Below are 72,089 nucleotides of genomic sequence, written 5' to 3'. Positions count from 1 at the left end.
GTAATTTTATGTTGATTCCATGATTGATATTCATATTTATTTTACTCGACCCATCAGTCAGTAACTTAAATTAATATTTTATTTGGTTCAACTACCAACAATTCATCAAAAGAACAATATTTGCTCGAACTAGCAATATTCGCTCGAACCGGCAATATTTATTCAATTAGCAATATTCCCTCAGACTAGCGATATTTTCTCAAATCAAAGAATATTGGTTCAACTACCCATATTCAACAATTTAGCAACACAGTTTTGCTCGTCTTAGGTTATAATGATACCTCGTCTCAGCAGACACATTAAATTCATGAGTTTAGAAACATTTGCTAATCATGTTCAACTCAGCAATACATGGACTCATTGTCCCATAAAGTCAGCAACTGACTCCACAATCACGAGATTTCAATCGTGTCACATGGGGGATACTAACTAGGGTTTTGGTCTGGTGGTCTATGGCACGTGTGTTCACCCACGATGAAAATGTGAGCAAGTCGTGCAATCAGTTGGAAGAGTCAGCAAAGTAGTGGGTGGAAAGTTAACCAAGTCTCCGCACGATGAGTAATTGGTTTTAACATGATTTCCCCATTTCCCATTCTATGATTCCAGCAACTGTCACACTTCATGGGATCATGGTATTTTCAAATCCGGCATTATAAAATGTCCCTGAATCCTAATTGATAAGACAGAGGTTTTTCGAACAATCGAACAACATTCGCCAAAACGAGCAATTTCTCATCAAAGTTCATACAGACAATCTTTCGTCTACACAAACTCACAGAAATTACTCTCAATTGAGCAAAAATCAATCATTCAGAGCATTTTCACGCTGAATTCACAACACACCTACAATCTCAGATCACCATTGATCTCACGCATTTATCAGCTTCCCTCCTACAGATCAACCCATCCTCTCTTGTGACCGAATTGACTCTGGAGCGGCCATTGTTCTTGGTTTAGGCCGGGGTCTTACAGATTGATCTCTCAAACTTAAAGCATTCCATTCTTGCAGTGCATCTGTGTGAGGTTCAACATTTCGCTCGGTTCAAGGAATCTCCACACGGTCGACTCTTCAATTTCGTAAAAACCAGTAAATCGTTTTTCCCCACTCACAATAGAGTTATCTTTATTTTGGTCTTATCGAGTGAAGCGGTTGTATTTGTACAACCGGTTTAGCAAAGGGATTAAGGCGCTTAGTTGATTTTTGGTTTGCTAAAACAAATTGGGAAAATTGCTTCGGACAATTGTTTCCTTGATAACATATCAAAACAAATTACTTTGTAGTTTCGGTTTTGATATTGGTTATCAAAAATGGTGTGTGGAACCCTCGTGCTTAACTCTATGGGTTTGCAAGTCTATTTTGAGATTTGTAAGATTCTTTTCGTGTTGTCCTTTATTTTTTCGCTTCTTTGACATTTTTTGACAAAAAGGGGGAGAAATATATGGAGTAAACAAGTGATACTGGTATTGATTTTATATTGATTGGTATCACTAAGGAAAAGAACAATTGTGCTTAAACGTTTATCTACCGAAAGAATGAAAGCATAGACTAAGGGAGAGTAGCATATCATATTAATTGGTATAACAAAGACGTGCGGATTGATGAAATCTACCTATCTCACCTTCAGGGGGAATATTAGCTTTGTTATTATAATGTCAACAGCGACATTTAAGGATTGAATAAATGCAGGTTATTGTGTTGTTGAATTCGGGAATCAAGCGTATGAGTAATGAATTCTTGTAATTTTTTTATCCATATGGTTGTAAGAGTTTTGTCACTAAAATTGACAAAGGGGGAGATTGTTAGATCATAGCTCGGTTCAACCCACCAAGCGTTTGTATGCCAAGTTTGGTTGTCATATTTTAGTGAATCAAAACTCATTTAAGAGTCACTTGATTATGTACTAGAGTCAACTTCGTATAGGTTAGCTTGAAAAATTTAGGATATGAGACATTACAAGTTTTGCGAAGACTTGAAGAAGTGAAGAAGTAAGAAGCTACAACGACAACATCATCCTTCCACTTGAGGTTAGTGATATTTGACTTGAATTGTTTTATTCCATAACGTATCTTTCAAGTCGTGCATATTGAAAACGAAACTGTGAAGCATGAACACTCTAGATAGACATAATATTAGGAATACAATATGAGGTTTATTGCTTAACCATTAAACTTTATAGATAAGACATCGACATAATCGTTTAAATGCTATTGTGATTATGTATGGGTATGAGGTGAGGATTTCATCCTAGGAAACAATGTTTTACATGTGTTTTAAGGAAGTAAGTTCATAAACTTGTTTATGAATCGAAAAGGAAATCGCCATGCGTTATTGGGATTGTTATTCATTGCATATCTTGTGAACATCCAATATGTGTGATTTAGTATAACCGCTCACGACTTGTTTGTGTTCTTGGTAAAACTATTCACAAAGGCCTGACTTATGTATTGGTATGACTTTTTTTAGTGAAACTGATCTTAAGTAATCACCTGAGATGATATGATCGAGTTTGTGATTTGTTTGACCGAATCTGGGTAAAGGGGAACTGATCCTATGAAGAGGTGCAACACATCACAAAGGGGAATCGATCCTTGTATGAGGTGCAGCAAGTTTGTAGCAGAAAGGGGAACCGATCCTATGGACATGTGCAACACGTTTTTAGGCAAAGGGGAACCGATCCTATGGACATTTTCAACACATATAAGTTAGAAACCATATATATGTGGGGAAACGATCGTAGTACCTAGTCAACCGAATTTTGGAAAGCTAGTGTGACTATGCACAATACTCACATGGAGGTAGAACCGAAACTTGTTTTGGTAGAACCGTTAAACCCATGATTTGTGATTGAGTGTTTCTTAATCAAGCGCATAGTTCTTGAAAGTCAGATGAACCAATTCTAAACTTGTTTGGAAGTATGGAAATTAGTTTCAAGGTTGTAAGTATGAAAGAGGACTTACAAAGTAAGGATGTCAACATACTTTGAACACGTATAATAATGTTTTTTTTTTTATTCTTCAAAGTTATTCCTTAATAGCTACAGGAAGAAAATCCTAGGATCGAAATTTAAATAAGTTAAGAATCTTTTATTTAAGGTTGTTAATTTTATTTTAGGAAAACGAGAATTAGTAATGTGTATTTACTAGTTGAGATTTTCCAAAGAGATTTTCGGTCATTATTTTGGACAGAGCATTTCCAGGAATTATGGAAACCGAATTTGGAATATATTGAATATCTTTGAGAATATTTTCGGTTTTGGAAATTCCTTGGTGTCCAAACTTCTTTGTCTATAAATACTTGAAGTTTGCATCTCTAGAAAACTAATCCTTCGTGATAACAAACTTCCTCGGTTGTGTTGTTACTGGTGTAGCCGCCAATTCGGAGAGGAGAGTAACCTAATTAGGCGAAATATCTTACGGACGCTCAGTTTAAAGTCTTCTTTGGTATTGAAAAGCTCTATGAGTACCGTTGGTGGGAAACTAGATAATTGCGGTTTATCTTGTGTTTTCGATTGATTTGATTGACTAACGGTGGTTGAAATTTGATTGCACCTAGTTTGTTTATGCTTGAGAATCTTCTCTTCTGATATAAGATTCACTCAAACTAGATCGAAGTTTCGACAAGGATCTTTAGACTGTTGTTAGTTCTAAAGACGATCTTGTGATAATCCATTGTTAATAGACTTCGTTCTGTGCGTGATTGATCACAAGAGATTCAAGTTGTTGTGTGCAGGTGTTTATTGAAGATCTAAGAAGGTTTGAAGACAAATAAGATATTGAAGATTTCTGATTTGGGGTTCATAATCTTTGGTGTGCACAATACTTGTTTCGGTATAGAGGATCCAACTATAATCGGTTTATCCTTGTGGTAGATTGGATTGATTAGTTGTGTAGATTGGCATCAATGCAATTCTTTGTGATTAAAAGTATTGATTGCAAAATCTTAACAATTACTTCGGTAGTTGAGAATAAGATAGATCTAAGAACCCGACGAAGGAGTTTATTGAGATAAACAGAAGAGCCTTTGTCGAACTCACATCACTTGGTTGAATAGAGTTGATACCAAACAGATTTGTTGTTCCTTTACCGTTAGGAATACAAACCAAAGGAATTGTTCCAAGTACGTGACTTATTCATAAGTTGGAGGCGTGGGAATACAGACGAAACTAGGTGAACTATAGGTTTAGTTGCTTGGTCTCAACTATACGAAGTTAGGTTTAATTTTGTGTAGCGGCTTAATCCTGAGAGTATTCAATTCTGGACAAGGTCCCGAGGTTTTTCTACATTTGCGGTTTCCTCGTTAATAAAATCTTGTTGTGTCATTTACTTTATATTTCCGCATTATAATTGTTTTATTATAATTAAAGTAAATTAAACAAACGTTAATTCTTATTTACTTGATAAGCAATCCTATTGTGTTTGGTTAAGTCCGAACCTTTTTATCAAGTAAACATACTTCGTTGTTGTATTGTCTCGATCTTGTATCCATAGACGATCACACGAAGTGTGAACCGATTAGTTGTATTGTCTCGACTCAGTCCATAGACAATCACTTTCGGAGAAAGGACTTATAGGTAGGAAAAGTTTTAGCTTGAGGTATATTTGGGTACCCTCGCCTTTTCATAGGTAGGCTAGGAGTGATATGTTTGGTGAGTTAATAGGTGGGTGGCCAGTCGTCATAACAACAACCTATTTACCAAGCTTGTATGAGTTTAGGTTATCTAATGGAGCCGACCAAGTCGTGTGTTCGTGATCAATTTGCGACTGACTTGGGCGGCCAAGATCTATTCTCTTAAGAAATTCAACGCGTCGGCCAACCTATTTATATCCTTAATTAAAAGCGGAGATTGTTGCTTTGAAGCAATGTGATTGGTCAATAGGGAAGAGTGGCCCATGGACGTCAATATGGAGCAAAGCCGGCCGGTTAAGGGAGGCGCAAGATAGGGCAAATCGACTGTCCAAGTGGCGCGGTCGTGCCCCTTTTGCTACTGCCCCGATTAGCCGCGATTTTCCTTTTTCCTTGTTTTCCAACTTTTGGCAGGATTTTACTCCTACTAGCTCTATTCCTAGCTTGCCTAGGTTTTAGTATTTATCAAATAGTAGAGGGCCCGTAGGTAGCTGTCATGGAGCTTTCTCGGTCATGTTAGGAGAGATACAAGCTAGTTAAATTGACCGGCCTAGTCGTCTGGTCGTGATCATTTTACGACTGACTTGGACAGCCTAGATTTAGTTCTTCATACAAAGAAACAACTCGACTAGCCTAATTTGGCCAACGATTCAGAGCGAAACAGGTAGACTAGGAGCGATATGATTGGTCGAGGTTATAGGTGGGTGGCCGGTCGTCATAACGACATCCCATTTACCAAGCTTGTATAAGTTTACGTTATCTAATGGAGCTGGCCAAGTCGTGTGGTCGTGATCAATTTGCGACTGACTTGGGCGGCCAAGATCTATTTTCTTAAGAAATTCAACGCGTCGACCAACCTATTTACATCTTTAATTAAAAGCGGAGCTTGTTGCTTTGAAGCAATGTGATTGGTTGATTGGGAAGAGGAACTCGCGGACGTCAATATGGAGCAAAGCCGGCCGGTTTTGGGAGGCGCAAGCTAGGGCAAATCGAACGGACAAGTGGAGCGGTGGTGCCCCTTTTGATACTGCCCTGATTAGCCGCGATTTTCCTTTTTTTCCATGTTTTCCAACTTTTGGTAGGATTTTACTCCTACTAGCTCTATTCCTAGCTTGCCTAGGTTTTAGTTTCGATCAATAAGGATCAAGATATCGTGCTTGCTCCATTTTTGGGGAAAAAAATTAATTTTTTATGAGTTGTCACAAAAATTATGTTAAATAGTGAATTTTGTGAATTGACACAAATTAATCAATTTTGGTGAATTTTGCACGTTGATGCAAAATTGCTAATTTTTATTCTTGAGAGCAGCGCATCTTTGGTCTCATTGGCATAGCTTGCGCCGTTTCTGATTAGGTACCTTCATGCACAACTTAATTCTGACACTTCGGGAAATTCATGTTGCTCAGCTAAGAGTGAACATTAATTTTCATATCATGTCAATATTAAGAGTTCGACAAAACATAGGATATATACTCAGCAGGCTCTGCATTAGTGAATAATGTGAGTAGGAGCTCAATAAAATTTACAGAATTCTTGGGATTTTTGCAACATGCACCAACATTATTCTGATTGAATTTCGTATATAAAGATATTGAGTTACTGTACATATGTAAGCAGAGAGGCGTAGGCGCTCATCAGCTTTAAATGGCTTTACTTCTTTACAGAACAAAAGCACATAAATATAAGGTTTTACGATTTTATCCCTCAACTAAAAACCACGATCAACATTAAGTCCCCTGCTTAGCACGTAACAATGATATTGTTGCGAGGTAAGCACTAGATGGTGACAGTCGAAAATAAAATTAATAAGACGAAGTGGATAGACAATACTAGGGAAACATCAGTTGACTTGAATTTGAAGCAGTGAGTCGAGCCACCAGTCATAGGAAACTAGCAATTATCCTTTTTCTGGTGTGCAGACGTTGACTGAACCATAAGAGGCAACAACGAGTATGGACGGCCAGGTTCTTGATCTAGGTTGGGTGTTTCCAAGCCCACTATGCGAGCACCGAAAGGAAGTGCTTCTTTGCTGCTGCCTAAGAACCATCTTTCGTTTGAACATCTAAATGATCTTATTTCAGCTTTGCCTAGGGTTTCAACCAGAAACACAATTCGGTCGACGTTGAATCCCTATTCATCGGATAAGTCTCATTGAGGTTGTTCAGCATTCACACCGCTTTCTCCTAGGGTTTCCGTGGCGCATATAAATGCAAATAAGGTTACATTGAATCATCATCCTTTCTTCTCAATTCAGTGTTCGTAGCAGAGACCCTTCTTCTAAATTGATATCCTTTAATCATGTCGGACAAGAGTGGATCATCTTCAAATCAGCCACACTCTTCAACCAAGCGCAGACGATTTGTACCTAGAGTAAGATTTAATCGTCTCCTGATTTGAAGTAATAATATTTTTTTTCCTTTTAACATTGTGAAAAAGCGGGGGTCTAACAACACCACCCAATATTTCGCTTAGCAATATGTATGGACGAACTCTGAAATACTTTGCTAGAGAATCAACTAGACAGTCAGACTCAATCTAGATAAAAGTATCTCAAGGAGTTAATATCTCTCTCTTGATTTGATCTTTACTCAAGCTAAAAACAATAGCAAGTCTTTATCAAATACAAGGAATACTTGGATGGTACCAAAGACCAATGTCCAAGGATCAATCAATATCAATCAACAACCAAAGGTTGGATTTCCAATTGATGATCACGAACACACAACCTGTATTATTTCAATTATATAAAATATAATACGGAAAAGAAATAACACAGACACCAGAAATTTTGTTAACGAGGAAACCGCAAATGCAGAAAAACCCCGGGACCTAGTCCAGATTGAATACACATTGTATTAAGCCGCTACAGACACTAGCCTACTACATACTAACTTCAGACTGGATTATAGTTGAACCCCAATCAGTATCCCACCGATCCAAGGTACAGTTGTACTCCTACGCCTATGATACCAGCAGGATACTACGCACTTGACTCCCTTAGCTGATCTCACCCACAACCAAGAGTTGCTGCAACCCAAAATCACAGACTTGACAATAAACAGATCTGTCTCACACAGAAAAGTCTATCAAAGGATAAATCTGTCTCCCACGGATAAACCCTAGGTTTTGTTCCATCTTTTGATATAAAATCAAGGTGAACAAGAACCAATTGATAATCTGGTCTTATATTCCCGAAGAACAGCCTATATTAATTAATCACCTCTCTACAATCCTTTCTGACTACACAAGCGAATTTTCGAGGAATCACAAACAATGACACGAAGATGTTTGTGACTTCTTTATCTTGCCTATCGGAGAACTCTCACGATCTCAAGCCAATCAAGCGATTGTACTCGTACGATAGAAGATGCAAGATCAGATCACACAAGTATGATAAAGTAGTACCGGTCTGGCTTCACAATCCCAATGAAGTGTTTAAGTCGTTAACCTGATTTTAGAGAAGAAAATCAAAGGTTAATGAAGATCGACTCTAGCAGGCGTACTAGTAGCACACAGACGTGTGGGGATTAGTTTTGCACAATGCTAGATGTCTCCTTTATATAGCCTTCAAATCAGGGTTCTGCCTTAGGTACAAAGCAATCCTTATTCACCGTTAGATGAAAATCTGATTTAGATTCAAGCTAACATTTCTCAACCGTTAGATCGAAAACTTAGCTTGTCACACACACTTGGGTAGACGTTTACTGGGTTCGTAAAAACCATGCCCAAACATGTACGTGTATGTTGGTTCAACATAGTAACCTAAAAGGTTAACCATATGAGCATTTCATATTAACCTTGTTCTTCTTCACCATAACTAGTTCAATTGACTCAAATGAACTAGTTAAAGATTTGTTCAATTGCTATGAGATCTTATGTAACTACACAAGACACAATTGAAACAAAGATGATTCGATTCGATTGAATCGGCTCATGAACATTATAGCCACGGTTTGCATAAAGCATTCCTAAGTAATTTAATGTTTCATGTTCAGGGCACATCTTTAGATCATAACCTCTTAAGTTCACAAACAAGTTCGCGGACTTAAGTTAATCGGTTGAGTTTTCCAAACTCAGCAGAAATTCTCGGAAAGAGAACTTCTGCCAGTTCACGGACTGGGTTTGCGGACTGAGTTCGCGGACTTAGCACACAAACTAGTTTTGGAAAATCCAGCATAAATTCTCGGTCGAGAACTTTCGACAGTTCGTGAACTGAGTCTGCGGATTGGGTTCGCGGACTTGGCAAGCCAATTCCACAATCCTCCCGATTTCTCTTGATCAATAAATTTCGAAAACTTCGGTTCAAGGAATACATGGTTATGTAATCTAAACTCTCATTTCAATCACTGATACATTCTCAGAGAGCGCTATGTAGCCGTTATTCACAGACCGATTCACGTCAGAGCATTTCTCAAAGTGATTGAAACTTTTCATGACTTTCGTCACTAGGTGAAGATAAACTTGATCAAAGCGAAACGCTTTACCAACACACGATTTCGAGATAAAAGATAAGCAATGAATGCTCAGCTCGAAATGTCAAATGTGTATGATCTAGTCTATATAGCATACGACTTTTGTCTCATAAGAAGTAGGAGATAGAAGAGATAGACTTTTGAGTGATAGATAAGTTCAAGTCTCCACATACCTTTTTGTTGATGAAGTTCCACGGTTCCTTGTATAGTTCTTCGTCGTTGTATGATGAATCGCCATGAAGTCCTTGAGCTCAACTACACTTTTCTATCCTATTCCGAGACTTATCTATGTAGGCTAGAAATCAAGACTTATAGTTTTGATCACTAACATTGACAAACATGCTTGAGATAGCAACGCATGCGAGGTTGACCGAGCTATGCTCTAACAATCTCCCCCTTTGTCAATTTTAGTGACAAAACTATTAATACATATGGAACACAAAAAAGATAAACTTTAGTGGCTCTTATTCCATAGTCTAATCTTCAACGTTCCTTGAAATCTTCGTCCTTCCAAGTACTCCAATTATCCCAAAGGTTGTAAGTTTAGCACCATCGTTGTTGAAGATCCGTAGCTATAACAATGAGATAAATCGAGATTCTCGATCATTATTATACAGTGTCATAGTATTATTATATAACATCAAAGTTCAATTGTATCAAGACTTTAACAATAATACTATGGTGATATGTATCACTCCCCTTTAGTCAATACTCCATCTCGATCATGGAAACCACTCCCCCTTACACAATGATGCGAAAACCATATGTATTTGTAGTGTGAACTACAATATTTCTCCCCCTTTTTGTCAATAAAATTGGCAAAGGTACAAGAATGGGATCATAATGAAATTTCCACAAGATACATTTCATGACAAAAAGAAAAATACATACCAACTTAATTTAGATGCAATCTAATAGCCGAATCTAACAACATTCATCAAGGAGTTTTAAGATACAAGATAACCCCTATAAAATTCCACAGCCGCACTCCCCGCAAGATATTACCATTAAGCACAAGTTCAAAAGAACTTTCCCCCATTTGATGTCATTCCCGAGAGAACAACAAGAGCGACCTTAATTTCGAAAGAAAAGAAGGATTTTTTATTGGACACCAAAAACCATAGGAATGATTTTCTATATCCAAAGCTCAACCAAATTAACCACAAGTAAACCCATGATTAGTTCAATTGGAATACGCAACTAATCAAACCACAAAAGTGATCAATTTAATTGAAAGTGCTCAACATAAGTAAACTCACGGAGCTATGACTAAGTCAATCATATGGAGATGACTAACTTGACCGTTCAAATATTCAACATAAGGAAAACCTTACGGAATATATGACTACATTAACCAAAGAACATGATAGTGTAGCCTTTCATATACTCAACACAAGAACTTGTGGAATATATGAAAACTCAACTAGATTAATTACAAGAGAACCTATAATTAATCTAATTGGATTACAAACAACCAAACTAATCACCGTAGTAATTAATTTAATTATTTTAGGCTCAACATAAGTGAACTTATGGAACCCCGACTAAGTTCATCATAGAATATGACAACCTTAACCGTACATGTACTCAACATAAGAAAGAAGACTTATGGAATACTAACTAAATAACCAAACTAGTTGATTAATTTAGTTCCTAATGCTCGACATATAACATCTTATGGAACAACCAACAAATCTAAGGTAAATCGACTTAGTTGTAAGGTGCTCAACATAAGACACACAATGGAGCCTTCACGGTAAAACATAATAAAATGGATCAATGAAGATCAATACCGTGGATAACATACAAGGATCTATTCTATTTTCCATCATAATGACATAATAGACTTTATCCTTGTTGAACAAAAGATTTTATTCTATTTTCCATCAATTACATGATTGCATAGGCATAACTTTTGTAAATTTCAAAAGTCCATTCGTCCTTTCATCAATACCAATACCGATTCATGAACGACTTTACTTTTGACTGCAATATGGACCTTCAAGTTGACGGACGTAAACAATACATATCCCATTGCAATATCACAAACCATTAAAATACTGCAATAAACATCATCCTCCAAATATTTTTAGAATGTAATACCAATAAACCTAAAAAATAACATAAGAAGATGAAAACAAAAATATCTATGTGTAGTCACAATCATCGCTATTCAAAGTACTAGTTATTCTTCCAACTAATCCAAAAAGAAGACATACTAGGTATCTATACCTCTTATCAATCATTTCACTTACCTTGAATATTCTTCTCGTATTTCCTATATTCTTCAAGCTCATCTTCGATTAGGCCAATCCTTGATTCAAGACTATCCATTTTCTCCTCAAGTTTTTTGGAAGACACTTCAAGTTCATTTTTCAGAGCACGAACTTGTTCCAAAACGAGATTCATGGTTAGAGAGAGCTTATCAAACTGAGAGACAGAAGGGTTCTCATCAGAAGAAGAGACATGTTTGTCATAGAACATATCATTGTCAGAAGAATCGAAACGATTCTTCTTTGAGGGAAATAGAACTGTCCATACATCGCTTTCTTTACTTGACAGACTAGAGGAGGACATGATAGAGAGGATGAAATGAGAGTGTTGAAGAGGTAGAGCCTTTTAAAAGGAATACAGGTGTAGAATTCCCAGAAACACCCTTTTTACCAAATCCTAACAGAAGTTGGTTATCAAAAAAACTGAAGCCGTTCGCGAACAAGACCTGAAAAAGCACAAAAAAAATATGTTACAATCCCTTGTATATTATGATTCTTGTATAAGAGGAAGAGAACGCAAGAATCATTTTTCAACAATATTACTGAGCATAAGGCCTCCAATCCAAGATTGGACTGGGATAATCTTTGCAAAGAGAGAAACCACCCATTTCACTAGGTTTCTGCTTATCCATTGTGATCAGAGTTTTAGAAAACTTGACTGCAGATCTTTGCAAATTCTGCACCGTTTTTGAAAACACCTTTTGATGAAAGGTAGACTTCCTTTTTGTTTTCAGCATACTACGGTTAGCCAGGAAGGACTGTTTTTGATTCGACGTGCTAAGATGATCCTGAGGTGAACTCAACTGAACGGAGTGATTTGGTAGACTCTTTTCTGATAAACTCCTGGAGTTCAACACAAAGTCAGGAGAGGTTTGCTGATCCAACACAGGCGGACATGTCACGAAGGAATCATCAGAATGATTTTCTGCAAAAAGACTGAGAGAGCAATCATAGATTTCCTCAGGACAATAATCAAGAGTATTCATCCATGCTTTAGTTCTCTCTCTTATCTCGGTTTCAGGATTTTTTGAAGAGGCTTGAACACACATAAGACCAGTTTCATTAGTACGGCTCTTCTGGGTATTCTTATCCTTTATATTGACTAACGAAGTTTCCTTTTGAGACTTTCTTTTACTACGTCTGAGGATCTTCTTAAGTTTTTGTATAAACAAAGACAACGTAGAAATAAAGCAATTCTCACTTTTTTCTTTCGTCAATTTCGGATGACAAGATTTATGATCAGGAGAGGTGACACGGTTGTTAAGCAAATGATGATCGTCTCTTGCCATATATTCGTGATCGAAAATTCTAATTTTTCCGACCAGTGTGTTTTGTGAAAGAGTATTAAGGTTATTTCCTTCAACGATGGCATGTCTTTTAGATTCGTATATGGATGGCAGCGATCGAAGGATTTTCATCACAATTTCCTTTTCAGGAATTGTCCTACCCAAAGCACATGATGCATTAACAATTTCAGACAGTTTGTGATAAAAATCGTCGAACGAATCTTCTTCTGCCATAGAAAGGTCTTCCCATTCGGAATTAAGGTTTTGAATCCTAGCTTCCTTTTCACTGGGGTTACCTTCAAATACGCTTTCTAAAGTATCCCAAGCTTCTTTAGACGTAGTGCATGAGATCACATGATGTCTAAGGTTTGGGGAAACAACATGTAGGATGGCGTTCTACCCGTCGGAGTTTTGCCTTGCAGCAACTAACTCGGAAATATTGTACATACATAAATCTTTTGGTACAAAAACATCTCTTTCCATAACAACGGGAGTCTCATAGCCATTCACAACACATATCCATGATTGGAAGTCACGCGAGTGCGCATAGCAACTTTCCACCATAGATAGTTTGAGCCATCGAGGACTGGTGGTACGTTAATAGAGATAGCACTTCTGTCCATAGAGTCAGATCGCTACAAACACAGACTTGTTAGGTCTTGAACGTGTTTGCCTGCTCTGATACCAATTGAAAAAGCGGGGGTCTAACAACACCACCCAATATTTCTCTTAGCAATCTGTATGGACAAACTCCGAAATACTTTGCTAGAGAATAACCTAAAAAGACAGTCAGACTCAATCTAGATAAAAGTATCTCAAGGAGTTAATATCTCTCTCTTGATTTGATCTTTACTCAAGCTAAAAACAATAGCGAGTCTTTATCAAATACAAGGAATAGTTGGACGGTACCAAAGACCAATGTCCAAGGATCAATCAATATCAATCAACAACCAAAGGTTGGATTTCCAATTGATGATCACGAACGCACAACCTGTATTATTTCAATTATATAAAATATAATGCGGAAATGAAATAACACAAACACCAGAAATTTTGTTAACGAGGAAACCGCAAATGCAGAAAAACCCTGGGACCTAGACCAGATTGAATACACACTGTATTAAGCTGCTACAGACACTATCCTACTACAAACTAACTTCGGACTGGACTATAGTTGACCCCCAATCATTCTCCCACCGATCCAAGGTACAGTTGTACTCCTACGCCTCTTATCCCAGCAGGATATTGCGCACTTGATTCCCTTAGCTGATCTCACCCACAACCAAGAGTTGCTGCAACCCAAAATCACAGACTTGATAATAAACAGATCTGTCTCACACAGAAAAGTCTATCAAAGGATAAATTTGTCTCCCACAGATAAACTCTAGGTTTTGTTCCGTCTTTTGATATAAAATCAAGGTGAACAAGAACCAATAATCTGGTCTTATATTCCCGAAGAACAACCTAGATTAATCAATCACCTCTCTACAATCCTTTCTGACTACACAAGCGGATTGTCGAGGAATCACAAACAATGACACGAAGATGTTTGTGACTTCTTTATCTTGCTTATCGGAGAACTCTCACGATCTCAAGCCAATTAACCGATTGTACTCGTACGATAGAAGATGCAAGATCAGATCACACAAGTACGATAAAGTAGTATCGATCTGGCTTCACAATCCCAATGAAGTCTTTAAGTCATTAACCTGATTTTTGAGAAGAAAATCAAAGGTTAATGGAGATAGACTCTAGCAGGCGCAGTAGTAGCGCACAGACGTGTGGGGATTAGTTTTGCACAATGCTAGATGTCTCCTTTATATAGCCTTCAAATCAGGGTTCTGCCTTAGGTACAAAGCAATTCTTATTCACCGTTATATGAAAACCTGGTTTAGATTCAAGCTAATATTTCTCAACCGTTAGATCGAAAACTTAGCTTGTCACACACACTTGGGTAGACGTTTACTAGGTTCGTGAAAACCATGCCCAAACGTGTACGTGTATGTTGGTTCAACATAGTAACTCAAAAGGTTAACCATATGAGCATTTCATATTAACCTTGTTCTTCTTCACCATAACTAGTTCAATTGACTCAAATGAACTAGTTAAAGAGTTTTTCAATTTCTATGAGATCTTATGTAACTACACAAGACACAATTGAAACAAAGATGATTCGATTCGATTAAATCGGATCATGAACATTATAGCCACGGTTTGCATAAAGCATTCCTTAGTAATTTAATGTTTCATGTTCAGAAAAGTGCACATAGCAACTTTCCACCATAAATAGTTTGAGCCATCGAGGACTGGTGGTACGTTAATAGAGATAGCACTTCTGTCCATAGAGTCAGATCGCTACAAACACAGACTTGTTAGGTCTTGAACGTGTTTACCTGCTCTGATACCAATTGAAAAAGTGGGGGTCTAACAACACCACCCAATATTTCGCTTAGCAATCTGTATGGACGAACTCCAAAATACTTTGCTAGATAATCAACTAGACAGTCATACTCAATATAGATAAAAGTATCTCAAGGAGTTAATATCTCTCTCTTGATTTGATCTTTACTCAAGCTAAAAACAATAGCGAGTCTTTATCAAATACAAGGAATACTTGGACGGTACCAAAGACAAATGTCCAAGGATCAATCAATATCAATCAACAACCAAAGGTTGGATTTCTAATTGATGATCACGAACGCACAACCTGTATTATTTCAATTATATAAAATATAATGCGGAAAAGAAATAACACAGACACCAGAAATTTTGTTAACGAGGAAACCACAAATGCAGAAAAACCCCGGGAACTAGTCCAGATTGAATACACATTGTATTAAGCCGCTACACACACTAGCCTACTGCAAACTAACTTCGGACTGGACTATAGTTGAACCCCAATCAGTCTCCCACCGATCCAAGGTACAATTGTACTCCTACGACTCTTATCCCAACAGGATACTGCGCACTTGATTCCCTTAGCTGATCTCACCCACAACCAAGAGTTTCTGCAACCCAAAATCACAGACTTGATAATAAACAGATCTGTTTCACACAGAAAAGTCTATCAAAGGATAAATTTGTCTCCCACAGATAAACCCTAGGTTTTGTTCCGTATTTTGATATAAAATCAAGGTGAATAGGTTCCAATTGATAATCCGGTCTTAGATTCCCGAAGAACATCCTAGATTAATCAATCACCTCTCTACAATCCTTTCTGACTACACAAGCGGATTGTCGAGGAATCACAAACAATGAGACAAAGATGTTTGTAACTTCTTTATCTTTCCTATCGGAGAACTCTCACGATCTCAAGCCAATCAATCGATTGTACTCGTACGATAAAAGATGCAAGATCAGATCACACAACTACGATAAAGTAGTATCGGTCTGGCTTCACAATCCCAATGAAGTCTTTAAGTCGTTAACTTGATTTTAGAGAAGAAAATCAAAGGTTAATGGAGAACGACTCTAGCAGGCGCACTAGTAGCACACAGTCGTGTGGGGATTAGTTTTGCACAATGCTAGATGTCTCCTTTATATAGCCATCAGATCAGGGTTTTGACTTAGGTACAAAGCAATCCTTATTCACCGTTAGATGAAAACCTGATTTAGATTCATGCTAATATTTCTCAACCGTTAGATCGAAAACTTAGCTTGTCACACACACTTGGGTAGACGTTTACTGGGTTCTTGAAAACCATGCCAAAACGTGTACGTGTATGTTGGTTCAACATAGTAACCCAAAAGGTTAACCATATGAGCATTTCATATTAACCTTGTTCTTCTTCACCATAACTAGTTCAATTGACTCAAATGAACTAGTTAAAGAGTTGTTCAATTGCTATGAGATCTTATGTAACTACACAAGACACAATTGAAACAAAGATGTATAGTCATGGTTTGCATAAAGCATTCCTTAGTAATTTAATGTTTCATGTTCAGAGCATATTTTTAGATCATAACCTCTTAAGTTCACAAACAAGTTCGCGGACTTTAGTTAACCAGTTGAGTTTTCCAAACTCAGCAGAAATTCTTGGAAAGAGAACTTCTGCCAGTTCGCGGACTGGGTTTGCGGACTGAGTTCGCGTACTTAGCACACAAACGAGTTTTGGAAAATCTAGCAGAAATTCTCGGTCGAGAACATCCGACAGTTCGTGGACTGAGTCTGCGGACTGGGTTCGCGGACTTGGCAAGTCAATTCCACAATCCTCCCGATTTCTCTTGATCAACAAAGTTCGAAAACTTCGGTTCAAGGAATACATGGTTATGTAATCTAAACTCTCATTTCAATCATTGAGACATTCTCAGAGGACGCTATGTAGCTGTTATTCACAGACCGATTCACGTCAGAGAATTTCTCAAAGTGATTGAAACTTTTCATGACTTTCGTCACTAGGTGAAGATAAACTTGATCAAAGCGAAACGCTTTACCAATACACGATTTCGAGATAAAAGATAAACAATGAATGCTCAGCTCGAAATGTCAAATGTGTATGATCTAGTCTATATAGCATACGACTTTCGTCTCATAAGAAGTAGGAGATAGAAGAGATATACTTTTGAGGGATAGATAAGTTCAAGTCTCCACATACCTTTTTGTCGATGAAGTTCCACGGTTCCTTGTATAGATCTTCGTTGTTGTATCATGAATCGCCATGAAGTCCTTGAGCTCAATACACTTTTCTATCCTAGTCCGAGACTTAGATATGTAGGCTAGAAATCAAGACTTATAGTTTTGATCACTAACATTGACAAACATGCTTGAGATAGCAACGCATGCGAGGTTGACCGAGCTATGCTCTAACACGTTGACATCGTTCTTTCAGAGTGGACAAAGCTTTGAGTCTTGTGATAATTCTCCTGTCAGGATCATCATATTCATGAAGGTTATACCGGTATACTCTCTTAACTATTCGATAGATGTGTGTATGTCATGGCCGGAAGATGACCCCTTCTTTTTTTTGTTTTTTGTAGAGGTATCCTGCAGGGACATGAGTGATAGTAGTTGATGATGATGATCTTGCTACTCCTCTTCCTTCTTGCTCAAACACGCCTACTACTGTAAATCTGGAAGCGCTGATTTAGGTATCTCCTCCTATGAGTATCCTAACGCAGGTTTGCCATTTGACATCCATATGAAGTGCTTGTCTTCTAGTTATCGGACTGTTGGTGAGTTCCTAGTACGAAAGGAGTTTGTTTTCTTATACACAAAGATATGGAGAAGGTACATCCATATTGCTACCAGGAGTTTGGTGCAACACTGCTCGTCTGCCTTGGTTACCACGGTGAACTTTTTTCTCTCCATGATCGCGGAGATGGAAGGTACCTCTATTCATTATGTTGTTGAATCAACTGTTGAAAAGTGGAAATATGATATCTACCTGCAAATCCATGAAGTTCAATGTTAGATGGCTCCGGCAACGCCTTGATATCATCAAAGTTGATCGAGCAGGTATCATTGCCAATGTTGTTCATGCTGCAAAGGATATCTTTGAGGAAGAAAACTCTTTGGCTGATGAATCGGAGAAAGTAGAGCAGGAAATATGAGATTTGAAGAGCAAGATCGAAAGGTATCAGGATAGGCTGTAAATGATTCTCTCAAGGGACTACAACTTGCTAGATGGTCTTCTTTGAGCCATTTTCTTCAGGCATTTTGTTGCTCCTTTTTTTTTTTTTGAATAAGTATATATGAGAACGATTATTGTTCCATTTTTAGGTTCTGAGTATTGTTTTGGAAAATGAATTGCATTTGATTTCGGTAAGGAAATGAAGTTTGCATTAACATGTCTGAACTAGTAGAAAATCCAAGTAAGTCGGATATGAGAGAAATGCCTGATTGATCGAGCCACTAAGTTGTGAGAGATGTAATAATGATTAGTTGTAGTACACCTTGAGCCACTTGCCATTGATGACTGCCTCCATTTTTCCTCCATCCACCTAGACAATCTTATAATACCCACTGTTATAGGCTTTGGTCATCACGTAGGGTCCTTCCCATTTAGGGGAAAACTTTGGTGCTGACATGTCCTGTTGAATATACTTGGTTGTCTTTAATATCAGATCTTTTATCTGAAAAACCCGAGGTTTTATATCCCTGTTGTATGCCTTGGAGATCCTCCTTCTGTAAGCATGAACATGCTTTTATGCCTTAGTTCTCCTAGAATCCAGAGTGTCTAACTCTGCTATCCTGGAGCTTGACGCTTCAGTCTCATTCTATTGAACTCCACTTGCTGGTGCAATCCTAGCCTACGGGATTTTGATCTCTGCTAGGAGAATGGCATCATCACCATAGACAAGTGAGTAAGGGGAGATTCCAATGGAGCTCCTAAGTGCAGTACGATATGCCCACAACTCCAAAGGTAGTTTTTCATGCATGTTCCGGGGTTATCGTGCACTTTCCGACTGAGAATTCGAATTAAAGTCTTGTCAGTGCTTTCGGTTTGCCCATTTCCCTGTAGATAATAAGAAGTAGAGAAGACTTTCCTGACACTGTATTCTTCAAGTAGCTCTCTTACCTACTTGTTAGCAAATGGGGTACCATTATCAGTGATGATGTGCTTAGGAACACCACACCGATATATAATGTACTCTTTGATAAATGCTGCAATAGTCGCTCCAGTAGTTCCCCTGAGAGAAATAGCTCCGAACTATTTGGTAAAGTACTCTGTTGAAGTTATGATGTACTCGCGTTGCTTTGACGATGAGGGATTGATTTTCCCAATAATATCAAGTCCTTAGTTGTGGAAAGGCCACAGACTACTTACTGAATGAAGGGGAACACGAGGTGTATCGATGAGATTTTGTGCACTTGTGGCATTTCTGAATAAACGATTCTGCGTCATCCTCCATAGTTGGCTAGTAGTACCTTTCATGCACCTGAAGGAACAACTTCTTCTTTCCATGGTGTTCACCCTCACGTGTCTCCTTCAACATAGTCAGAATTTCAGATTTTGCTAAACATCATAACAGGTCTCCTCCAAAGCTCTTGCAGTATATGATTCCTTCATGAAATATGAATCTCTTTGCTCTTTGCTTTATCTTGATCGCATCTCTTTCGTTAGCAGGTAGTACGCCATCATGGAGGTAGCCGATGTATGTTTCCCACCTGTCTCCATCATGATTGATAGTTAGAATCTCCAATTGATGTGGTGGTGCTTGACAGTTGGAGAAGGACCCTTGCAGTATTAGGGATTGGGACTCCATATTAAGCCAGTAGTATCTAAGGCGTTGAAGACGTCGATAAAGAGTCACCACTAGCGTCTGTCCACATATTTCATCGTGAACACAATTAAGCCATCGTTGTGCTTCTTCATCTCCAAGTCATCTTGACAAGGATCCATATGAGTTTCTGAAGTACTACGCTCCATGGAGCATGAAGAATTTCTTTAGGGTTTTGAGGCCGATCTTCCCTTGAGAGAGCGAACTGTTAAGTTCCTCAATGATCGAAACTCTCCAATCATCGGTTTTCGTATCTTTGGGTTGTGCAAGCCACGTTGATGCCATAGTTCGTATTTTTACTATCAAAGTCTCTTCCAAACCCTCAAACTGCAATTTAGAGGCTAGGGTAGCTAGACAATCGGCGTGCTTGTTGTTATTGCGTCTGATATGAACTATGGTTGTATCAACAAAGTAATTTAATAGCCTTTGCGCTTCAGCTCTATAAGGGGCTAGGGTTACCTCTTTAAGCGAGTAAACTCCATTCATTTGATTGACTAGCAGCTTCGAGTCGCCTCTCACTTCCAGATGTGTTTCCTCTGCTTGCTTGGATAGTGATAACCCTATGAGGAAAGCTTCGTATTCCGCCGAGTTATTAGTGCGCTGAAAATCCAGCTTGAATGAATGTGAAATGATTACACCAGTCGGAGATACTAAAACTACACCAGCTCCTCCGGTGTTGATTCTGGGGGTAGCAGAGCCGTCGAAATACAATAGCCATGCTTCCTCTTTGACAAAAGATATTTCCAGAAGCTCTTCAAGAATATCTTCATGATGCGCAGTAACGTTTTATCCCTTAATGGCTCTTAGAGGAGTGCATGTTATGTCAAGTTCTGACATTTGGAGTAACCATTTGGATGGCCTGCCTATCAAGGCTGGTTTTGAGAGAAGGAACTTGACACGATCAGCTTTAGCAACTAGTACCACTTTGTTTGATAGCAGGTAGTGCCTAATTTTCTGGATGGCGTGCACTAAAGCTAGACACGCCTTTTCTTCCTTAGGGTATCTAAGTTCAGCATCTCTCAGGGTACGATTGAAATAGTATATGGGGCATTCAATCTCTTCATCATTTTCTTCAGCAATGAGGGCTCCAACAACAGCGTCACTGGAAGCAGTGTAGAGAAACAACGGTCTTCCTTTTATGGAGACTTCATGACAGCAGGTGATGACAATATTTGTTGGATCTTCTGAAAGGCTTTTTGTTGCGTCGCCGTCCATATGAAGCTTGCTCCTTTCTTCAACAGAGGGGTGAATGACGCAATAAGTTGTGCCAAGCCCGGTATAAAACGTCGAATGTAGTTTATCTTACCCATGAAGCTGTGGAGTTCCTTCACTGTTTGTGGCGGAGGCATGGTGATAAAAGATTGATTTTTGGTTGGATCAACCTTGATTCCCTCAATAATTACTTGAAGAAACACCAAAAGCACATTTCAAGGGATTCATCTTCAACTTATATTCACGACACCTTTCAAACACTTGTCGCAAGACGTCTGTATGAGTTGTTTGAGTTTTCAATTTGACTACTATATCATTTATATAGTCTTCAACTTGCTTGTGTATCATATCGTGAAATATTGTAGTCATGGTGCATTGATAGGTAGCACTAGTATTCTTTAAAGCAAAAGGAATTACAGTGTAATAAAAGTTTCCAAGGGGAGTTCGAAATGCTGTCTTACTTGCATCATGCTCGTACATCTTTATTTGGTTGTAGACGTTGTATTCGTTCATGAAGGAGAACATGTCGTGTCCATTGGTGGCATCTACTAGCATGTCGATGTTGGGAAGAGGAAAATCATCCTTGGGGCAGCATTTGTTGAGATTTTTAAAGTCCACACAACACCTGATCTGTCTATTTTTCTTCTTGAAGGGAACCGCGTTATGCAACCAAGTAGGGTGTTGAATGGGCCAGATGAAGCCTGCAGCGAGTAGCTTCTGGATCTCATATTTTATTTGCTCTTCAACATCATGTATGAATTGTCTTGGAGGTTGTTTGAATGGATTGGATCTAGGTATTATATGCAGATGGTGTGTGAATGGTTTTTCATCTAGTCCAGGGATTTCCTCGTAGGTCCATGCGAATATATCTTAATACTCCTTCAGAAGGTTTATAAGCTTTGTACGTTCATCTGTCGACAAAGTAGAACTGATGGAGATGGGCCTTGGAGATTCTTCTGTTCCGATATTAACAGTCTCAAGCTCATCTTTAGTGGAGTCAGTTCCATCTTGAAGCTGTCGTGGAGCGTCTTGCACTTCTTCCTCTGGAAGCTTGTCGCTGTGATTGCACTATGCTGGACTGGGAGACTTCATAATAGTCTCCCCTGTTAATTGCTAATAGCGGCGGCGATAGATGATCCTTATTTCAGCATCACGACTTGCCATGAAATTACGCTCCCTCTTAGTATGGAGGTGGGTCGAGCTTTTATCTGATGAAAGAAATTTGGCGTGTCTTGTCGAGAGAGATGTCTTGGAGGGCTCAGTTTCCTTGTTTAGCAATGACAACCTGTCCTCCTCCTTGATCGATGCCCATGTAGGAAGTGGTGTGCTTTAGACCTTGTTTGATGAGTCTTGTGGATCCTCTTTTGATTCAAAGAGTTCAACGCCATAAATCAGAGCATAAGAAGACGGAGATGCAGGTATGCGAACAACTTCCTCATTCAACACAGTCTCCAGGCACTGATATATGTTGAGGGAATGATGTTGTTATCGTGGAGCCACGGACTCCCTAGTAACATATGGTAGTCCGGCTCTTTCTCCATCACCTCGAATTTCACCTTCGACTGGACATGCCCTACTACCAGGTCTAAGTATACGTGCCCATATGTGCTAGTTTGGTTTCCTTAAAAATCCGTCATCACAGTAGGTTTTTGCACAATCTTATTTTGCCGAATCCTGGCTGTCGTGAGAGTTTTAAGAGGGATGACATTTGAGGTTGCTCCTGTGTCGATGAGAGCCCTTTTGAATTTTGAGTCTTTAATGCGCGCAGTAATATGTAGGCTCTGTTGTGATCTTCTTCAGCCATCACGTCGTCCTCGGTGAAAGTAACATCGTTTATGGACACTCCCGACATCTTTGAGGCTTTTGGAGATGAGGGGGTCAGATGCGTGTCTAGATCTATTTGATTGATTACAGTAAACTTTTCCACTCGCTGATCCTTAGAGAGGTGCAGAATCTCACATAGATCCTCCACTAGAGAAGCTACTTCTTGGTCCACCGACATCTTGCTAGTAGTGAAGCTCCCAATCTGTGGAGGAGAAGTATCATCAGTCGGAGTACTCGCTCCTTGCATGAGAGATCTTGGGTATCTGAAAACACCACGATGCCCTAATTCATCCAATAACCTATGAAAGATGGTGAACACGCCATTCAACGTACTTTCCAAGCACGTCGGCTTTCCTGCCAGTTCTTCCTGTGTTCTCCTCAATCCTTTTAAAGTAACTTGAACCTCAATTTTTCTAACTTCTCTTGCTGAACCGTTGGCAAGAATAAGAGTAACATCTTCGTCGGTGTCATTCGTATCACTAATAACAGGAGAAACATGGCTAAAACCGTGATTGAAGTTGGTGACCATTGAGTCTTGATTAAGACCAACCATTGTGAAATTGGGGAGATTGGAAATAAAAGGTGAGAAAATCGAAAAAAATTGGTTTTTTACAACCGAGAGATCAATCTCCCACTGTGTTCGCCAATTTGTAGTAGGGTAAAAACTGATTCTGCTGAAAATGGTCAATTAGGTGTGTCGATGAGAAACGAGTCTAGACCCTAAACAAATATACTGCACATGAGTACTTTAAATTCGAGACATCAATCTGTAAAATTCTGGCCTAAACCAAGTTATGGCTGTTCCAGTCTTGCTTCGGTTACAAAATGAAAGAGACAGGTTGATCTTAAGGAGGGAAGCAAAGAATTTATTGAGATCAAAGAGATAGACTTTGTAAGGTGTGGTCGTTTATGACTTATCTCATAAAATGGAACTTGTTGCAAAAGATGGTAAGCTACAAATTCTCTGTGTTATCTGGATACTTAGTTGATTGTTTTTTAATTGATTGAAAATATATTTATATCAAGTCATAATCTAACACCCTGATCTCGTAGGAAGTGGAAATAGTTGAGTGGTAGAGAGGTGGATATCGTGTAAAATTGGTGAGAACCATGTACCTATTGTGAAGAGAAGACTGGTCACTTTTACATCCACTAGTCCTCTACTTTTGTCAACTGTGAGCAACACTATTGGGGTCGTACTAGCAAGTTTGGGGAATGAGGTGATCGGTCCTTATAGGAGAGGGATGACCGGTAGCTATCGTGGCATCTCATTGATTGACCCAAATTAAATCTAAGCCGGTCAAATCAGCTTGCCAAGTTGGATAGTTGAGATGATTTATGCAAGTTTTTATTATCGCTTAACCTAATTAAGACCTTTATAGGTAGCTTGACTAACCTACTTTGGACGAGGATTCAGAGCAAAGCAAGCAGGCTAGGAGTGACTTGATTGGTTGAAATAATAGAGGGCCCGTAGGTAGCTGTCATGGAGCTTGCTCGATCATGTTAGGAGAGAGCCAATCTAGTTAAATTGACCGGCCTAGTCGTCTGGTCGTGATCATTTTACGACTGACTTGGACAGCCTAGATTTAGTTCTTCATACAAAGAAACAGCTCGACTAGCCTAATTTGGCCAACGATTCAGAGCGAAACAGGTAGGCTATGAGTGATATGATTGGTCGAGGTTATATGTGGGTGGTCGGTCGTCATAACGACATCCCATTTACCAATCTTGTATAAGTTTACGTTATCTAATGGAGCTGGCCAAGTCGTGTGGTCATGATCAATTTGCGACTGACTTGGCGGCCAAGATCTATTTTCTTAAGAAATTCAACGCGTCGACCAACATACTTCCATCTTAAATAAAAAGCGGAGCTTGTTGATTTGAAGTAGTATGATTGGTCGATAGGGAAGAGGAACCCGCAGGCGTCAATATGGAGCAAAGCCGACATGTTATGGGAGGCGCAAGCTAGGGAAAATCGACCGGCCAAGTGGAGCGATGGTGCCCCTTTTGCTACTGCCCCGATTAGCCGCGATTTTCCTTTTTTCTATGTTTTCCAACTTTTGTTAGGATTTTACTCCTACTAGCTCTATTCCTAGCTTGCCTAGGTTTTAGTTTCGACCAATAAGGATCAAGATATCGTGCTTGCTCCATTTTTAGGGAAAAGATTTAGTTTTTTGTGAGTTGACACAAAAATTAGGTTAAAAATTGATTTTTGTGAATTGACACATATTAATCAATTTTGGTGAATTTTGCACGTTGATGCAAAATTGCTAATTTATTATTCTTGAGAGCAACGCATCTTTGGTCTCACTGGTGCAGCTAGCGCGCTTCCGATTAGGTACCTTCATGCACATCTCAATTCTGACACTTCAGGAAATTCATGCTACTCAGTTAAGAGTGAACATTAATTGTCATATCATGTCAATATTAAGAGTTCAGCTGGGAACACAACATATGATAGATACTCAGCAGGCTCTGCATTAATGAATAATGCGAGTAGGAGCTCAATAGAAATACCAGAATTAATACTTGGGATTTTTGCAACATGCACCAACATTATTCTAATTAAATTTTGTATATAAAGATACTGAGTAAGCAAAGGCAAAAGCGCTCATCTGCTTTAAATGGCTCTACTTCTTTACAAAACAAAAGCACATAAACATAGGGTTTTATGGTTTTATCCCTAAACTAAATACCACCATCAACAACTGTGCAAGTCAAGTCTGATTGACTTTGAGGATCCACAATTATTCAGGTTATTATTATGTGCCAAGTTTTTATTTGGTTTTTTCCAGACTCTCAAACCTGATCCTCCGGGTCATGTATATGAGGAAACTCAGCCAGTGAAAATATTTTATATAGACCGTTTTATAGAGCCTGACCCGAACTGCAACTAGTTGTAGCTGTCTTAAACATGAAACTAGACAAGGGTGTTCTTTATTTGGCATGTTGCAGATTCCTTTTACTTGTGGTAGCTTTATTTGGTTTTGATGACCCACAGATGTTCCGAATATTACTTTATGATTATATGAGGTGACTAATCCTTTCTTAGTCTGGCTGAAGACTTTAAACTTAGCACTTCTTGGGAGGTAACCCGTGTTCATGTGACACAATAAGATCTTTCCTTTTTCCTTTCCTTCAACTGGTAACAGTTTCTCCTTGTTCATGTTTTTAATTTCATCTTTAAAACATTGAAGACAATGTTAGATTTAATTTTGGGGGTATGGGAGAAACGTTTTAGTTGCATTATTGAAACTTCTAGCGTCACATGGTATTCGATTAGCTTATATACTATTTGAAAAAGCGGGGGTGTAACAACCACACCCAATATTTCGATTAGCAATCTGTATGGACTAACTCCAATATACTTTCAAGAGAATCAACTAGACAGTCAGACTCAATCTTAAGAAAAGTATATCAAAGAGTTATACCTTTATTTCTCAATTCAATCCGCAATAAAACAAATAGGAATTTGCGATCCCGATTGAATATAAGAAATAACTTGGACGATATCAAAAACCAACCAAAGGTTGGATTCATCATGTGAAGATATTGTTATCTCTGAGTAAATCTCCGGGGAATCCAATTGTGGTAGATTCAAGAACTTTGAACCATGAATATGGCCACTTTGCATCTGTCCATATAGATATTGATTTTGCTTCACATGATGCTGATGAAATTCATCTTGTTGTTGATTTCTTGCAAGCTATAGATATTCCAAAGCGTCTTAGTTTTTGTTCAAGTTGTAAGATCATTGGTTATTTGGATGCGGATTGTAGAAAAAAGAAGCGAGCTAAACAACAGGCCAGGGGTCCTCCAAAACCTCAATGGCAGCAGGTTCGTGACAAAAATAAGGAGGTTAATGATGTTCAAGCCATTCCTAATTATGTTAAGGAGGCTGCTGTTGTGAATGATTGGAAAGAAGTACGTCATAAAAAGCATGGCGCGAGTCGTAGTGTGGTTATCCTAACTGTTGTTGCTTCAGTTGATAATAATGCTTCACTTACGCCACTTGTGGATCAAATTTTACAGTCTAGAGGGTTGTAACCAAAATAGGTTTGATGTGCTTCATAGGGAATTAGGCCTTGATAACGACATAAGTGATGTACTGCTAGAAATTGAAGAGGACAAAGAGTTGGGGAAGGATGTTGATGCTGATATATTTGATAGACGGGAAGCTAGCAGAGTGGCAAGAAAGGCTGATGAGCAAGCTGCTTACAACTTGGTTTCAAGGCAGTAAGGAGAATTCAGAAATAAGAAAATTCACAGGTTCGGAAAATCTTGTAAACAACACACAGTGCACTCAGGTTGAACAAGGTGATGAATAAGTGATGAGGAGCGGATGGCTTTGGAGTTACAAAAAAAAATGGAAGCAGATTTAGCAAATTTTCAGAAGGCGCGTGAAGATTTGGAAAGGGCTGCAAAAGCGTATAAGGATTATACTTCAAGTAATCTAAATAGTTCTGAATTGTTTTTATCTCCGAATAAATATGGAGTATTACAAGATGCCGAGGGTTTACATGAGTCCAAGGAAGACACAAAAAAGGATTCTATTCGTGAAAGTGAAATAAATTACTCGGACTCTGATGTTAGCTTGGAATCAAACTTGGGATTGCAAGTGAAAAGTGGGCTTGCGAATAGGGAAGCACGACCCAAGGTGAGTGCTAATTCTATGCATTTAACAAAAGAAAAACATGAGATTTTTTGTACAATTACAAAATTCGATGTTCAACAAAAGTATTTGAAGGATTTATCTTTTCAAAAGGATATGTCAAGGAAACGCAAGACCAATCAAAAAGAATGAAGACTCCAAATAAGAAAGCTAAAGGAGGTGGAAACACTTAATCTCATTTCCTAAGAGGAGCGTTTTGCTGGAAACCAGTTGCGCTATAGAAAGAGAAGAAAATTTAACTTTGTTTATGTTTCAGTTCTGAGTTTCTCTAGATTTCAGAGTAGTTATTTATTTTTACCCCTTTGGTTTATGGGGGTAGGGGGCCTTGTGCCTCCTGCTTGTAATTCTTGTTATTAAGTTTTTTTTTTGCTTAATAAACTATTGGACTTAGCAAAAAAAAAGGTCTAACAACCACACCCAACAATTTGTTTGGCAATATGAGAGGACTTACTCCAATACACTTTCTAGAGAATCAACTAGACAGTCAGACTCAATCAAGAATAGTATATCAAAGAGTTTAATATCTCTAACTCTTAATTCAATCCGCAATCAGCAAATAGAAATCTGCGAGCCTGATTGAATATAAGAGGAGTTACTTGAACGGTACTAAAGACCAATGTTCAAGTGTCAATCAATGTAAATAAACAACCAATGGTTGGATATTCTAATTGATTGATCTTAATGCACAACATGTGATATTTCAATTATACAACAAAATATAATACGGAAAAGAAATAACACAGACACCATAATTTTGTTAACGAGGAAACCGCAAATGCAGAAAACCTCGGGACCTAGTCCAGATTGAACACCACACTGTATTAATACGCTACAGACACTAACCTACTACCAATTAACTTCGTACTGGACTGTAGTTGAACCCTAATCAATTTCACACTGATTCAAGGTACAGTTGCGCTTCTTACGTCTCTGATCCCAGCAGGATACTACGCACTTGATTCCCTTAGCAGATCTCACCCACAACTAAGAGTTGCTACGATCCAAAGTCGAAGACTTGATAGACAAATCTGTCTCACACATAAAAGTCTATAGGATTGAATAAATCTGTCTCTCACAGAAATACCCAAGAGTTTTTGTTCCGTCTTTTGATAAATCAAGGTGAACATGAACCAATTGATAAACCAGACTTATTTTCCCGAAGAACAGCCTAGTATTATCAATCACCTCACAATAAACTTAATCGAATAGCGAAACAAGTTATTGTCGAATCACAAACGATGAGACGAAGTTTGTTTGTGATTACTTTTTTATCTTGCATATCGGAGATATAAAATCTCGAGCCAATTATTTCAATTGCACTCAACACGATAGAAACAGCAAGATCAGATCACGTAACTACAAAGATAATAGTTGAGTCCGGCTTCACAATCCCAATGAAGTCTTCAAGTCGTTAACCTACAGGGTCTCCAAAAAAAAGCTAAGGTCAAAGGAGAATTGACTCTAGTTATGTAACTAGTAACACACAAGAGGTGTGGGGATTAGTTTTCCTAATTGCTATAGTTCTCCTTTATATAGTTTTCAAATTAGGGTTTGCGATCCAAGTTACCTTGGTAACAAAGCATTCAATAATCACCGTTAGATGAAAAACCTGATTCAACCAAGCTAATAATTTCAACCGTTAGATCGAACTTAGCTTGTTACACACAAATGAAATATACGCTCATTTAGGTTTATGTAACCTTACCTAAACGTGTACATCAGTTTGGTTCACAAATAGTTAACTGAGGTTAGCCATATGATTACTACACTATCTATATCCTAGTCCGAGACATCTATAAATAGGCTAGAAATCAAGACTTATGGTTTTGATCACTAACATTGACAAACATGCTTGATATAGCAACGTACGCGAGTTCGACCGAGCAATGCTCTAACAGAACTTAGACACAACCTGTGATATTTCAATTATATAAACAAATATAATGCGGAAAATAAATAACACAGACACCAGAAGTTTTGTTAACGAAGAAATCGCAAATGCGGAAAAACCCCGGGACCTAGTCCAGATTTGAACACCATATTGTATTAATCCGCTAAAGACACTAGCCTACTCCAAGTTAAATTCAGACTGGAATGTAGTTGAGCCCTAACCAATCTCATACTGATTAAGGTACAGTCGCGTTCCTTACGCCTCTAGAACCACGTCGGATTCTGCTAACTTGATTCCCGTAGATAATCTCACCCACAACTAAGAGTTGCTATGACCCAAAGTCGAAGAATTGATAAACCAATCTGTCTCATACAAAAAAGTATGTTGAATAGATAAATTTGTCTCCACAGATAAACCTATGAGTTTCGTTCGTCTTTTGATAAATCAAGGTGAACAGGAACCAATTGATATACCGGACTTATATTCCCAAAGCAAAGCCTAGAAATATCAATCACCTCACAATAATCTTAATCGCATGGTAGCGAAACAAGATATTGTGGAATCACAAACGATGAGACAAAGGTGTTTGTGACTACTTTTTATCTTGCCTATCGGCGATTAAATCTCGAGAAAATCTTAGAGAAGATAATACTCAATCACGATAGAAAACAACAAGATCAGAACACGCAACTACAAAGAAAATAGTTGGGTCTGGCTTCACAATCCCAATGAATTCTTCAAGTCGTTAACCTACAGGGTTTCGTGAAAAACCTTAGGTTAAAGGAGAATCGACTCTAGTCGCAACTAGTATCACACAGGAGGTGTGGGGATTAGGTTTCCCAGTTGCTAGAGTTGTCCCTTATATAGTCTTCAAATCAGGGTTTGGAATCAATGCTACCTTGGTAACAAAGCATTCAATATTCACCGTTAGATGAAAACCTGATTAGACTCAAGCTAATATCTTTCAACCGTTAGATCGAACTTAGCTTGTTACACACAAATGAAAAGTGACTTCATTTAGATATGAGTAACCGTACCTAAACGTGTACACCTTTGTTGGCTCAACAATAGTTAACCGAAGTTATCCATATGAACACTTTCATATCTTAACCATAACTAGTTCAAATGACTCAAATGAAACTAGTTCTACAGTTGTCTTGTTTATTTTCTCATAGAAGTATACAAGACAAAATTGAAGCAAATCGATTTTGATTTACTTGAATCAAGTCATGAAAATTATAGCCACGGTTTGCAAAAGATTGCATTCCTTATTATATAAATGTATTAGTTCATGAACAAACCGATTTTAGAACATAACCTATCAAGTATGCAAACGGGTACGCATACCTAAGTAGCTGGACTTAGTTTGGGTTCGCCAGTATGCGAACGGGTACACATACCTTCCAAACTAAGCAGAAATTCTCGGACCTGAACCTCACGCAAGTACGCGTACCGGTATGCGTACAAGGTTCCCGGACTTTCACTAAACCAACCAGTACGCATAGTGTATGCATACTATAGTTCCCGGACTTGGATTACATATATACAAGTACGCATACTATGTTTTCAATCATGGTTAAGTATTCTAAACTCCATTTCAATCATTGAAACATTCTCAGAAGACGACAATAGCTGTCTCACACAAACTATTAGCTTCAAAGCAATTATCAAGTGATCGAATGATCAACAAGAAACATTCCGAGTCTACATCAAATGACTGTCTCCCACAAATCATGTAAGATGTTACAAAGCGATTTTCACATGATCATCTTTTGACTTTCGTCAAGAATATAAAATGAACTTGGTTAAAGCGAAAGCTTACCAACACATATTTCGAGAAATATGTAAGCGAGTTAAAATCAGCTCGAAATATCAAATGTGCATAATTGAAGTCTATATAACTATACGACTTTTGTCTCAAATAGGAGATAGATTAGATAGACTTTTGAGTGATAGATGAGTTCAAGTCTCCACATACCTTTTGTTGATGAAGTTCCACAAGATCCCTTAGTAGTTCTTCGTCTTCAATCGATGAACGTCGTGAAGTCTAATGCTCAACTACACTTTCTATCCTAATCCGAGACTTAGCTATAAGCTTGCGAGTTCGACCGATCAGTGCTCTAACACTATTTATCAAAAGGATATTTCAAGGACTTAGCTTTGGTTTATTGGGGTAGGGGGCCTTGTGCCTCCTGCTTGTAATTCTTGTAATTAAGTTTTTTTTTTGCTTAATAAACTATTGGACTTAGCAAAAAAAAAAAGGTCTAACAACCACACCCAACAATTTGTTTGGCAATATGAGAGGACTTACTCCAATACACTTTCTAGAGAATCAACTAGACAGTCAGACTCAATCAAGAATAGTATATCAAAGAGTTTAATATCTCTAACTCTTAATTCAATCCGCAATCAGCAAATAGAAATCTGCGAGCCTGATTGAATATAAGAGGAGTTACTTGAACGGTACTAAAGACCAATGTTCAAGTGTCAATCAATGTAAATCAACAACCAATGGTTGGATATTCTAATTGATTGATCTTAATGCACAACATGTGATATTTCAATTATACAACAAAATATAATACGGAAAAGAAATAACACAGACACCATAATTTTGTTAACGAGGAAACCGCAAATGCAGAAAAACCTCGGGACCTAGTCCAGATTGAACACCACACTGTATTAATACGCTACAGACACTAACCTACTACCAATTAACTTCGTACTGGACTGTAGTTGAACCCTAATCAATTTCACACTGATTCAAGGTACAGTTGCGCTTCTTACGTCTCTGATCCCAGCAGGATACTACGCACTTGATTCCCTTAGCAGATCTCACCCACAACTAAGAGTTGCTACGATCCAAAGTCGAAGACTTGATAGACAAATCTGTCTCACACATAAAAGTCTATAGGATTGAATAAATCTGTCTCTCACAGAAATACCCAAGAGTTTTTGTTCCGTCTTTTGATAAATCAAGGTGAACATGAACCAATTGATAAACCAGACTTATTTTCCCGAAGAACAGCCTAGTATTATCAATCACCTCACAATAAACTTAATCGAATAGCGAAACAAGTTATTGTCGAATCACAAACGATGAGACGAAGTTTGTTTGTGATTACTTTTTTATCTTGCATATCGGAGATATAAAATCTCGAGCCAATTATTTCAATTGCACTCAACACGATAGAAACAGCAAGATCAGATCACGTAAATACAAAGATAATAGTTGAGTCCGGCTTCACAATCCCAATGAAGTCTTCAAGTCGTTAACCTACAGGGTCTCCAAAAAAAAGCTAAGGTTAAAGGAGAATTGACTCTAGTTATGCAACTAGTAACACACAAGAGGTGTGGGGATTAGTTTTCCCAATTGCTAGAGTTCTCCTTTATATAGTTTTCAAATTAGGGTTTGCGATCCAAGTTACCTTGGTAACAAAGCATTCAATAATCACCGTTAGATGAAAAACCTGATTCAACCAAGCTAATACTTTCAACCGTTAGATCGAACTTAGCTTGTTACACACAAATGAAATGTACGCTCATTTAGGTTTATGTAACCTTACCTAAACGTGTACATCAGGTTGGTTCACAAATAGTTAACTGAGGTTAGCCATATGATTACTACACTATCTATATCCTAGTCTGAGACATTTATAAATAGGCTAGAAATCAAGACTTATAGTTTTGATCACTAACATTGACAAACATGCTTGATATAGCAACGTACGCGAGTTCGACCGAGCAATGCTCTAACAGAACTTAGACACAACCTGTGATATTTCAATTATATAAACAAATATAATGTGGAAAATAAATAACACAGACACCAGAAGTTTTGTTAACGAAGAAATCGCAAATGCGGAAAAACCCCGGGACCTAGTCCAGATTTGAACACCATATTGTATTAAGCCGCTAAAGACACTAGCCTACTCCAAGTTAAATTCAGACTGGAATGTAGTTGAGCCCTAACCAATCTCATACTGATCAAGGTACAGTCGCGTTCCTTACGCCTCTAGAACCACGTCGGATTCTGCTAACTTGATTCCCGTAGATAATATCACCCACAACTAAGAGTTGCTATGACCCAAAGTCGAAGAATTGATAAACCAATCTGTTTCATACAAAAAAGTATGTTGAATAGATAAATTTGTCTCCCACAGATAAACCTATGAGTTTCGTTCGTCTTTTGATAAATCAAGGTGAATAGGAACCAATTGATATAACGGACTTATATTCCCAAAGAAAAGCCTAGAAATATCAATCACCTCACAATAATCTTAATCGCATGGTAGCGAAACAAGATATTGTGGAATCACAAACGATGAGACGAAGGTGTTTGTGACTACTTTTTATCTTGCCTATCGGCGATTAAATCTCGATAAAATCTTACAGAAGATAATACTCAATCACGATAGAAAACAACAAGATCAGAACACGCAACTACAAAGAAAATAGTTGGGTCTGGCTTCACAATCCCAATGAAGTCTTCAAGTCGTTAACCTACAGGGTTTCGTGAAAAACCTTAGGTTAAAGGAGAATCGACTCTAGTCGCAACTAGTATCACACAGGAGGTGTGGGGATTAGGTTTCCCAGTTGCTAGAGTTGTCCCTTATATAGTCTTCAAATCAGGGTTTGGAATCAATGCTACCTTGGTAACAAAGCATTCAATATTCACCGTTAGATGAAAACCTGATTAGACTCAAGCTAATATCTTTCAACCGTTAGATCGAACTTAGCTTGTTACACACAAATGAAAAGTGACTTCATTTAGATATGAGTAACCGTACCTAAACGTGTACACCTTTGTTGGCTCAACAATAGTTAACCGAAGTTATCCATATGCACACTTTCATATCTTAACCATAACTAGTTCAAATGAAACTAGTTCTACAGTTGTCTTGTTTATTTTCTCATAGAAGTATACAAGACAAAATTGAAGCAAATCGATTTTGATTTACTTGAATCAAGTCATGAAAATTATAGCCACGGTTTGCAAAAGATTGCATTCCTTATTATATAAATGTATTAGTTCATGAACAAACCGATTTTAGAACATAACCTATCAAGTATGCAAACGGGTACGCATACCTAAGTAGCTGGACTTAGTTTGGGTTCGCCAGTATGCGAACGGGTACACATACCTTCCAAACTAAGCAGAAATTCTCGGACCTGAACCTCACGCAAGTACGCGTACCGGTATGCGTACAAGGTTCCCGGACTTTCACTAAACCAACCAGTACGCATAGTATATGCATACTATAGTTCCCGGACTTGGATTACATATATACAAGTACGCATACTATGTTTCCAATCATGGTTAAGTATTCTAAACTCCATTTCAATCATTGAAACATTCTCAGAAGACGACAATAGCTGTCTCACACAAACTATTAGCTTCAAAGCAATTATCAAGTGATCGAATGATCAACAAGAAACATTCCGAGTCTACATCAAATGACTGTCTCACACAAATCATGTAAGATGTTACAAAGCGATTTTCACATGATCATCTTTTGACTTTCGTCAAGAATATAAGATGAACTTGGTTAAAGCGAAAGCTTACCAACACATATTTCGAGAAATATGTAAGCGAGTTAAAATCAGCTCGAAATATCAAATGTGCATAATTGAAGTCTATATAACTATACGACTTTTGTCTCAAATAGGAGATAGATTAGATAGACTTTTGAGTGATAGATGAGTTCAAGTCTCCACATACCTTTTGTTGATGAAGTTCCACAAGATCCCCTTAGTAGTTCTTCGTCTTCAATCGATGAACGCCGTGAAGTCTAATGCTCAACTACACTTTCTATCCTAATCCGAGACTTAGCTATAAGCTTGCGAGTTCGACCGATCAGTGCTCTAACACTATTTCTCACCGGAAAGATGGAAATTAGAATTGCTCGAGAAGAGAGACGGTAGAGAATTTGACATTCTTGAGAGAATATAAAGAAATTGACATTTTGAAGAGGCAAAATAACCTTTGAAGAGGGTCATGATGGACCTAACCATCCATGCTGGAGAGACAATTAATCCGGAAGGAAATGTCAGAAAGAAAGAGCAACCTCATCATGTAGTTTTAATTACTGGAATACGACTCTCTCTCAAGAGAAACTTATCATCATCAACAAACGGAGCATCATCAAAATCTATAATCAAAGTTGAAGACGTTCAAGGTTTATAAGCAACAATACAAGGAAGAGAAAAATTCATAATTGAAGACTTAGTTACAAGAGCGAAGAAAAAAAATGATATAAGTTGTTGAAGTTTATGATACCAAGACATTACAAGTTGTGAAGACCCAAATAATAAATCCCTTCTCTCATGGCCATGTTATTTATTATTTTTTCTGTAAAAAGAAAAAAATGAAAAGAAAAAAATGAAAAATGAAAAATGAAAAAAAGGCGGAAAGAAAGAAAGAAAGAAAGAAAGAAAGGAAGAAAAAAGATTTACATTTGTGTAGTTAATTGTTCAATAAGGCGACGAGGAAAAAAAAATCTACAAAAAAGTTTTAAGCAAAAAGAAATTAAGGAGAAAAGCTAATACAATGTCAAAGTTTTATGAAGTTTAAGAGTTTATCATTAAAAGTTGAAGCCGAAGACAACGAATGAGCACTATGAGATAGTCGAGGAGAAATGCATATTGGTTGATCTGTTAGTCCGCTTTGCATCTAGCACAAAATCTATCAGACACTGGTTTAACTCGTCACATGTACTCTCTTTTATCCAGCTATTGAGCGGATAAAACCATATATTGAGCGGGTCTCTCTCCTGATGTTAATGCAACTGTGGAGTGGATATCTCTCCGTTGTTGAGCGGTAAAATCTCTCTTGGTGTTGGTCCAGTTGTTTAACGGATCTCTCCTGCTGTTTAGAGGATACACTGATAGATGATTTTCTCTTGCACTCTAGTTACTTGGTGATAGGTTGAGAAAGTTTATGTTCCCATAGATCTTTGGATATTTGTGACCAAGTAGAAGAAGAGGTTTTGTGGGTACACCTCTTGTAAACCCTCCCGAGACCATAACTCGGCCACTAGGGCCACCTAGGGGTTTAAAGGCTTGTTGAACATGCTAAGTGCAATCGCGTCGCCTGCGACAGTGAGTTAGGTTTTATTTTGTAAATTAGATTTGCTCGGGACTAGCAAATTATAAGCTTGGGGTATTTGATAGACGCATTTGTGTGTCTACTTTGGCCTTAATTGTCTATGTTGTTAGTACCTATTTTGTACTTATTTTGCTATTTTGTGTATTTATAGGCATTTTTGGGAAATAAAGCTCGATGGATCAAAATGAGGAATTCCACTCATAAAATGGAGAAAATGAAAAGATTTAATGGGCTAGGCCCAAAAGGAAACATGAAGAATGAATGGGCTAATTAATTGGATATGGGAGTGTGGTAAGCATGCCACGGGGTGTGTAGAAGTTTGCCAAAGCGTGTGTAGAAATGTGGAGACCATTTGCAAGATACTAATAATGAGAGGATATTTAAAGATATTTGTCTTTAGGCCTGTCAATATATGTCCGATATTCGGAATTCGTTTCCGAGTATTCGATATCCTATAGGATTTTAACCGTTTTATCGGACATCGGATATCGAATGGGATATTTCTTCCTTAATATATCAGAATCGGATTAGGCTCCATCCGAATTGTTAATATCCGATATCCGATAGAACAAGGATTTATTTGTGATTTACCCTAACCATATTAGAGTCGAGTAGAAGAGTAAGGAAAAATATCTGATATCCGGTATGAAATATTTGATAAATTGAACTTAAATTTCAATCATGTACATGTTTTACAGCGTTTTTAACATTTTTTATCAGTATTGGATATTATCGGATAAATATCTGATATCCGATAGCTTAGCCTATCGGAATCGATATCTGACTTTGATATCCTATAGGATATTATCGGATATCGATTATCCGATAACGCTTAACCTATCGGATACGGATTTCCAAATATCCGACGAATATTCATCCATTGACACCCCTATTTGTCTTAATGAAGAAAATAAACAAAACTAACATCATGTTTGTTTTTTCCTCTATGTAGAGGCTAACGTCTATTAGCCTCTATATAGTGGTGGGTCCCATTTATTTGGAGTTTGATTTTTCCACTACCTCTACAAAGATAGAGGCAAATCTCTATCTATATAGAGGAAATCAGATAGCACCAATGAGGTGCTATCTTTGAACCTCTACCTCTATTAAACCTTCAAATGACTAATATATCCTCGAACAAACTTATAATGTCCAAAAATAATTCCTTAATTTAAAATCTAAAATTTTACATGTTTCAAGAAAAGTGATACTTTCGCCCGTTTCAGAAAAAGGGATATTTTCGCGCTGTTTCAGAAAAAAGTGATATTTTGCTCCGTTGCAGAAAAAGTGACATTTTAGCCCCGTTTCAGAAAAAGTGATACTTCCCCCGTTTCAGAAAAAGTGATACTTTCACGCCGTTTCAGAAAAAGTGATATTTACGCCCCGTTTCAGAAAAAGTGATACTTTCGCATGCTTCAGAAAAAGTGATACTTTCACGCCGTTTCAGAAAAAGTGATATTTTTGCTCCGTTTCAGAAAAAGTGATTTTTTCCATGTTTCAGAAAAAGTGATATTTTTGCTCTGTTTCAGAAAAAGTGAAAATTTTGCCCCGTTTCAGAAAAAGTGATATTTTCGTTCTGTTTCAGAAAAAGTTATGTTTTTGCCCCGTTTCAGAAAAAGTGATTTTTGCCCTGTTTCAGAAAAGGTGATTTTTTTTTTCCGTTTCAGAAAAAGTGATACTTTCGCCCGTTTCAGATAAAGTGATACTTTCGCCCGTTTCAGATAAAGTGATATTTTTGATCCGTTTCAGAAAAAGTGATATTTTTACCCCGTTTCAGAAAAAAGTTATAATTTCGCTCCGTTTCAGAAAAAGTGAACATCTTTGGTTGTATTTTCTAATACATTTTTTTTGCTTTTGGAATTTTTGAACATCTTTGGTTGTAATGGATATTCATGGATTTTTTGAATATTATAAGGGTAAAATGAGAAATATATAAAATTGGGTACACAATATAGAGTTGTTAGATAGTGGTCAAACAAACATGATTTTAAGAGAGATTATATAGTGATATTTATATAGATATAGAGGTAAACCTCTATATAGAACACTCTACGTATATAGAGGAAAAAACAAACGTGTTGTAAGAAGGTATATATCACTGTTATAAAAAAAGGTGCACTTTGACTCCTTGATCAAAGAGTCAATCGGTGGACAGGATTGATCCGAGAGGCCCATCACACGGTCCATGTCGTCCGGATGGAGATTTGACTTCGACGGCCAGGAAAACTTCGATGCTGTTACGCTTTGGTATGTGGGACAACAAGTTTCGGCTATCTTTTTTATTTTTTTCAACCCTAATATCGGCTGTTTCCGTTTCTGAATTCAGTCTATTCTCTCTTACTTTTCTCTCAGTTCTTTTGTTTGATTTTATTTCGATTGTTTCATCTTATTCACCGCAGGGGTTGATGCTGAATCAAAAAGAGAGGTTTATGGTTCTTTGCTCTAAAGAAGTTGTGATATTGGAGGAACAGCTATCGGGACTTTCTTTTGGAACCTTTTCTTTCGTGAATATAAATCAAGTGGGATTGCATGAAGCCATCAACTATCTTATCTATAAATTGGTTTGATAATATAATTTGAATTTATAATTGGATTCTAAATTTTCAAGGTTAAAATCCTCAAATTTTGTTGGTGGAGAAGATGTGATGTTTACTGTCTCAAATAGGTGTTGCATCTAAATCTTCTCATTCCCAAATTTTGAGTTTCCTATGGATTAACATTAGTAAATTAGTTTTGTCTAGGATTCACATATAAAGGTATGCAATTGTTATCGATTTTTTTCCCCAGGGGTTTATGCCTTTCACGGCTCCCTTGAGGGGTTTTATTTCTGCTAATTTTTATTGAATTATATGTGAATTAGTCTTTTTGATCTGATTGGTTTTAAATAATAGATTATATTTTTTGTTGCAGGAAATCTGGGTGGCAAGGTTGAATCAAAAGAAATATTATTAGAATTTTGTATCTGAAAAGTTTATTAAGAATTCAATCTAAACAGGTGTAACACGGTTCCAATTACGATAATGAAGATTGAAATCTTAACTTTATGCTGAATTTTTGTGAGGTATGCCATTGCCAGAAAAATACTGAGTTTCTGCTTTTCATTATGCAGACAAAGTTGGCCAGTTATGTGCATCACCAGGAACATCAACAACGTGGACCATTCCCGTTTTAGGCCAACACGGGTTGCACAACCAAAGTAAGGGTTAATCATAGCAATATCTGAATTTATAAGGTTAATATCAAAACTTCATTTTGATTCTCTTATTATTTGATTCTATTACTTTTCGGTTCTCTTCTCTATCTGAAAAAAAGCTATTAAGATGTAGAAAATGTAAGGAGAGAGACAATGACTCTCCCAGAAGACAAATTTGAGAATGATATTGGGAATTGATCTGCTAAGTGGATTTTTCATCGATTCATTATCAATATAGAGTTTGATATAACCTAATCTGCCATCAAAATAGAACGATATGGTTGTTTTCTTAGCTAACACCTGAAAATGTTTTCTGAAATGGATACAACGACCCTGCACATATGATTCTACTTTGCCCCTGTAAAAAAACCTGAACTTGAATATGTGCAATTAAATTAAGTGACCTACATTAGAGAAGGTTTCAATATATAAATTTCTTCCCTTTTCATTGCAATGTGTTTTTTAGTGCGTTGCGATTTTTCCTCCCAGTGTTGGACATGTACTACCACATTCTGTCTTGTAGACCTATGAAAGTGTTGGTATGTATATTATGTGACAGTATGTTCATTATATCCTAATAACTCTTTCACTAGGGAAGTCGTCGTTGTTGCATCTGCTGATGTTGTAGGAGAAATCCGCACTATGAGCTTTTGTTTGCAAAATCCTGAGTTCCAGACCTTATGCATTTCCTTCCCTCATACTTCATACACTATGGTGCTTATCTGATTCTTTGACAATTTCTATAAACTAAAGCTCAGGTTTTCCTTGGACTTACCGTGGAGCCTGTTTATGAATGTTGCAATATACCTATTACTATTGAATTACAATCTCAATTCAATAATTTACTGTCTAGGGAAGCATTTTAATTCCGTGTATATTTTGTACATGTAGGATTATGCAGACCAACATGGTTCTTCTTCAGTTTTAAGGATGGTGTGAATGTGGGATCAACTGTACCACTCCTCTATTTATTCATGGACCGCTTATATGCTCATTCAGAAAGTATCACCACCCTTATAGTTTGTCCTCCAGACATGATTGCCTCCAGTGTTTCTGCTATATTTTCGGAGTAATTATTTTCGTTATGTTGTTGATGCGTTTCTTATGCCCCTTCGTCAGTTGTCCTCAAGACTTTCTTCTGCACCGAAAAATCAAGGTAAGTTTGAATTTCCAAAGCCCTTTTGGCTGGAGCTCATTAACCTAATGATTTTTTTTTTTGGAACACAAAGTCTTGCATGTTGCACTATTGCGGGTCTTCAGAGGCTAATATGAGAGCATAGTTCATGTTCTCGATGACGATAAATCAATTATGAGTTTGTTTCTAATTTATTTTTAAACTTAGTATACCAGTAGGGAATTTATTTGTTGAGCTTTAAACAATTTGATTAAAAAGGCGTATAAAATTGATTATGCAGCTCGGTTTTGTCTATGTTCAGATCCTTTCACTTTGACTTGAAGCTTAATCATTAGCAGAAGAGGACTAAACTCAAATAACAACTCACCCACTTAAACTGCTAATTAAAGTAAGCTGTTGTTTGTACAAAAATGACACATTCCTTAGAACGGAAGAGGCTAAAATGAGAACAAATTACTTGCAGCAGCTAAGATGCTCAATGTTAGGGAAACAATGAGTATTTGATTATTTTTTTTTCCCGTACGATCAATCCATCTTTTCAATTTTATAGTCACAGAGTAATTTTAGTTATATTATGAGTTTCAAACTCAAGTACTTGCCATATTTTCAGGAAAACATCAAGAATATCCAAGTACGATTGCAAGTTAATCGGCATAAGTTGTTCCTTATATTCACTGTATTCCTACACGTAATTCTAAATTGTTTCAACAGATCTAATAACATTAAAGTTGGGTGCTGAATTTGAATTATGGAGATTAACTCCAAAATTATACTTGAATTTTGATAGTACGGGTGCTTCTGGATTGGGTTGTTGTTTGGTTACTTCTGAATTGAACTGAACTTGAACCTGAACTTCAAATTAGCTTGAGTTGTGTAGTTAAAACAGTTAAGGTTCGACTTGCTTCGTAACAGGCATTCTGCTTTAATAGTAAGAGGCACGCTTTAAGATTTGTGGTTTCTTATATTTTTTTATTACATTGGCCTCTTTGATGTAACACATTTCTAAATTATGCACAACACTGTCAGAGTGTCAACTGCCGAGGGAGAAAATACTGTTCCTAGCCGAACTTGGTTAGCATTTATGCATCTAAAGTCTGCTGCAATGTAAAGCATATGCTGTTAGGTGTATTAATACTAACCTTTCAAGCTAGGGAAACTAATGCTACTCTTTCAGTTTGTTATGCTTCTCGGCTAGCTTCAAATAAAGGCAAATATAGTCATCCTTTTTTTCATGTGGCAGCCATGCATAAACGCTTTTTTTGAGATGATGCCATGAGATGAATGGTGGATATTTAATTTTATTGAAATGGCTCTTAATGAGGTCCAATTCTATTGAAAATTTTGCAGCAACAATTGAGTTGTAGATATTGTATCTCTTAGCAAACTAAGGGGAATGTTGTATTTTTATGTACGTAAACGATTCGTTTTCTTTTTTTTTTTTGGTATTGTAGTATATTTGCATGACTTGATCTTTGAGTGGAGATAAGGAAGCCATTGAGAGTTTCATCAAGCGAACTGAAAATGTCTGATTGTTTTTCCTATTCATTAAGCACACATGATTGATCCATTCTGTAAACAAGCATAACTTTGTTGCTTTTCCCCAGTAGACAAGAGGAAAGAGAAGGCTTGAAATCAAGCTTTCCCATTTTCTGCAATTTGGTTATACCTTAATGTCTTTAGGAGTTCATAGAATTTGGTTGGTAGAGATGAAGATATTAATTGATTAAGGTAACCTAAATTGTAAGAGTATTATGGTTCTTTATATTGTACACATTATCAGTTATTCAGGTATATGTTGATTAGTGTCAACTGTCAGTATTTTGATTGATGACTATGTTGATTAGTAGCTAGGTAATGATCACCAATTAGTATGATGCAGCAAGAGGAATGGAGTCATGTATATAGAGTAAGTGGTAGTACTGCTGATGGAAGCAGTTTAGTTTATATAGAGTAAGTGGTAGTACTGCTGATGGGTTTATATTGTTTAACTTTGTATTAGTGATTCTCGATGTTTCATTTTGACGGTGGTTTTTTTTGGCGGCAGGGTCGAGCTATTTGTTACTGGACAGTCTCTATGAAATCTGTAAGTTCCACTTATTGATGCAAATACAATCAGTATTGTATGGTTTAGCTTTCTCAGCATCTGAAAACAACAAGCTCTTCTCATTTAGCCTATGCCTAAAGTGTTATGTTACATGTTGCTGTATCAATGTGCCAAGTAATCTATGGTATAACTTTTCATGTTAATCACCTTCAAACACTAAGCAAAGCACTAGGTGCTGGAGTGATACCGGTTAGTGCGGTTCTTGCAGACACGAATGTAACATTATGTATTAAGTGGAACTTAATTCGGTCTGAATTGCATTATGTTATAGTAGGGGTTCAGATGAATTCGGGAGATACCTTAACACCACCACCCTGACTATGTTATAGATTGGACTATTTCTCCATCCATATCAACACCACCACTACGCCTTGCAAGATGCTCTACGAATCCTATTCCTGATTCCTGGAGGTACTTTGCAGGTTGATTATCTCTAGCTCTCTCTTATTGTGTTTGTGTGCTATTCTTTATGCATAGGCTGTTGATATTAGTTTCATAAAGGTGCTCGGTTTAATAAGATGATCCCATTGTCTGAATTGCTATTAGAAAAGAAGATCAAGTAAACAACAACTAGATTTTTGGATGGAATGTTTTTCTTAGTCGATGCTTAACTAATTCGTTGGATGTATTAAAGGAAACCATCTGGGCGAAGTTCCGAAATCCTTAACTTAGCTGGTGTTTACGTCATACTTTTCGGCTGCAAAACAGCTTTAAGTTATTAACCAATTCTGGGTAACATTCTGTAGTATTGTCCCCGAAAAATGATTATTCATTCAATCGCTGCGGAGTGTACAAATGGCTTTTAATATCTGTTGGTCGTCTTTCTTCTTCTGGATAACATTATCACTTTGTTTTTTCTTATCGAGTGGTTTATATAAATCTGTAGATTGTAGATCTTTAAAGCCCTAAGTATGCTTCAGTTGTTGATTTAAACATGAGTAAACTTGGTTTATAACGACTGTAAGAAGGTAATATACATAGACAAGAATAGGGTTTAACTATCAAAGGAAGGGGTTCATTTCATTAACCAAGTCAACACGGCTCTGCCGTAATGTGAATTAGACTTGCGGAACTATGCATTTCAAATCTTAAGGTTCCTCTGCTTTGATATATTGGTGAGGCGATTGATGTTTACTGTTTTCACTTCTACGGCTACTAAAGGACTACCATAGGCTTATTGTGTGTTATGTAAGGTAATGCAGGTTATTTCAATTGATATCACATGCCTTAATGCTGGATCATGGATAGTCTAAAAAAAATTGAAAATGACAGCAAACAATCACTAGAAAATAATTTTCTTGATATTTTTATCTAATAGCTGTACTTGAATTAATTAGGATGAAGAAAACCATTAGTAAAATTCAAAATGCATGTATCTTTTCTACATTGTCTAATCTTGATTTACACTACAAGATGGGCCTATAGTAACAATTTTTTTCTCGGTGTTTTTCTCAGTGAATTTGGGATAATATTCTAGGAATTGTTACTCTTTAGATTATGGGTTGGTCTTTCACTGATTTTGGTAATTTGCTTTTGCAGATGCGAGGTGTATACTAAATTATCTAAGCTCATTTGTTTGCAATTATCTATCGGTTGTCATAGTACTGATTGAACACCCTCATTTATTTATTTATAACTATAGAAAGATAAGCGGTCATTTTATGTTTGTGTAGTTATGTTCTAAAATAGGCGCCAATGGACCAACATTAAATGGATCTTTACTTGATTACTAACATTTAGCAGCATAAAGATGGTCAGCGTCATTTAATTATTAGATTGTTAAGAGTTTATCATTTATCTCTGATCTTCCTCTTTGTGTGGTAGAACCACTGCATTAATCATGGACCAGTGTGTGAACAAGAATCAAAAAGAAAAGCAATGGGGGGAAATGCGTGAAGCATAGCTTTTACTGATCCTGATTTTCTCAGAGGTTTACACCAAGCGGTCAATATAATTCATTGGTTCTGTTTTGCAGGAGCTTTGTTGCTCAAGTATAATAATCCATATTATGTTTGTTCATCGACTACTACAGTAAAACCAAATAAAAGTGGTATCAAGCGCAGTCGTAACACCACCAACCTCAGGGGGAGAATGCAAGCTAGCCACTGCTGCAGAATGTGGTTAGAACCAATGGGACTTGCCTAGGAGTTGAGGTACACCAGCGCCAAACCTGTGTACATCACAGGGTGTTCTTCATTTTGTTAGGGTAACTATGTGAAATTTATGGTTTTCATCCAATTTTTGTAATTTCGTTTTTGTTTCTGTGAATTATTGGTTTAAATTTAAAGATGGTAGTCTGTCATTTTGACCACAACCGATACTTGCATCCACTTTAATTTTGTGAAACTTATCATCAATAATCTTTTCTTTTTTTATGTATGGTCTCAAGTTTCTTCCTTAAAATAGGAGAGAATAGACGAGTAATTGTAAAATATGTTTCTTAGAAGGGATACCACCCGTACAGTTGGGAATTAGAAATAATCAAGAAAACCCAGTTGCTTTCTCGCTGGACTTTTTTTTTGGTTGTGCAAGCAATGAAACTTCCGGTTCTTCCGTCGTGTTGTGATTTGCTTTATGGTATCCAGTCAGTTGGATGACAAACAATATTTGATCTTTATTTTGTATCGTTCCAAGTTTCTTCCTTGAAATAATCACGACTATAAAAAGAAATGTGCTTGAAATGTTTGTTACTTCTATCTTATTGTGTGATCTCGGCTCATACCACATCTGTTCTGAATTTTTTGTGTTTTTTTGTTTTTTGAAAGCAGCCTTACAGTACTGAGTCCGTACACATCTGCATACAACCATGCAGGGTCAATGCCTCAATATGGCAAGCTACAACCGTCCGCATACAGCCACATGTGTATACAACCATCTATACGCATATAGCAATAAATTTAACAATCCCCGTGCGGAAAGTAAAGCTCCGAGGACGCTGGCGTACACAATTAAGCAAGGAACATCATACCACAGGATGCTCAAGATTCATACCGCAGGATACTCGAGATAATAACTACTTCACCAATCGCAGGATGCTCGGGATAACAATTACTTCGCCAACCATACCGAACTTAAGCTGCCCGCGGTTGAGTATGGATTTAACTTTTTTGCAGAATCCTGAAATGTCGACCTCCAAAGATTTTCAGAAACCCTCAACCATTATCAGAAACCCTTGACCATTGTCAGAAACCCTCAACCTCCTAAGAGTTTCAAAAACCCTAAACCATTGTCAAGAAGCACCAATGCACTCATGGTACCGTTAGCTACACAGCAGAACACAAGCCTTCCCCATGTGTATTTTCAACTTCATGAATCAATCATTTGTTAACGCAATTCTGGAGATCTAGGCACCATGGAAAATACAATGGTTCCTCGGCATACTCCCAGTTGTGAACTATAGAGAGATACCCACCTAAGTATAGGTAATTTTCTAATAAAGTTTGATGAAGTGGTTCTGGGCTTCATTGTAATTGACATGTTAATCAGTGTTATAAGAAAGAGAATCACTTGATATCGGGCTAATGCTAAACTGAATGTAATGCACAATGTGGGGTTTTAGTCTGTTTTTTTCATCATTTTTGAAGATTATGTGATTTCTAAAAAAAAATCATTATTTGGTTTTTCTTTCAGTTTTTTGGACCATGTGTATTTATCTTTTAAATTTTCTTATTCTTTTTTCTTTTCTGTTTCGGTATTCTTTTCTTTCAAACACCACATTTATAGATAAATCAATGACATCTATATATTTTTTTCGGCTTTTGTTGTTTGTTGAGTTTTTGTTGGTGAGAATTATGGAATCTGTGATGGTGTTTATGGGTAATCATCCCAATGTATCAAATGAGAACTACAGAATTTGGGTTTGGGAAAATGAATCTGAGATGGTGTTTGTTACATCTGGATTTGGCCAGAACTCTCTAATTTGAGACTTTTAAAATATCTGATATGTTCTAAAATTAGGGGAGCAAAACAACCATACCTGCGGATTTCACCCGGCCCAATCCCCCGGCCCAATCCTCATTCTAGCAGGTGGACGCTCGACCTGCATTTTAGTGGATTGGACGTGGGTGAATTTTTACACCCGTCATTTTCATTAATTGGACGCGGGTGGAACATCACCCATTCATTGTACACCCGACCCTTAGAATAAGTATTTTTGTGGTCGATAATAAACTTCCAATTTCAATGGCAATTACCTCAGCTGATTATTTTGCCCACCAATATTCCTACTATGTCAACTTGGGTACAAGTTCGGCCTTGCAATTTGAACCAACATGAAAAGCTTTTGATAAAAGGATTTTTAAATGGGAGTGATAAAAAAGAAGAAAAATAAATGGGAGTGATAAAAAAAAGAAGAAAAAAAGTGATTCAATAGAGCAGAGAATTTGGACAAACAAATGCCATAGTATTTGCTCAGTTGCATCTCGCACAAAACACAAGTACAATGATTTCGCCGCTTAAACATACATGCTAGGATTGATATTATTGGAAGTGTTACTTATCATGACTAGATTTTCAACTTCATTGAACCCACCGGCAATATGCTATTCATAGTGAAAACTAATAAATTATGAGTATCGAGGGATCATAGATCAAACAGAAATGAAATGAGACAGAGATTTTAACGTGGTTCGATCAACTCGACCTACGTCCACAAGCAACCCCGTAGGGTAAATAATATTGATCTTCAGACTGATTATACTGGGATGATTACATTTACATTGACAATCTCTATTTATAGAGTGAATAGAGAATTGATTAAGATATTATTTTATTATAGAAAATATATCTTAATAAACTAGGATATATCCTAATGAACTAGAATATAAAAATATAATTAACTAGATATCTTTATTACCTAGATAACTACCTAAAATACATAAGATATTTTCTTGGAAACTTGATTTGATCTCCGTCAATATTCTCCACTCCTTGATCTCCGTCGATCTTCTGATAACCAGGTTGATTCTTGACCATTTCATCTTGAACTTGACCACCTCGATATTCATGTTCGTCAATATATTCTAACATCCCCCCGCAAGTTGGACTCGGAGAGAATCAAAATGTTCAACTTGAACACCGATTTAATGAATATAACTTTATCTTCGAACCATATGATGAAAAGAATGATGATCTCTATGGTTATGCGAAAGCATCAAAATCAATATGGTGAGTATTTTTTTTTTGATACAATATATGTGATGAATCAAAAACAAAAAAGCTAGCACAAATCTAATAATAATCTTTTAAGTGGTGAATAAACGACCACTGTCTGAGTTGAATATTACATCTTTAATGAACTACGATAAAGATGTTGAACAAAATCGACGAAAATGATATGCGGAAGCAGGTTGAGCGGATCTCCCCGCTCTGATACCATAATAAATTATGAGTATCGAGGGATCATAGATCAAACATAAATGAAGTGAGACAGAGATTTTAACGTGGTTCGATCAACTCGACCTACGTCCACAAGCAACCCCGTAGGGTGAATAACATTGATCTCCAGACTGATTATACTGGGATGATTACATTTACATTTTCAATCTCTATTTATAGAGTGAATAGAGAATTGATTAAGATATTATTTTATTATAGAAAATATATCTTAATAAACTAGGATATATCCTAATTAACTAGAATATAAAAATATAATTAACTAGATATCTTTATTACCTAGATAACTACCTAAAATACACAAGATATTTTCTTGGAAACTTGATTTGATCTCCGTCAATATTCTCCACTCCTTGATCTCCGTCGATCTTCTGATAACCAGGTTGATTCTTGACCATTTCATCTTGAACTTGACCACCTCGATATTCATATTCGTCAATATATTCTAACATTCCCCCCGCAAGTTGGACACGGAGAGAATCAAAGTGTTCAACTTGAACACCGTTTTAATGAATATAACTTTATCTTCGAACCATATGATGAAAAGAATGATGATCTCTATGGTTATGCGAAAGCATCAAAATCAATATGGTGAATATTTTTTTTTGATACAAAATATGTGATGAATCAAAAGCACAAAATCTAGCACAAAGCTAATAATAATAATCTTTTAAGTGGTGAATAAACGACCACTGTCTAAGTTGAATATTACATCTTTAATGAACTACGATAAAGATGTTGAACAAAATCGACGAAAATGATATGCGGAAGCAGGTTGAGCGTATCTCCCCGCTCTGATACCATAATAAATTATGAGTATCGAGGGATCATAGATCAAACAGAAATGAAGTGAGACGGAGATTTTAACGTGGTTCGGTCAACTCGACCTACGTCCACAAGCAACCCCGTAGGGTGAATATTATTGATCTCCAGACTGATTATACTGGGATGATTACATTTACATTGACAATCTCTATTTATAGATTGAATAGAGAATTGATTAAGATATTATTTTATTATAGAAAATATATCTTAATAAACTAGGATATATCCTAATTAACTAGAATATAAAAATATAATTAAATAGATATCTTTATTACCTAGATAACTACCTAAAATACACAAGATATTTTCTTGGAAACTTGATTTGATCTCCGTCAATATTCTCCACTCCTTGATCTCCGTCGATCTTCTGATAACCAGGTTGATTCTTGACTATTTCATCTTGAACTTGACTACCTCGATATTCAAATTCGTCAATATATTCTAACAAAAACAAATTATGAAATCTCACAAATTCGCTCTCGTTTACCGTTTACATCAGCATCATCATTTTGCGACGCACGCCAATAGGGAAAAATTTCCATAATTATTATAATGGAATCTCAAATTATGCATTTTCATATATGTTGTTAAAATCCAATAGAATATCCGCATCTACCCGGTTCATCCGTTCACCCCGCGGATATTGTACCCGCCGGGTAATGGATTGGACGTGGTACATTTTTAATATCGGTCATTTGAATGGATCAGACTCAAGTGATACCAAATTTGCATCCACATATCCGTTGCTCACCCCTATAGACTAAGATTATAAGGAATGCGGTTGTTTGCTTATGCACATGTTTTTGGGCCGAAAAATGATAATGCCATGTTGGGCCGAAATACATATAATGACATTTTACATTGTAAATTTACATGTTTTCGGGACGTGTTTTTATTTTTTTTTTTTGCCTGCAAGGGTGTATATTTTTTATTTCTAGACATACCACAAATACATATATAACAAGCATAACAAGAGATATGTGTGCTTATATGCGAAATGGCATACCATATTAACGAGAACAACACTAAAAAGACATAAATTTTGGTCTACCATTTTCACAAGATTGATATGTATATATTATCCATGTAAGTGTATTCTACCTTTCTATCATGTTAGTTAAGCATGACGTTTCTTTCCATCAGTTCATGTGACAGACTTGCTGCCAAAGCATGATTATCTTAACTTATGTAATAAAAGGTCGATAGGACAATATAAACGTTGGGAGAGATAAAATGCTTCTCTTACCTCTGTAATAAAAGGTCAACCGGACAATGAAAATGATACCGAAAATGATGGAAGAGACAAAGATAACAATGATGGGACATCCTGAATCTAATGCAACCTCTAAAGAAATGGATACCCAAATCTACATGTCTCATCTCACACTGTTAATGTATAATTTTGTTGTTTTTATATAAATACGTTGATATGTGTGTAATTGAGATATATGTGTAGTATAGTTTATTGTTGTAATTGCCGGGCGACATGGTTTAATGTATAACTCTATGTTGATTATCTTAAAAATATTGGTAGATTATAATTATCTAAACCACATAACAACTATCAACATCTAAAATATTTTTTTTGTTAATATATTAGAATCAACAAGTTTCCCAGCAAGCACATCGTATGAAGGAAGACCAACATAAGAGAGATGCATCTACCAAAGAAGTAGACAACATGCACTAACGTTTAATGTCAAAACTGGATGGTGTGATTATTGCAATGAATTCTTAATTCCTATGTTCTTGAGAAAATGTAATTGTCAATATTAAAGGCTCCCAATTCTAACCGGACACGTATATACTATTAAACAATTTGAATAAGGATATTCTCTCAGAAAGTCTGATAAGAATCTGAATAAATTATCTATATGAAATTTGTCATTTTCACATGTCTAGGGATCTATGATATTTGTTTGATTGTGGACTGAAGTACCAAGGAATTCAAGCATAACATACGACAATGTGATTGTTGACACTGGCATATCGAATGTGGGTTCATTTATTAGTAATTTGGGTTAAATATATAGTCAAACATAACCTATAACTCCTAAATTCTTTGGCGTTGTACTTTTTTACATTCGTCTATATATATATGGCATAAACTATATAGATATTTGTTACTGTGTACCGATCAATTTCCGCCAAAGCTTTTGTATCGGATGATTCATATGAATTATGTGGTCTATCAGATGATGAATAATTATGACGCTGAGCATTGTAACTCAGAAAGTTGATTTATACTTATTATTTGTTCCACATTATCTTAGAAAATTTGATTATTAGATATCAACTATGGGGAGTGATATATTGGATCGATGAGAGGTTGTACAGATTATCCAAGAATAACCCAAAATTTGGAAATGTTATCACCAGGAAAAAGTAATACTTACCTATGTTGCTTGAACTCTCTAGGCACTGAGAGATCTATACGATAGGTCAACATTGGTGGCATACTTTGATCATGATTCTAAGAATCCCACTGCTGAACAATATATTTATCAAGAATTTCCACAACATTTTTGTATGGGACAAGAAAAAAAATGAAAAGTAGGGAAACATGGTTTTGCTTTTGCAAGGATATATTTCGTCAGCCCGACGCAAGTGAACCATATTATTTGCTTTATTGCTAACTATTATAGCCGGTGTAAGCTCATTTGACAACTTCAAAAATAATCAGGCAGTAACGTTCGAAAATTCCACACTGTGATTAAAGAAGCATGCATTGCGCTTGGAAATTTAGGATATGATGGGGAATGGCTTAAGTGTCTACAAAAGGCATCAATGATGCAGATCGGAATCCAACTAAGAAAACTTTTCAAAGTTATTCTTTATAATTGTAATCCAATTTACTATGACATTTTGTGGTCAAAATTTAGATTATTCATATGTGATAGTCCAAATTTTAAACTGCACATGAAATAAAACATTCACCTCGCAGTGCATGATTCCAAAGTCGATGAAAGTAATAGGAAGTTGAACACGGGTAAATCGTCGACGTACAATGTTTGTGGTTGGTTCCATGAGATAAGGTGATGATACAAAAATTTTCCTCAATAGAAGTGCAAGGAAGTGGTAAGACAATTCTATAAAACACAATGACGTCAAGCTCCGCCGAGCTGGGCACATAATTCTGACTGTTGTTCCGTTCGGAGTTGCTTCACTTCTTTTGGTCGGAGGCCCTACAACACATCCAATGTTTAAGATTCCCACAAGAAATATCTGGGAACAATGTTTATGGATTCAAAAAACAAGATCCACATCCACGCAACATAGATTCTGCGTTGAAGCGGTAGATCAAACACATCGTGATATTAGGGGTAAGAGAAGACCTTTTGGTGGAATTACCTTTGTTTACAATTAGTTTCCAACATGAATCCATTTGTTTTTTTGATTTCTCTAATTCGGTCTTCATTGACGATGATTGAATTTAAAACTAACAAGGGATAAATATTGATGAAAATTAAATCAAGTGATTGATGTTTTTTTTTCGAAAAATATTTTTGTTGGAACTATATGCCTAAATATAGACTGATTCTATTAGTACCAATATTATAAAATTACGGGTACCCTAGAATGATATAAGTTATCTATTGTTTAGTTGACTAAATTGTAGTATTTTTAAATAATTTAGACACACTATCTAAGTTAATATTCCTTAATGTACGTATTGTTACAACGAAATGAAGTATGCACGCTTAAAGCTAAAATGACAGGTTGAGACAGGGCCGTAAGGCAATGCTGTGTGCTTTCTCATCAAGTTTGTTTTAGGCTTTGAGCCAAATCATTGCTTACCCTCTTCTGTTAATAAGTTTATTGATCTTTGGTGGTATGAATTGTATGATGGACTGCTTAAAAGGATATTCAGTTGACTCCTTAACTCCTTCCAGCTACTTATATTTTTAGCGACGACATTGGAATTTTGTTGAAACTTTAGTCGATAATTCCAGCTAAAGTTCTTGATTAGGAAAATATTGATATTTATCTCAAAAATGACAACATAATATATTGGTTTCGGTGAAGAATTTTTCGAGTAACTATTTTACCACATGAATTTGTGAATTTTATTAAATTTTGATGATTAAAATCAAGTTATAAGGTCAGTACTTCCGGGTGCAAAACTGACTTTATTGAAATGAAAAAAAAACGTTTAAAATAATACACCCACATGACACAAATACACTTACATATTTTTTGAGTCAATTAGTAGCTAAAATATTAACGTTCAATACCAACCAGACATACTAAATCCAAAATACGTAGAAAATACAAAAACATATTAAACAATCTACACAGTTTCATAAAACTAGACGATTTCCAAATTTAGTCAGAATTCGGTATATACTCACATACGAATCACAAGTCGGTATAAAAAATAGGTTGTATGAACCAACAAAATAACAAGGTTTGTTGTTACATAAACCCGAAAATAACAGAGTTTTCGTACTACGACAAATAAGATATGATTTTGGAGCACAATAGAAAGAAAAAAATATCTCTCCACAACAAGATAGTTTAAATTTCATATCAAAATAGTTCAATAGATGAGGAACATATTGTTATAATGTTAGGTACGACACAACAACAAAAAAACCTACAGATGGCGCCCTTATTTCCTTATCAAAAAATCTATGGATTCCAAAATAAAATAAAATGAGTTGGAACGGCATATGCAAGGAGAACAATATCATTATGAAATCAGTTTTTCACAGTATTATCCAAATTGAGTTTCATGAATAATTTTTCATATCGGCATGTATTTTATGAAATACATGTGAACATCATTGGGGTCTAAGTAACTAAATTGCTTACTATTTGGACACATTGATTAAGATGTAGTATGTTTTAATTCATGTAAATTGAAGACTATTACGGGAGGTTGAGCCGGGGCCGTAAGGCCCCGGTGATACCTAGTCATTGTTATAAAAAGGCATGATCTTTGTCTCCATGATAGCCAAGGCTATCAGACGGACGTCGTTTAACAGGGACCGTGATCCGGTGGTCGGATGCTCCTGATGGGGTTTTGCAGTGGACGGCTAGGAAAATATTAGACATTACCGATTTCCTAATCGGTAAAAAGGGTTAAAAAGAATTGTGACGTCTGTTCGTAAAGAAGCAAACAAACAAAATTCTCCGCACACCAGCTTGCCCCGTTTTCATACTCTCTCTTCTGAAACCTCATGCAAACCTAATCAAACCCATCCAATTTGAACTACGAGAGGTGATCAATGGAAACAACTCGCGATTGTTTTTGGAATATTATTTGAGTTGAAGATCATAGAATCTGAAATAGAAGCTATTCTTAAAATCCTAGGGTTTTATCAGGGAATCTTTTATGCTTCTTAACTCGATTTCTTCTCTGTATATTTGGTATATCTAATTGGTCAAAGCCTAAAAATATCCTAGGGATTTTGCAGGCTTTAGAGAATCAATCAAGTTTGACTATGGGAGTAAGGCCTTCGCAGATAGATTGGAACTCTTTGAGTTCGATCAAGTCCGACTGTGGAAGGAATTTAATGTACAGATTGATACAAGAACTAATATATATGTTATCAGTGGATTGCAATTCTTGCAGTGGTTGTCAAAAAAAAAAAAAAACAGTGAACTTGGAGTAAGTTTATATTTCCCATTCGTTTTGATTTCATGTTTGTATATAATTTATCGAATCAATTTCTGAGGTTTGTTATAAAAAAGATGTTGATCTAATATTTGAGCTAACATGGGTTCTTTTTTCACAATTCCATCTGTATGAAGGATTGATTTTAGGCTCCCTTTTGGTAGGTAAGACTTAAAGCATACACTTAATATTTTCTATGTGTTCCTTAAATGTTTAATCAATTTGTTCAACTGTTTGAATGAGTCTACCAAGCACAAAGAATGCAGTGGAAGACTAAATTACTTCTTTATCAGGTTTGTAATACTTCGATATGTTTTCTTTTTTTTTTCTTCAAGGAACTTTGTCATTCCATTTTGTTTTGATGTCAGATACATATATAAGTTTGGCAATATTTTTTTTTTGGAAGATCATAGCCAAAGCTCAACGTTCTCAATAGGCACGAATAGCTTCTTTGTAACATTCTCACAAAGAAACAACTAGATTTTTCCGCAAATTCATTTTTTTAATGATTTTTTGGTTGCTTCGTGTTGGTTTTTTTATATCAGGGAACTAAGAACAATTGGGCATGAGAACAATTTCTGCATCACCATTGAGCATCATTAGACCAAGGAGATTAGGTCCCTTCAAGAGTCGCTCGAGAAGTTCAAATTAAAGATGGCTAATTTATGTGAACTGGTTGAAAATAAACTTTTCTGAGTTCTGAGCTACAAAATGAGATCAACATACGGGAAGCCGAGGCACAAAGCTGTTTATACATCTTCATAACCTGCTTTCATCTATTCGAGAATAAGGTACATGTAAAGGTCAATTTGCTATAAATATAAAATGAGAACCTCCATATCTTCATAGCCTGCTCTCAGCTATTCAAAAATAAGGTACATGAGGCAATTGATGCAAGTAAGAATATAGAGTAGATCTTCACCTTTTGCTTCAGGCATCTTTTTCTAGTCATCAAGCTGCATTCACGTTTAATAACATCTGATATAAATAAAATACACACTAACTGAAATGGAACTCAAAGATTATACACAAACTTAAATGGAACTTAAAGATTTAGCATGGGCATCTCCCATACTCTTTTTTGTGAGTCTCTTCATGACATATGAATCTTACTCCTTTCCCTACTCTCTAGATCATATTTGTAGATGTAAATTAAAAGCTCCTCTACTTCAAACGAGAAAAACTATCCAGACTTTATAAAGATAATGACACTGTAATTCTGATAAAGATGAGGTTGTTATTTGTAAAGTTGTCGACTCCTGGAGTTGCAAATTGTGTGGTATCCACAATTGAGAAAGAAAAAGGATATAAACTTGACAGTAAAATTGAATTACAGTTAGGTTTTTGTTACAATATTTTTAATTGATTTTGATGTATGGTGTTGTTGTTTTCAGATGAATGATTCTTACTGTGTAAAGTACTTATCATTAAACTTTTTTAGGGAAGGTCATACAAGTTCATATTTTGATGAGCCAACTTTTTCCACCGAATGATGAGTTTCTTCAGAGACCACAACTACGGTAAAATATTTTAATAAGTTCATATTTTAATGTCTTCGTACCTGAGGTAAAATATACATTATTGTATTTATAACTTGGCAGTCTGTTAGGTGACATTTCATTGCAATTATTGAGTTGTGAGTTAGAGGTTTCATTAAGGTTAGGTTCTTACTAATTATGTTTGACTTATAGGCTGTACATATACGTATATATGGGGAAATAGTGGGTGGTGGCGGATATGTATTAATATGGAGGTTTGGTCGTGGGGTGGCAGTGGTTGCTGCTGATGGTGGATTTGTTGTAGTCTTCAAATTTGGTTGATATCGATTTACATAATTCTTGGTTTTGTTGTCTCTTATGTTTGTGAATTCTGATATTGGTACTCATATTAATTATAGAATGTTGTAGGGGCCTAAGTTTTTGGAACCAAATTCAATAGTGATTCCACAACAAAAACTCACATTCTCATAATACAATGAACTTAGCAATCAGATTGACAATAGTCACAACATTAATCTTACATGGTCTTGCAAGTTACAAAGAGGCCTAACTGAAAGGAGTGTCAAATTTAAGAACTGACAATTGTGGGCTTGAGGTATACGTTTGTCAACCTAAAATTTCGCAGCAGTGAATAATTATGGATACTTATGCTCACTCCAGATAATATATAGTTTCTAAGTGACAGATGTTGGCGACAACTACTAAATATGCAAAAATTAGGATACAACTAGGTGGAGTGAAATTACAATTTGAGTATTGAAATTGTTCTGATGATGCCATCTTTATTTATTTTGTATTTCTATTGTGTTCGTTTATTTTCATGGTCTTGCAAGTAAGAGAAGATACAGACTGATCTACTAATCCTAAACTTGAGCTTCCAGTATCAGACGAAATTGAGTTGCATTAAATTTTAATAACTATTTACTTAAGTTCAAGGAGAATAAAAACCTTTTCGTTGTAGCATTTACTTGGTAGGCTCAAAGTCTCCTCTTGGTTAAACCTTCTCTTTGATAATTATTTTGGCATTTACTTCATTATTTGCGTGTACCTATACAATTTATATTGGTTGTTTAGATCAAACTAACTGAGATATTTTACAGAGACCACCATTGAGATATATCCTCTAAGAAATATTGGCACGATATGCTCTTAAACGTGACTTTTACGAGGATGCTTTAAATCCAGCGAAACTTGAACCGATGGTAATTCACTGGCTACAATAGCATAAGTAATATCGATGAGCTAACATGCAGTACTAATATTTTGTTTTGGTTGTCGCAGCAAGAGGATGAGGGCTCTAAACCTATGTTGTGAAAGGTTCCCTAGGCGCACGAGTCGTGCAAGGGGCGCCTAGACCAAAAAACACCTAAGGCGCCACAAGTAATATGAGCAAAAAAAAATTTTAAAATTTTCTGGGTGCCTTAGGCGCGCCTAGCCCTCGCCTAGCCTTAACACAACATAGCTCTAAACTGATATTTTTTCAGTTACCAGTGTTTCTTTGCATTTGAAGAAGAATCAGCTGCCTACATAGGACAAAAAAACAGGTAGCAACCCAAAACCATCCATTGCCAGTGGGACATCAAGATATACAGTTTGGAAGAATTGCCACCTGGATTCATGGTAATATCTTGGTGCACAAGAGTGAAGGATCAAAGACACCTTTTGTATATATATTATTAGCTTTCTTTAACTTCATATTACTTAGGAAGAGTTTTGGTATGAATTAGTTTTTAGCCGTTCAACCCTGTTACCTAAATTTTCTTTAGGTGAATTCTTTTGAACTTTTTATTGATCCGATGCTATACTGAAATGGGAAAACCTATGTCATCTACAAATGCATGAATACGTACAAAAATGTGGTTCTTCGGAGCCTATATGAAATCAATATCTACTCAAGAGTATGAAATTTTTTTAAATTCATATCTTTCTGATTATATTACTTGGGAAGAGTTAGTTCTTAGCCGTTCAACCATGTTAAGTAAATTTTCTTTAGCTGAGTTTTGTTTGATGTTTCATACTCTCTTGATAGCTATTGATTTCGTATAGCCTCCTGAGAACCACATTTTTGTACGTATTCATGGATATGTAGACGACATAGGATTTCTTATCTCATCTTTGTTGTTCCATTGAATTAAACTTCCTGGATGTGCATGGAAAATTCTGTCTTCTTAAATGTGTATAATGTGCTTTATCGACACAAGGTTGAGCAGACTGAATTAGGTAGCTGACCAGTTGGATTAGGCATGGGATGTGACTAACTTTTAAAAACATTGGTGATTTCTATTTGATCTGTGCTAATGTCATTACAATGTTATTGTTGCAGGTAGTTCCTTTGCTTAATCAAACACAGCCTATGTAGATGAATTAATGCTGAAAAAGTGGGGGTACAACAACCACACCCAATATTTCACTTAGCAATCTGTATGGACAAATTCCAATATACTTTCTAGATAATCAACTAGACAGTCAGACTCAATCTAGATAAAAAGTATATCAAAGAGTTTATATCTCAATCTCTCGATTTGATATTTACTCAAGCAAATAGAAATCTGCGAGTCTTTATCAAATACTAGAGAGATAAGTTGGATGATACCAAAGACCAATATCCAAGTGTCAATCAATTTAAATCAACAACCAAAATATCGGATATTCTAATTGATTGAACAACACACAACCTGTGATATTTCAATTATATAAACAAATATAATGCGGAAAAGAAATAACACAGACACCAGAATTTTGTTAACGAGGAAACCGCAAATGCAGAAAAACCCCGGGACCTAGTCCAGATTGAACACCACACTGTATTAAGCCGCTACAGATACTATCCTACTCCAAACTAACTTCGGTCTGGACTATAGTTGAACCCCAATCAATCTCACACTGATCCAAGGTACAATTATGCTCCTACACCTCTGATCCCAGCAGGATGCTACTTACTTGATTCCCTTAGCTAATCTCACCCACAACTAAGAATTGCTACGACCCAAAGTCGAAGACTTTAATAAACAAATCTGTATCACACAGAAAAGTCTATGGTGATTGATAAATTCGTCTCCCACGAATATACCTATGAGTTTTGTTCTGTCTTTTGATAAATCAAGGTGAACAGGAACCAATTGATAAACCAGACTTATATTCCCGAAGAACAACCTAGTACTATCAATCACCTCACAATAATCCTAATCGACGCAGCGAAAAAAGATATTGTGGAATCACAAACGATGAGACGAAGTGTTTGTGATTACTTTTCTATCTTGCCTATCGGAGATATAAATCTCGAGCCATTTATTACAATCGTACTCGTAACGATAGAAGATGCAAGATCAGATCACACAACTACAAGAAAAGTAGTATCGGTCTGGCTTCACAATCCCAATGAAGTCTTTAAGTCGTTAACCTGGTTTTAGCAGAAGAAACCAAAGGTTAAAGGAGAATCGACTCTAGCTATGCAACTAGTATCACACGTAAGGTGTGGGGATTAGGTTTCCCAGTTGCTAGAGTTCTCCTTTATATAGTCTTTCAAATCAGGGTTTGCAATCAATGTTAGCTTGGTAACAAAACATTCAATATTCACCGTTAGATGAAAACCTGATTAGACTAAAGCTAATATTTCTCAACCGTTAGATCGAAAACTTAGCTTGTTACACACAAATGAAATGTCCAATTTTGGGTTTACGAACAAACATTAACATTTGTTGGTTCAACAATAGTTAACCAAATGGTTAGCCATATGATCACTTTCATATCCACCATATTCTTCTTCATCATAACTAGTCGAAATGACTCAAATGAACTAACTAGAGAGTTGTTCAATTGCTTAGATCTTATGTAACTACACAAGACACAATCGAAGCAAAAACGGTTTGATTCACTCGAATCGGTTCATGAACTTTATACCCACGGTTTGCAAAAGTATTCCTTAGTTTATATAAACATGAGTTAAAGAAAACCGGTTTTATATATAACCTGCTCAAGTTCGCGGACTTAAGCTCACGGAAGGAGTTCACAAACTCCAGCAGAAATTCTCGGGTCGAGAACTTCCGCCAGTTCGCGGACTTGGCTCACGCCACATTCCGTTTCTCTTGAGAAACAAAGTTCGCAAACTTTGGTTCAAGGAATAAGGACTTATACATATATGTGTTTCCACAACAATGCTTATATTCTACCAATGGTTATGTAATCTAAACTCTCATTTCAACCGTTGAAACATTCTTAGAGGACGTTATATAACCGTTATTCACAAACCATTTTTCGTCAGAGAAATTTCCAAAGTGATTGAAACATAACATGACTTTCGTCACTAGGTAAAGATGAATTTGGCTAAAGCGAAAGCTTACCAACACATATTTCGAGAAATAGATAGGCGAGATAAACTCGGCTCGAAATAGCAAATGTGTATAATGAAAGTATATACATCAGCACGACTTTTGTCTCAAGAGTAGGAGATAGAGTAGATAGACTTTTGAGTGACAGATAAGTTCAAGTCTCCACATACCTTTTAGTCGATGAAGATCCACCAGTTCCTTGAGTAGTCCTTCGTCTTGTATGATGATTGCCATGGAGTCTTGAGCTCAACTACACTTTCTATCCTAGTCTGAGACCTTTAGCTATGTAGGCTAGAAATCAAGACTTATAGTTTTGATCACTAACATTGACAAACATGTTTGAGATAACAACGCATGCGAGTTCGACCGAGCAATGCTCTAACAATCTCCCCCTTTGTCAATTTTAGTGGCAAAACTATTAATACATATGGAATATAAAAAATAAATAAATTAACTTTTGTAGCTGCTATTCCACATGCCTAATCTTCAACTCGAAATCTTCGTCACTTCCAAGTACTCCAATGATCCCAAAGGTTGTAAGTTTGGCATCATCGTTGTTGAAAATACGTAGCTATAACAACAAGAAAACAATAGTTCTCAATCATTGTTATACAGTGTCATAGTATCATTACACAACGTCAAAGTCCAATTGTATCACAACTTCAACAACAATACTATGGTGATATGTATCACTCCCCCTTAGTCAATACTCCATCTCACATGGAAACCACTCCCCCTTACATAATGATTCGAAAACCATATGTATTTGTAGTGTGAACTACATATTAATTCTCCCTCTTTTTGTCAATAAAATTGGCAAAGGTACAAGAATGGGATCCTAATGAAATTTCCGAAAGAGACATTTCTTGACCAAAAGAAAGTAAAAATATATCATCTTGTTTAGATGCAATCATAAAGCCGAAGCTAAATGCATTCATCAAGGAGTTTAAAGATACAAGATAACCCCTAAAATATTCCACAGCCGCACTCCCCACAAAGATTTGGCAATTAAGCACAAGTTCAAAAAAACTCTCCCCCATAAAATGTCATTCCCGAAAGAGTAACAAGAGCGACCTTAATTTCGAAGGAAAAGAAGGATTTCTTTGGACATAACAAATCACATACAAGTATGAATTTGAATCCAAAATATTCAATTAAACTAACCACAAGAGAATCCCATGATTAATTTAATCGACAAATGCTCAACATAAGTGAACTTATGGAGACTCAAAAAATCCAATTAGATTAATCACAAGAGAACCCATAATTAATCTAATCGAAATACACAACCAAACTAATCACAAAAGTAATCAATTTAATTGGTCATGCTCGGCATAAAAAAACTTACAGAGCAACAACTAAATAACCACACAAGATGATTAATTTAGTTGAAATATGATCGACATAAAGTACCTTACGGAACAACAACATAGCTAATCATGAAAATAATCAACTTGGTCGTTCAACGCTCAACATAAGACACTTTACGGAACCTCACAGTAATACATAAAATATGGATAAGGGAAGATCAATTACTGCGGAATACAGAAGGATTCATTCTATTTTCCATCACTATTCGCATAACGACATTCAATAGACATAATCCTTGAAAACAAAAGATTTTAACCTATCTTCCATCAATAATTGACATAATAGGCTTAACTTTTGTATTTGTCAAAAGTCTATTCATTCTTTTATCAACATATGAATATTGACATACGAAAGACTTTACTTTTGACAAGGTATGGGACGGTCAAGTTCAAGGACGTAAACACACACATCCATAACCAATATTGCAATATATGAAATACTGCAAAAATCATCTTCCAAACAAATTTAGAATTTAAACCAATAAATCTAAAAACAAGAAGATGAAAATGTTGGACATAGCTATGTGTAATCACAATAATGGCTATTCCAAACTCTAGTTATTCTTCTAAATAAAACAAGAAAAATAGAAGATTTACTAGGTAAAAAGAAAAGAGAATCAAAGTTCGTTGAGAACCTCAAATCTTTCAATGAATCCATCAAAGAAGGTGTCACGGATTTCCTTTACTCTCTTGACCGTAGATACACCATGTTCGTGAGTTAGAACACCAACTTTACGATCAAAAACCCTAGCAAGATGTCTAGCTTTGAGACAATCCATGATGAGCTTCTTTTGATTCCGTATCAGAATATTCTGATTAGCAAGGATTCTGGCCTGACCATCTAGGAGTTGGTTTATTTGCAATTGAAGATTAGAAAACTCGACCTTTGAATCGTTCTGAAAACGAGATAAATCCTTGACGGAATCATCAATCCAGGAGTTGTGATTCTTTCTTTCAAGCATCTTCTTAAGAACCACCTCTTAAATCCTTTATGGAATCATCAATTCACGTCCTTGAGCGTCTTCTTCCATATCAAGATGCACAATCTCATGAGATTTTGCAGAGTTCTCCATATAATTTTTTGTTAGGGATGGAGAGACACAATATAGAGTAATATATATGTGTATGTAAACAGGAGAAGGAAACTCTTATTTTTGGAAACCCTATGAACTCACAAGAATACTCGAACGTTCGTGGACCGGGGGTACAGAAATACAAAGAAAACAAATAGTGTACAACATACTTACTTGAGTATTTCCCAACAATTATCCTTGCATCTCTCAAGATAGACACAAAGAAGAGGAGTACCTGAAATCAGGTGATAGAGTGAGAAATATTCCCACTATGATTATTGAGAAATGAGTTGTACATATCATCTGACATCTTGATCTTTGTGTTCTTTGCCTTTCTTCAGTTGACACTCATCGCAGAAGGGTAAGACACAACTTGTTTAACATATCCGTCAGAAGGCTTTCTCTGAGGACTAAATCTAGGACCTCGTGCAACTGGTTCAAGAGGATCATGATACAGAGGAATCCATTTTCTAGACTTAGATTTTCTAGAAATAGTCTTATAAGCACAGGGAATGCTTTTATCAGCAGCACAAGAATTTATACCACGAGAATGCATTTGTACCCTGTGATGACTTCTCGAAAGAAAATCATATTTATAAGGTTTCTGGTTTTCTGTGGGAATGCGATTCACTGCAGTAGTCGACTGACTATTTGTTCCATTGATAGTGGAGAGAAGCAAATTATGAAGTTTAGAATTTTTTTTCCTTCTGGCAAAACAACGGATAACATAGTGATTCTTTTTCCCACATAATATACAGGTTTGTGGAGGAGAAGCAATAAACGACACCTGTTTTAACTTCACAGCCATATGAGAAGATTGCAAGTTATGTAAACTTTTCTTGAGACAACCTTTTTCTGGAGGATCCTTCATGTACTGCAATCCATGAGAATTAGTTTGTACAGAAGAATTTCTCCTTAAGACAGAGTTGAAAAAGCGGGGTCTAACAACACCACCCAATATTTCGCTTAGCAATCTGTATGGACTAACTCCGAAACACTTTCTAGAGAATCAACTAGACAGTCAGACTCAATCTAGGTAAAAGTATCTCAAGGAGTTAATATCTCTCTCTTATTTTGATTCACTCAAGCTAATAGAAATCAACGAGTCTATAATCAAACACAAGGAATAACTTGGACGGTACCAAAGACCAATGTCCAAGGATCAATCAATATCAATCAACAACCGAAGGTCGGATTTCCAATTGATTGATTCAAACGCACAACCTGTATTATTTCAACTATTTAAACAAATATAATGAGGAAATAGAAATAACACAGACACCAGAATTTTGTTAACGAGGAAACCGCAAACGCAGAAAAACCCCGGGACCTAGTCCATATTGAATACACACTGTATTAAGCCGCTACAGACACTAGCCTACTCCAAGCTAACTTCGGACTGGACTATAGTTGAACCCCAATCAGTCTCCCACTGATCCAAGGTACAGTTGTACTCCCTACGCCTCTGATCCCAGCAGGATACTGCACACTTGATTCCCTTAGCTGATCTCACCCACAACTAAGAGTTGCTACGACCCAAAATCGCAGGCTTTAACAATAAACAAATTTGTCTCACACAGAAAAGTCTATCAAAGGATCAATCTGTCTCCCACAGAAAACCCTAAAAGTTTATATTTCGTCTTTTGATAATAATCAAGGTGAATAGGAACCAATTTATAATCCGGTCTTATATTCCCGAAGAACAACCTAGATTAATCAATCACCTCATAACAATCTTAATCGATGGTAGAGAAACAAGATATCGTGGAATCACAAACGATGAGACGAAGGTGTTTGTGATTACTTTTTATATCTTGCCTATCGGAGAACTCTCACGATCTCTAGCCAATCAATATGATTGTACTATTACGATAGAAGATGCAAGATCAGATCACACAACTACGATAAAAGTAGTATCGATCTGGCTTCACAATCCCAATGAAGTCTTTAAGTCGTTAACCTGGTTTTAGAAGAAGAAAACCAAAGGTTAAAGGAGAATCGACTCTAGCAGAGAAACTAGTATCACACGAACGTGTGGGGATTAGTTTTCTCAATGCTAAATGTCTCCTTTATATAGCCTTTTAAATCAGGGTTTTTCCTTAGTTACAAAGCAATCAATATTCACCGTTAGATGAAAACCTGATTTAGATTCAAGCTAATATTTCTCAACCGTTAGATCAAAAATTTAGCTTGTCATACAAAAATGACTGTACGCTTCTAGGTTTGTTAACCGCACCCAAACGTGTACATTGTTGGTTCAACAATAGTCTACCCAAAGGTTAACCATATGAGCGTTTCATACCAACCATGTTCTTCTTCACCATAACTAGTTCAATTGACTCAAATGAACTAGTTAAGAGAGTTGTTCAATTGCAAGGAAATCTTATGTAACTACACAAGACACAATTGAAGCAAAGATGATTTGATTCACTCGAATCGGTTCATGAACTTTAATAGCCACGGTTTGCAAATGCATTCCTTAGTCTTTTAAGATTAAGTTCAAAAATCATTTTTAGATATATAACCTTCTCAAGTTCGCGGACTTAAGACACCGGATAGAGTTTACAAACTCCAGCAGAAATTCTCGGGTTCGAGAACTACGTCGGTTCGCGGACTGGGTTCGTGGACTTTGCTCACGCAAGTAGTTTGTCAACTCCAGCAGAAATTCTCGGGTTTGAGAACTTCGGCAGTTCGCGGACTTGGCACTTGCCATACTTCCGGTTCTCTTGATCAACAAAGTTCGAAAACTTCGGTTCAAGGAATCCATTGGTTATGTAATCTAAACTCTCATTCCAATCATTGAAACATTCTTAGAGGACGTTATATAGTTGTTACACTATTTCTCGTTAAAGCAATTTTCAAAGTGATTGAAACATTCATGACTTTCGTCACTAGGTAAAGATAAACTTGGTCGAAGCGAAAAGCTTACCAACACATATTTCGAGATATAGATAGGCGAGGTATACTCGGCTCGAAATACTAAATATGTATGATCTAGTCTATATATATAGCATACGACTTTTGTCTCAAAGAGTAGGAAATAGAATAGATAGACTTTTGAGTGATAGATAAGTTCAAGTCTCCACATACCTTTTTGTCGAGAAGTTCCACCGATTCCTTGAGTAGATCTTCTACTTGTATGATGAATCGCCATGAAGTCCTTAAGCTCAACTACACTTATTATCTGTGGATGGGGAAAAACGGTTTACTGGTTTTTTAAGAAGGTGGAGAGTCGAGCATGCCGTCGAGACTCCTCGACCGAGCAAACTGCTGAACCTCACACAGATGCACCGCTGCAAAGGGGTGCTTAGATTCGGGAAATCAATCTGTAATACTCCGGCCTAAACCAAGACAATGACCGTTCCAGAGTTAATTCGGTCGCAAAGAGGGAGATGGGTTGATCTATAGGAGGGAGCTGAGAATTGTGTGGGATCAATGATGATCGAGGATTATGGGTGTGTTGAAGGTTTCTGCAATATTGGCGAACTCCTGAAGTTGAGTTCTGTGAATAAGTTTTATCGAGTTGTTGATAAATGACGATAATAATCGATGATATCTTGATATCCTCGATTTAGACTTATTTATATTGCAAGAATGGTGTACCACTGATCCCTGTAAGTGTGACGGTTTCTTGAGTGAAAGAGTGGGAAAGTGGGAGATCGTGGTAAAGTCAGTTTCACGTCGTGTGGAGACTTGACTGATCGTGCACCCACTACTTTGCTAACTCTTTCAACCGTTTACACGACTTACACACATTTCTCGTTGTGGATGAATCCACGTGCCGTAGACCGCCAGACCAAAACCCTAAGTGATATCCCCCATTTGTGACGTGATTGATTTCTCACGAATTGTGGAGTCTGCAAGGCAGATGTGTATTAGTTAGTCAGTTGTTGACTAATTAGACAATAGGTCTAGGTTTGTTGAATCGAGCATAAGGGTGAATGCTCGGCGATTCATGGATTGAACATGTAGTTCTCTGAGATGTCAATGAATTACTGACCAGAGCGACTGAGCAAGTATTGCTCAACTCGACAAATTGCTGAATATTAAGAGTTTGATGAGCAACTGAGCAAGTATTGCTCAATTCAACAAAATACTGAATATTGGTAATTTGACGTGCAATTGAGCAAGTGTTGCTCAATTCGACAAACTACTGATGAATTACTGAATATTGATAGTTGGATCAATATTCGAGCAACTGAGCAAGTATTGCTCAATTCGATGAATTATTTAATGGTGCCGTCACTCAATAAAATATTAATCAAAAATATTGGTGAATTACCGAATATTATTAATCTGGATGTTGATTGCTGAATCAACATAATTTTGTGTTTGAACTTGCTCAGAATGGTGATTCGTGGAGCGTTTGTTCGAAACCCTAATTTTTGATCAATCCTTCAACAATTGGTGAATTGTTGAAAATTGGTCATGAGTGAAGAGGGACCGACCACATGGGATGATGAGAATCCATGTGGTGCCCAGTGCTCGAGTGAGCACGCACCAGGGTTCTTAGTTTGAGGGTTGGTGGAAGAACGATGATTAAATGCCGGTTTCATAATTTATTGAAATATTGCTGGATTCAGCATCAGATGATAAAAACTATATATGAGAGATAGGGACCGACCAAGAGAACATGAGACCGGTTCTTGGTGATCACGGGACCAGTTGTTGGTCATTTGAAGGATTCCCCAGTTGGTTGGAGAGAGTTCGGGCCCATTATGAGAAATCGAGCAAATTAGGTCAGAATTATGAAAACATGTGGGACCGGCTTTGTGCAATCCCTAGGAATGACTCTGGTCGGTCATGAAGGCATGCATGTGTTGTCGTGGTGTCCGTGTTTTCATACTAAGAGTTTCAGTAATTTCTGATGCGCGTTCGAGCAACATCGTGAATTTTCAGAAGAGTTTCATCTTGACTGAGAATTCTCGATTTTTTGTTGGAATGAGCATGTATGCTCAATTCATCAATATTTTGAAAATATTAAAAAAAAATGTTTTAATATTTAGAATTGCTGTGAGAGGCTAGCTAGTCGTATGACTATGTTGGCTTTTGGTTTTTCGTGATTTGAGCAATATTTGAGAAAATATGAAGAAATAATGAATTTTGCTCAAACCCCAGGAGTTTCATGAATTGAGGAAAATAATAATTATGAAAGATTAGGGATTGCAAGGTGTGGGACCGACCACGGCTAGGGCAATGGCCGGCCGGCTAGGCCGTCGGTCCCGCATGCCTTTCCCTATTTTATTATTTTTCATGAATCCTTGAAATTATGGAGAATCCTTGAAGTTATGGAGAATCCACGAGTTTTTGTTGAAACGGAGGAGTTTCATGAGATTAGGGAATAATAATTATAAAAAGCTAAGGATTGTGAGGTGTGGGAGCGACCACGGCTCGGACATTGCCGGCCGGCTGGGTTGCCCGGTCCCGCACACCTTTCCTTATTTTATAATATTTTTCGTGAATCCACGAAGATATGGAGAATTCACGAGTTTTCCAAAAACAAGGAAAGTTGCTAAAACCAAGGAGTTTCCATGAGTTCATGAAATATCAAAGAATAAAGAAAATAATGGGAGAGGCATGGACCGACCATAGCTAGGGTACGGCCGGTCGGCCGGCTGGTGGGCCCACCCTGAGCGCCTCTTATTATTTTATTATTATTTATTGTTTTCTCCTGTTCTGCGAAGGATTCCTCATTATTTCATATTTTTGGACGCTCGTTCGTGCATTCGGGTGCTCATTCGTGCATCATTATCGAGTACACTCGCACCATTTTTGTGGGGTTACTCAGTGATGGTCAAGATGCCCGGTTATTGAGTATTTATTACTAATTGATGAAATTCAGCGGAGAATAATTCATGAAACTGAGTAATAAAAATGAATAGTTGTTTATTATTAATTCATAGGATCAGTTGTGGATTCGACTACGAATTCAGAATAATAAAGCACGCATTACCATCCTATGGGATCATGGGTTCGACCATAAAATCAGATTAATTAAAATTATCTATCACCATTTCATGAGATCAGCTGTGGATTCGATCATGAAATCGGAGTAATGAGATAGTACAGTTATTTTATTGCCATTCTATGAGATCAAGTGGTGGATTCTATCATAGAATCAGAGCAATTGTTATTGCCATTCCATGGGATCAGGTCGTGGATTCGACCATGGAATGGGAGCAATAATAGATTATTCTGGGAATTCAGTGGTGAATGTCGCGGAAAAATTAATCTATTGCAGAAAGAATATTATCCACTTAAGGCGTCACATCCGTTCTGAATGGTGTATAGTCAGGGAGTCACGGTGTTGTTTACGACCTGGAGGCGTTAGTACTCTCAATCTACGGAGAACCGCCTGAATCTATACACGGTCTCTCCACATAGTCAGAGAACGGTGAGTGTCACCGACGTCCTGAAGGCGTCCACCCCCCAACTATTCTTCTATGTGGAGGTGGGTCTCTCTCATGCAGTCAGGGAACAGTGAGTGTCACCGACGTCCTGAAGGCGTTAACCTCTCAATCTACGGAGAACCGCCCATTATGTTATTCTGCATAGAGGTCATGATGAAATGCCAGGGATCGAATTGCTCAGCTGGTGGGGTTTTTCGAAAACATATTCATCATGGCTTCGTAAAATATGAATCGTTGCATGCCTGAAAGCCGTGTCAAAAACATGCCTCATAATTTTACGGTTTTGCCCTTTGTTGAAAATCCACCATCAACATTAAGTCCCCTGCTTAGTGAGGGACAGTCATGTTCCGCAATAAGCATTAAATGGTGATTTTCAGTCGATGAGATTGGTGGTTGAACTCAGTCTACTAAGGTGTTTTCAGAATCCTCAATTTTCCCAAATGGTGTCATGGACGAGCAAATGTTCGGGGTGAGGACTCTGATAGTGTGATAGAGTGTCATCCCATGAGCACGAAGAGATGATGCACTGCTGATTTGATTTGGTCGGTCGTACGTCCAGTTTTGGTCAGTTTAGCGTTTACGGGCTCGACCCCAAAAGGAAATCCTTGTTTTAAGAACATGCGTTCGTTCGTTAGTTTAAGAAACACCAAATAGACCCAAGTTCAATGATATAAAATTTTGTCTATGAGCTTTCATGAAAACCAAAATTTTATTTTTTAAATATGTGATATTTCACAAAGTGTATAAACCCTCATTTCAAAGGTGGATGCTCGTACGAGAGAAAAGTTTTTTTTTTTGAATAGACGTGCGTCTGTTAGTAATAAAATTTTGTCTATGAGCTTTCATGAAAAATTTTATTTTTGAAAATATACTCTCATTTCAAAGACAGATGCTCACGAGAGGGACCAAGAAAATACATATTTTCAAAGTTACGTGAGTTTCACGTTATATATTTTTGTAAAATCAATGTTTTGATTTTGAACAACTATTGAAAGTAGATAATTATTCATGGTGAAATAATATCTGTATGTGAGTTTTCGCAATTGTAGAATGGACGTATGTCAAATTTTCGGAAAACCAGTGGATGTTCACTCAGTAAAAATTTACGTGGGTTGTTCACGGTTTTATGGAAAATCAATTTATGATTTTTGAGCAATTGCTGAAAGCAAACAATTGTATACGTGATGACATAATGTATGTATGAGTTTGGCGATTTTATAGTGTATGCACACATGTAGAAAATCAGCGAATGTTCACATGAAAGGTTATGTGAATTATTCATAGTTTCTTGAAAAGTCAGATGTTGACTTTAAATAATGAACTTTGCTCGTCTTGGCAAGTTTGAAGAAGCGAGCAAGTTTTTTGAGGTTTTTACGTTATTATCACTAAGTTCGTGAAACCGTACATAGGTAAGAGTTGAGGATCACCATTTTTGTTGCGTGTTTGTGAGCACCTTTATTCCATGATTCATTGTTTTGTCGAATCCTGCGCTTTGTATGAACGATGTGCTGAAATAGCCACTTTGCAAGAATGACTGATTCCCAGGATGATACTTCCAAAGATGGTGTTTCCAGAGATGACATCTTTATGGATGAAACTTTAAGAAATGGTACCCCTGGGACCTCTGAGTGATGGTGAGAGATCCTTCATACTGAGTTGTACTTCTGGTTATTTCATTAGCTTTACCCCAGGATGATCGTATAGTGAAATCCTGGATCAATGTAGACTCCACGGAGGAAGAAAGTCTACGGGAGCGGAGAACCCAGAAGTAAGGACGACAGGAGGTTAGCAAATGACGTGCAGTCCCCAGCCGTTTCTTTGGTGAGCTGTTAGCGCTCCTTGTGTCATGACTTTGACCGTGCAATTAGGATCACGAGACCAAGGTTTGTTATTTCTTTTCATACCTTTGTTCCATCGATTTACGGTCTTCAACTTGTTCCCGGCCAAACAATTCAGTAATCTAATGAAGAAATCGATGTAAGTATCTCTTTCGTGCAGGTGATTGTGGCATCTCCTTGAATGAAATAATACTAATTGTTGTTGATGAATCTAGGAAGAAATCATTGTAGATAAGCAGCACGTTGATGAAGCGTGCTCTTCTTTGGAATATGGGAATATGGAGAATTCCCGAAATCCCGAACCGAATGGAGATAGCGGCGTTGCCAATAGAGATTCCGGCATTGTCGAGCCTTCAAATGATTTAGAGACTCCCCTAGTAAGCATATATCCTGTAATCTATTCATAGAAGTATGGAATTGCTGATTTGTGAATGAATGAATGAGAATCCATATGAGCATACGAGTAATTTTGCTGAAATACGTCACCAGAAAATTTCAGACTTCATCCTTTTAACCAAAACACCGTAGAATCTTCGTTCGAAGTAGGATTTTCGCTATCTACATATGTATCTTCAAGTCCAGAAAATTTCCAAGCTTTAGCAACGAAGCTTTTTGAGTTTTGAGCATGTTTAGGGCATGAAAAAGGCGAAACAGTAAACTTTCAGGAGACTTCCAGAAATTTTTCAGCTGGCATATAGTCCAATGTTTTGGCCACAT

General features: G+C 36.8%; 2 long non-coding RNA genes across 17 annotated transcripts; both read left to right on the top strand.

Annotated features, from left to right (window-relative positions):
* Nucleotides 1-38,907: 38,907 nt before the first annotated feature.
* LOC113300053 lies at nucleotides 38,908-46,644 on the top strand. Of its 8 annotated transcripts, none has more exons than XR_003335385.1 (7): nucleotides 38,908-39,102; nucleotides 39,192-39,248; nucleotides 39,494-39,578; nucleotides 39,693-39,815; nucleotides 40,668-40,932; nucleotides 42,956-45,221; nucleotides 45,784-46,644. It is a non-coding gene; the product is annotated as an uncharacterized LOC113300053 (long non-coding RNA). The 8 variants fall into 8 exon arrangements; XR_003335386.1 differs by having other exon boundaries at nucleotides 38,908-39,248; nucleotides 42,956-42,994; nucleotides 44,555-45,221; XR_003335389.1 differs by lacking the exon at nucleotides 39,192-39,248.
* Nucleotides 46,645-54,316: 7,672 nt separating this feature from the next.
* On the top strand, nucleotides 54,317-58,818 carry LOC113300052. 9 transcript variants are annotated; one of them, XR_003335377.1, is made up of 6 exons: nucleotides 54,332-55,147; nucleotides 55,400-55,645; nucleotides 56,296-56,374; nucleotides 56,546-56,669; nucleotides 57,454-57,555; nucleotides 57,635-58,526. It is a non-coding gene; the product is annotated as an uncharacterized LOC113300052 (long non-coding RNA). The 9 variants fall into 9 exon arrangements; XR_003335374.1 differs by lacking the exon at nucleotides 56,546-56,669 and adding an exon at nucleotides 58,677-58,818 and having other exon boundaries at nucleotides 54,336-55,147; nucleotides 57,635-57,973; XR_003335378.1 differs by lacking the exon at nucleotides 56,546-56,669 and having other exon boundaries at nucleotides 54,342-54,848; nucleotides 54,992-55,147.
* Nucleotides 58,819-72,089: the final 13,271 nt, after the last annotated feature.

The sequence above is a fragment of the Papaver somniferum genome, chromosome 7, assembly GCF_003573695.1.
Source record: "Papaver somniferum cultivar HN1 chromosome 7, ASM357369v1, whole genome shotgun sequence".
NCBI lineage: Eukaryota > Viridiplantae > Streptophyta > Magnoliopsida > Ranunculales > Papaveraceae > Papaver > Papaver somniferum.
This window is presented reverse-complemented; position numbering and strand designations above follow the sequence as displayed.